Below are 72,089 nucleotides of genomic sequence, written 5' to 3'. Positions count from 1 at the left end.
ATTTGAAGATATAAATATATGAATTTAGGACTTGTGAGCTATGGCTTTGGTTGATGGATTTTGGGAAGTGTATGTGTATTCTAGTTGATTTGAGGTATGAATTATTATGGTGGTTATTTTGACAATAAGGAAGGATATACCATGTTGACAATTGTAGGTTTGGTAATGAAAGGAATGAGATTTTTGGAATGAAATGAGGTTTAGGAAGTTTGTGAAATTTTGATTTTGGGCCAAACTTCGGCGAGCTATAACTTGGCCTCCGGACCCCCAAACGGTTTCAAACTTATTTTGATAAAAAATTGGGTCCGTGAAGTTTATGCCGTTCAAAGAACGGATAAAAAACAATTTAAAATGATTAAGTTATGCTCGACGGAAGTTTTGGTTTGGAATAGGTAATTCTGCAGTTTTCTACTGAATCAGATTTTTGGAAAAAATGTACACCCACGCGTACACGTGGCCCACGCGTATGCGTGGCATGGAATTTTTTACTATGTGTACGCGAGTGATCCTATGCGTACGTGTAATGAACCAGCAAGCATGTCCACACGTACGCATGGCCTACGCATACGCGTGACATGAAGTATTCACCTACTCGTACCCATGACAAGGGGATGCGCGCGAGAGCTGCCTTTTTACACTCCCACGCATACGCATGAACCACGCGTACGCGTGGCCCCTATTCCATCAAACATGGTTTTCTGAGTTTCTAGCCCTATTTTAAATTTCTAAACCTTTATTTCCTTTCCTTTAGTCATACAATAGTATTAAACCTGATAATCAGATGAAGTTAGGAAGTGGAGATAACTTGGAGGTGAAGTAAAGCTGAAAAAGTGATGAATTGAATATGAATGTTATGAATGATTATGTATAATACTTGGCTTGATTAATTAAATGATCTGAGATATGAGATTTCTTGGGTAAAGTTTTGTGGCTTGCCACCACGTGTATCAGGTTGAAAACTCGATACTGTGTTGACCCTAGGATGTAAGGGTGACCGGGCACTTATAAATTCCCAGGAATGTTACCCCCATTGAGCAATATTGATTATTTGAGAAAAATCTATGCATAGACTCTTGGGGATGCACGTCGAGGGACAGTCCAAAGGTTTAGCAAACCGGACTTGTCGGGTTGGCTTGATAATCGACAGATGAGACTCATCAGCCATAGGACAGGCATGCATCATGTGCATATTACTTGAATTACTTGTTTGTGCATTAACTGGGTGTGCCTAAGTGTATTTTCTATGTTAAATGTATGTTTGCTACCTGCAGTACTTGTAACCTTCTTGTGTTTGTCTTTATCTGTTTTTTTGTCTGTGATATGTTGTCGGAGATGGAGGTATGGAGGAAAGGCGGTAAGACTAGATTCAAGATTAAGTTAAGTTACGCTTAGTTACTCTTAGAAAACCAACCTTTATGGCTTTTGTTTAATACTTTAAGCTTTATGATCTAAGTGTTGGCGTTTTAGGATTGCCTCTAGCATTCCCAGGACGTTATATCTTATATGTGTGGTACCTTTACCATGCTAAGAACCTCTGGTTCTCACCCCATACTATATTGTTATTTTTCAAATGCAGGTCGAGAGGCACCTCCTTAGGCTTCTGGACTTCTGAAGCGAAGTGGTTATCAGGTTATTTTGTTGTATAGTTATGTATATATATATATATATATATATATATATATATATATATATATATATATATATACTTAGTTTCCTCTCCACATGACTTGATCCTTTTGACCTTCTTAGAGGCTTATAGAGAGACATGATTTTGTTTATGTAAATTTGGGTTTTGGATATGTATATATATGTGTATATATTCTCCGGCCAGCCTTGACTTCGCGGGCTGAGTTAGGAGCTTGTTATTTTGTATCTTTGGCCCTCTATTCCTACTTTTGTTATCTTATGCTTCAAAGCTATAGCTTTCTTTGTACGCAAGTTAACTCATTTTCTGAACATTGCGCTGTTATTCTGCGATTTTTATTTCTTCTGTTCTTCAAGGCTCCTAGTTTATTATATTCTTTCTACTATTATATGTACACTTCTTTATTTTAGAGGTCGTAATACCACATTATCTCTGTTTTACGACTTAAGCATAAAGCTCTGTGTGGTAGGGTGTTACAGAAGTGGAGCATATAATGAGATTGAATTTTCTCAATTTAAGTTCAGTTTGGTAAATTTGTGTCAAATTCGAAGATGCAATTTGAATCATTAGTAATATATTCAAATTTTCTTATTTTAAGCTTTTCATAATTAAAATAATTATAACATATTGTGATTTTTTTTCCAGAAATTACCTGCCAGCTTTTACATCAATGCAATGCCGTTGAGAGGAATAAAGGTCAGTTTAGTTTTTCGATGTGACAATTCTATACCTTGTCGCATTGCATGGATAGTAGATAATGAAGCTTATTTAACAAGGAGATGGTCTGAATTTGCAAGAATTCTAAATATTCGAACTTATGATGCCATTTCAGTTGATTGTCATTACGAGAATGACTCTAATTTATACGTGTCTAAGGACTAGAATAGATTAAATATTATTTAAGTAATTTAGTTCTAATATCGTATTTGATTAAACTAGTTTTAGATTAATTTAAATTTAAATTGTTGCCTCAATTTATATATTACGACTATTCTTCTTTAATATGTTATTTTTAAATTTTTGAATATGAAGTTTCTTTCCATTTTTGATTTTAAGTTATTTTTATTTCTATTTTTATTTGCTCCCAGTATAACTAAGAAAAAAAATAGTTAATTTAAAAAAATTACAATCTCTTCTAAATTTATTTTAGAAAAATATCTTTATTATAAGTATATTACAATTATATTACAATTAGTATTTAATGAATAATGCATAATTATACTAATTTAAAAAAATAACTTTATTATATTTGTAACACCCTCACTATCAGAATATCACGCTTCCGGCTGTGCTACTCTGATAGCAAGAAGTATTACGATGACTTCATATACTTAATAATAAAATAGGACCTTTGACTCGAAATCGTATTACTGTTCTTTTGAAAACTAGAAAAAGAGCACTTTTTTAAATAAAATAAAAAAGTCTTATTATGATCAAGTCTCAAATCATATGGTTATTTATAGCCTTAATTTCAGAAATTATTTTATTAAAGGTAATTAAGGCAAGTTTTGATTTATTGGATTTGAGATAAGTTATGATTATTATCCAATTTTACAATTATTGGATTATTTTCTATATTTAAAGTATAAGGTTGATAGTTATGAAATAATAAGGATTTTATATGATTTGGATTAGATAAGTAATATTTTAAATATTACTATTTCTATTTTGGAAAAATGAAGACATTAATTATACTATTTCTAATTTTTAGATTTGAGCATTTTATTGAAAATAGTTTGCGAAAGTGAGGAACAAATAGTATTTTCTATATATAATTAGGGTTGGATTTAATTGAGTTTCAATTACTATATTATTCCCAATTTTATGCGAAATTACCATAATGCCCCTAACCCTAATTATTTTGAAAAAGAAATGAAACCCTAAAACCCTACCCGGTAACCCGTTGCTTCCCCATGCCCCAGCAGCCACAACACACACGGTTTTTTTCCTCTCTTTCCATGAAAAGGGAAGGAGCAGAGGCAGAAAAATGAAATTGAGGGAGGAGGGGAGAGAGAGGAACGCCGTCGCACATCCAAGGGTGGAGATCGAGAGAGAGCAAGCCGTGCCACTGCCACCACGGGTTGCCGTCGCTAACGCCCAGCCGTCTCTGCCTTTTTGTCGCGAAACAAGGAGCCCAGAGGAAAGAAAGGGGCGGCGCCACCGCCAGGGCTCGCCGCCGTCGCAGTTGCCGTCGCCTCTTGCTACTGCCACCTTCGCCGATCATCCTTGCGCAGCGTCACAGGCAGAACCGCGACCTGGAGAGAGCGCGAGCCATAGCCACCGATGGAGAAGGAGGAGCGCGCGCGGAGAAGGTGAAGCCACCGCTGTCGCCGGCACCTCCAGCCCGCGTCGCTACCGAGCGCGCCGTAACCTCTGCCGCCGCCAATCTGATTTGTTCTGCTGCCGTGCCGTTGAGGAGAAGGCCGTCCAGTCACACAGAACATGTAAGACAGAGAGATCTGCGGCTGAGCCTGGGTTCAGCCACCGTGTCCAGCCGCGCTTGCGTCATCGGTGCCACCTTGATCGGAACTACCGCCGTCAAAAAGGGGTTTCAGGCCGCCGCGGGTGTCGCTACCGGAGAAGAGAGCTCATCTCTGTGATTCTGACCGCCAGGGATGGTCCTGTGACTTCCGGGATTGCTGCCGGAGCTCCGGGCTGAGCTTCTGCCACTTGAGACCCTGCTGCCGTCGCCGGAAAAGTTTGCCGGTAAGGGTTTTAATTGAGGTTTCTGCCTTTTTGGATTTCGAGAAGGTTTTAATGCTGCGTGATTTTTATAGTTGATCCACCGGAGCTTCTGGCCGCCGCCGGAGCTGTTGCCGGGCCTGTTCGAAATCGCAGCTGCTTCGTTTTGCTAGTTCAGTAAGTAATTATGTTTCGAAAAGCCTTGCGTTAGTATTCGGTTGTGTTGGTTAATGAATATGAGTTTTGGTAACGTGGGGTCGAGTCTTGATTATTATATGTTGCGACTAGAGTTGCTATGGTTATTGCAAAAGTGGCTGGGAGCTGAGGTTTTGGTTGCCGTCAGTTCGGGTTGAGGCGGAAAGGACTCTGTGAGGCGTTTGGATTATGGAATTGCGTTTTGAGGTAGGGGCGCTTTCCAAAAGCTATGTTTTGTGTATTGGAATTATTACATATGGATACTGGTGCGAGATATTGTGTATTTAGTGATTGTATCTGCCTTATGTATTATTTGATTGACTCGAATGAATATGGATGTTGGTTTGGCTGAATTGTTGTGTGGCTTTATGAAATGTAATGTATAAAGTTGATTCTTTAAAGATTTGAAATATGAGTTTAATCCGTTGAGGATTGGTTTGAATTGAGTCAATTATTTTGATGATGTGAAAGATAGAATACTCTTGAAATTCAGCCTGGGTTGCTTTAATTGATTTGGTTTTGATAAACGATTTATTGCTGAACCGATTCTTTAAAGCTTTGGAAATGAGTTAAATTGGTTGATATTGAGTTGATTTTGAAATGGTTTTCTTGAGATATGCCACTGAGGCGACTGTTGGATTTAGCTTGCTTTGAATTGATTTCTGGTTTTGAGCTGTTGAAAAGGAATGAGAAACGGTTTAGTTGGGACCCGAACCGGGTGGCAAAAGTCTAAGTTTTAGGGAAGGTGCTGCCGAAATTTCTACAAAATCCTAGTCTTGTTTGAAAAGTTATTTAAAAAGGATTGGATTTGAAAAGTTGTATTATTTGATTTATTAAGAGAATATTTATATTTTCAAGCTTAATTTATTTAGTGAACTTTATGCCTTGAGTTTGACTTATTTAGAAATGAACTATTTTTACCGTTTGAATCACTGAAGGAAAGAATGATGCTCTAATATTGATTTCAATATAAAAAGGAGCTTTTAGTGATTTCAAAGGAATCTAGACTTTTGATTGAGTAATTAAGTTTGAGGCATTTTGGAAGAGTTAGAAAAATGTGTTCCAAAAAGAAACCTGAAAGTGGTTTGATTCAAATGAACCGGCTCTTTTTCAAATGAGTTGATTTTTGGACCGGATTGGAACTTGTGATTTTGTATGGTCGGTTTCATAATAAATTCAATTTTATTTACTTGAACCGAGAATCCATGATTTTAAGAGTTTCAATGAATTTTAAGGAATTGATATAGGTTGACTTTCCCTAAAGACTTGGGACTCTGCCGAGAAACTTTTGTTATAAAATCCCATTGTTGTATGGGTGATTTTGAATACTTTGAAATAAATCCTTAACTTGCCATGGTTTTGGAAGTTTTGGAAAGAGAAATCCGAGAGTGGCTTTGTTTTAAAAAGGGAACTCACTTTGAGTAAATTTGGCTTATGAGCCTGAGATGATTTGAGAAACGAGATTTCTAAAGCCAAGGCTGAAAAGAGTTGAAACTTAATTTCAAAGTGAAACGATTTGAGAAAAAGTGATTTATGGCTTAAATGCCGGTTTTATGAATTTGATGATGTTGGATGGTGGAAGTGCTGTTTTGTTATAGGCCGGAATGGCTGTGTATGATTATGAATATTGGCTGGTTCTGGATTGAACCGCGAGCCGGAATGGCTGTGTATGATATTGATTTATGGCTGATTGCCAAATGAGTTATGGGCTGTATGGCTGACTATGAATTATGAATTTAAGCCGGATGGCTGAGATGGATGTTGATCCATGACTGGGACTGACTAAATATATGCTTGAGATACCTGGGTAGTAGCAAGGGTTGTGGTTCGTCCCACTTGCTCCAGGTTAGAGACTGTGACACCTGGGTAGTAGCGGTAGTAGTGGTGATTCCACTCGCTCCAGGTTGAGCTTTTAAACACCCGCCTGGGTAGTAGCCGCAGTAGTGGTTATTCCACTAGCTCTGGGTTGAGCGAGTAGTAGCAATGGGATTGTAGCTCAAACCTACTTGCTCCGCGATGGGTGTTTCTGTCCATGGTTAGCTACCAGGATGTGTCGGGTTGGCTATATAACCGACAGATGATATCATCAGCCACTAGGGACAGGCATGCATCATATGCATCTATGTGACATTGTTTGGGTGTGCATATTATACTTGGTTTGCCTATGTGATTAATTGCTAATTGTTCTACTTGCAATAACTATTTGTTTGTGCTTGCATCTTCCTATTTGTGTTTGCTACTGGGACTCTGTTGGACTGTGATGATTGGTTGATGGTTAGATTGTTTGGGCCTAGGGCCGTGGTTGAAATGAGATGGACCGATGGTTGGTTTCGGTTTTCTGTGTTTCTGGTTTGAAAAAAAAATATGAAAGGCTATTTTGGTTCAGCATAGATAAATCTTTTGAAAGGGTTTTGAGTTTTTGAGAATTGAACGGTTCCTCTTTCAGAAAAGATTTCCGACTTTACTTTCAATGTAAACCGTTGTTTTTGAAAAGAGGCATGAGACGGTTATTAATCACTGGTACGGTTTATCTTCATGTATTCTATTACAGTAATTCCCAAAAACCCTCTACTGAGAACCCTTTCGAGGATGATGTTCTCACCCCCCCTACATTTTCCCCTTTCAGGATATGGGCGCAGAAGTTACGAAGAGCTTATTTAATTGTTGTTGTGATACTCTGTATTGTTTTAGTTATGGTTTATTGTACCCTCGCCTTTATCTTGATATAATCTGTAAGAGGGATATGAATTGTATTGATTATTGCTTGTAATATTATATATATATATATATATATATATATATATATATATATATATATATATATAATATATTTATGTATATATATGGATGTACTCGTTATGAGTTGTTGTAAGTTGTATGGCATTTATGGATGTACGTTATCGAACGAAAGTATTTTTGGGAGCGGTATTGCGATTTAAAGTTTTAAACAGGCTCATATTTTAGTATTAATTAGTATAAGTGTCGTCATAATGTCCGAGCTATCAGAGTCGCGCAGTCGGAAGCGTGAGCTTTGGTAGTTAGGGTGTTATACGAAACTTCTTACTCAAGTAACTCATACATATTATATACATACAAATCACACAACTCCTATCCCTCTTACATAATATAATATTGATGGCGAGGGATAAGTAAATAAAAAAAAACTAAACAGTATTATCGACTAAGCAAAACGCAAAACAACCCTTCATGAGCTTTTTCATCCGTCTCCTAAAAAAGATAAAACTGTAGGGGGTGAGAACCTAACCACACGGTCTCACCACAGAGTTTCAAAATTGTCATAATAAGATATTTAAAGATAAATCTATTTTTAAGCTCAGTTATTATTGTTCGTCCTTTGAAACTTTTAAAAAACCATCTAGTCATCCAAAAACCCTTTTCGAAAATCAATATTTAAATATCCAAAAATCTAAAACCTTTCTTTTCTTATAAGAAAATCTCAATCAGAAACCAACCACACAAACAATCAATGCAATCATCAATTCAGCACCAAAGCTCATTCTCAAAAGTAGCACACCAGGACAAACATAGGCAAAACAGACAAGGAAAGCACAAGTTTAGGTAGCAATTACAGCAAATAATCCAGGTATATGTTAATAATAGTTTAACAACTAGGCAAACCAAAACAAATTCAAACCCAAGCAAAGCATACAAATGCATATGATGCATGCCTATCCTGTGGCTAATAAGCTCATCTGTCGATTATACAACCAACCTGACAAGTCCGGTTTGCTAAACCCTTGGACTGTCCCCGACGCGCATCCCCATGAGTCTATCTATAGCTTTTTCTCATATATATATATATATATATATATATATATATATATATATATATATATATATATATATATATATATATATCAAATCGCTCAATGGGGGTACCATTCCTGGGAATTTATAAGTGCCCGGTCACCCTTACGTCGCAGGGTCAACAGAGTATCGAGTCTCAACCTGGAGCAAGTGGTGGCAAGCCACAACATCTACCCAGGGATATTCGTGTCTCAGATAATTCAAATTCATAAGCCATATGAATAATTCTTTCAACATTAATCAATATCTAATTCATTCTCAATATCATCATCATTCGTCAATCCATATCTCATTTCCAAATTCATTCAAAAATCATATTTCAAAATCAATCCTCCTCATCCTTCCTTCCATTCCGTTCATCAACAATCCCAATTCAAAACATAATTCTTTCATTTCTAAATAAATCAATCTTAAAACATATAATGTTTTAAACCAAATTTTTTTTAAATAATTACTTCAAACGAAACTTCCAATTTTTATAAAATTTCGGTAGCATCTCCTCTAAAACTCAGACTCTGCCACCCTTTTCGAGTCCCATCCAAACATTCCTCAAACCCTTTCTCAACCATTTCCAAATCTCAGTCATTTTCCAAAATTTGACCAAATCTAATATCAAATTATTTTCAAATCCAACCATTTTCAATAATAAATCTTTTTCAAAATTAAACCAGCTCAAATATTAAATCATTTATAAAATCAAACTATTTCAAAAGTAAACCGCTTCCAAAATTAATTCATTTTCATATCTCAAATCATTTCCAAATCCGATTCATTTACATTATCAAATTAACTTCAAAACCAAGAAAAACCACTTTTCATAATAATCAAGTAAATAACTTTCCAAACCAATTTCTTATCGGCAACCGTACACCACTCAAGCAATCAAGCAACCAATAATTCAATCTAGCAAACAACCACATCCACAAGACAAACATAATCACAGAAGTATATTTTTTTGCATCAATATCTATTTATAATAACTCTGTAATATAAAATAAATTTTTAGGGAAACCCCTACCTCGATGTCGCAATCGTATAATTTAACACAACAGTCCCGCTTAGCCTAAACTTACAGCAGTAGTGGCGATTCCAACACAACCGGGATGATGGAAGCATCACCAACTCTGATTACACTTGCAGCAACATCAAATTTGATGGAATCAAACGCAGAAACAACTCTGAAAATTCAAGGCGACACCGAAACTAAAATGGAATTAAAACCATAACAAACAGATAAATGAGACCAAGGCAGTTCAGAGTATAAAAGTGAAACAGATTCAGGAGAAAGGCTAGACCTAGGGTAGTAACACTGAACTTGAATTGGGGTAAGTCAACAGCAACGGTAGTAACGTTAGAACTAGCAGTAGCAATTCCAGTCACCCTAGCAGCAACGATTCTTAAAGAGCATCAACCGTCACAGCCCACAACTGCAGTAGCTTAATCCTAAAACATCAACGCCTAAAAGTTCTCAATCAACGGATAGCAGGATAGTAGCAGTAGAGCTTCAGAAACAAAAATAACTTACAGTAATTAAGGAAAACAAGAAAACGAAGCGTAATAGTAGCAGCACGGTGACTGCAACAACAACAGGGAAGATGGCCTCCTCCCCCACCTCGTCTCGTGACTCCGGCGACGGCGAGCTCCACAGACGGCGATGGCGGAGAAAGCGGCAGCGGCAGAAACCACCCGTAATGCCTTCTCTCTCTCCTGGCGTAATTCTGTCTCTCTCTTCGCATCGGGTCCTGCATGTGGAGGCTCGATAACAACTCGCGTTGCCGATGCGACACGGAGGTCCGGCAGCAATGATGATGATCAGGTGCGATGAAGCTGGCAGCACAAGGCGCGACGGCGGTGGCGACGCTCCTCACTCGCGCGAGCTCCCCCTTCTCCGCAACACACTCTCCTCGGTCCTCCATCGTCGGTGACGACAATGGCGCGATGAATGACAGTGACTCCCCCCGGCATGCTCTCCCCCCTTTCCCTCTCTTCTTCTCCCTCGTCCTCTGTCTCCCTTTCTTTCTTCTCTTCTGTTTCCCCCTCAAGCTTCCCGTTTCCTTTCTTTCCCCTTCCCTTTTTTTTTCATTTGGTTAGGGTTAGGAATTTGTAAAATTAGGGTTTTATTCGGGAATTTAGAGTTAGGATAAAATTCATATGAGTAATATAACAATTTTATAAAATTAAAGGTAATAGAATAATTGAAAACTTATTTTAATCCAACACTAATATTTACTAAAAATACTATTTAATTATCAATTTACAAATTTTTCTCAAATAAATAATTCTAATTTGATAACTATAGATAATATAATTAATTTTCTTTATTCATAAAAATTAAAGTATTAATTTCTAAAATCACAATTATTTAAATCAAATCATGTAAATTCTTATTATTTTATGATTCCTAAACTTTATAATTTAAATATGAAAATTACCTAATAATTGTAAAATTAGATAAAATTTCTAATTTAATTATCGAAACTTGATTTAGTTAGCTTTAATAAAATAATTTTCGAAATTAAAATCTTTAATGAATAAATAAATTGAAATTAGCTCATAATAAGATTTTCCAAAAATTCTGAGTCTTACTTCCTACCCACCTTATAAAAATTTTTGTCCTCGAAAATTAGCGTATTACAGAAAACGTTACATGTTTTAACACTCTACGTAAAAAGCAAAGAACTTTAGCATTCATATTTATATAGTTTCAAATACTTTGATTATCATATAGTATAAAGATATAAGGGTAGGAATACGATTGCAAGATAGAAATTACAAGGCAAGCTTGATGCAAATGATGACATGGTTCAAATATGTAGTGGTAAAGCAAGGCGGTGAAAGGTTATAAAACAAGCTGGGGTTAAAACGACGTGCTTAACATTTGCACACTGATCTCGCACCAACTCAGATATTCAACTATTCAAATTTCAACATAACTTATTTCCACCATTCTCAATCGTACTTCATCAATCAACTCATCCGAGGGTTCTCAACCTCATCAAATACTTTGCAAATCTTAGTAGTCACAAACTTAACATCCATAATTTTTTCCACGTAAAACAAGGTTCCACAACTCCCTGTGACATCATACACATACAAGTTTCACCTTTTGCGCCCACCAAACATGTCCTAGACTAATGTGTCTTTTACTAAGTTTAATGGTTGCACAAGATACCAAAACAAATCTCGAGTATACTCAGAAGGATAATAGACCTTAGAAAAGAAAGAAAAGTGACAAGGACCACATTCGCGAGAATCTAAAATAATTGTTGAAATCATAAGTTGACAAGGATGTACAAGCAATGAAGAGTGCTGGAAAAGAATCAACTGACAATTTTAAAGGTAACTCTTGAATCGAAGGAATTCAATAGGACAATGCATTATTTTGAAACGAATTAAGTTGAGTCAAATAAATATGAGATTTACAGAAGAAGAATATTCAAAACTAAAGACAAAACTCACAGAACTCAAAAGTATGATTTAAAAATACTTTCGAATACATTATTCATAAAGAAGGAAAAACTTAAGGAGAAATCATTTCACGTTCTAAAAGAGAAGATAAGTAACAAGCATCCTTCAAAAGAATAATAAAGGCGTGAATGTGGCAATATTTCAATATAAATCCAAGTTGAAATAGTCTATACAAAGTTTGACAAAGGAAAGATTAATTTGGTTAATAGCAAAATTGTATTTTTCTCATTTCTTCTTGTTTTGCTTATAAAAGGAAAAGAGGATACATTACAATCAAATAGATTTAAATCACATACAAAAAATTTCAAAGTAAAGGAGTGTAAGCTAAGTTAAAAGTGATTTTATTAAAACTTCAAGAGATGGTTGTATTGCACCAAAACAAATTCAAGTTACAGCAAAGAGAAGCACTGCCCAAGTAAAGGAATGCAAAGTTAACAACAACCTTGCATAAAAATAAATCAAACCTTGTTTAAAAAGGTTTAAAACAATCTAAGAATATACTAGAAATCACACCTTATAAGGATATTCAATAATATTAAGATGCGTTAAGTATGTTCAAAGAGATACAAATCGCAGGAAGAGAAGAATAAGTGACAAGGATAAGATTCACATGAATTCGGAAGGAGGTGTAGGATTACAACTGAGCAACAATATACAGACATGAGAAAACATTTCAGAAAGAGTCATTTCACATCTTAACAGGAAATATTGAATCTAGGAACTCCAAAAAAACAAGAAAAGGGTAGTGGTAAATTAGATCAAAACAAGTTGAAACCAAATTAGAAAAGCACAAAGTTCACAAAAATATGAAGGAATGATTCTAGTCACCAACAAACTAGAATGGTTAAAAGTCGTGAAATATGTCGGAAGAAAGAATCGAAATGCAAATAGGAAAGAATTTTGATTTCAAAGAACTTCAATAGAAACCCTAAAAGAGAACAGGGAGATTATTTACAAAATTCAAGAGAATTAGTACAAACATAAATATTGCATCATTTTAAAACAATTTCAAGTCGAACTAGATTATGCAAGATTTATGAAATGAAAATTAGTTAGGTTAAAGATAAAATATTTCCTCGAAATTCTTGAAAGACACTTTACATAATCAAATAAGAATTTGCATAAAAATAAATGCGAGGTTGGTAGGAAATCAAGTTGTAATCCTAAGAAGGAATTTAAATCTAAGAACTTCGAAAGGAACAATTAAGAGGAAGAACGGTATATTCATTTAAACCGAATTTGAGCTAAGTTGTAAAATAAAATTTAATTGGGCTATGAGCAAAAATATTTTCTCAAGAGTCTTGAAAAATACTTAGATGCAAAATCAAATAAAAATACGTTTAAAAATTGTGATAAGGTTGAAAGTAAATCAAGTTGTAGTCAATGAAGGAAATCCAAAGTAGAAATTGTTTTCACATGTCTATAGAAGAATATGTGAAGTATTGCAGATAAACAGATTTAAACCATATAAAGAAATTCTTTAATTCATGTAGGAAAGTATATGCTAAGTTAAAAGGATTTCATAAAACATTCGAAGGGTGGTTGTGAAACAGAATTAAGTAGGGAAAGAGTCAATTCAAAACTTTTCCAATCTAAAACAAGAACCCTAGAAATAGACTGTAAGGGATTATGCATCTCACCAACGCAAGCTCAGTTTATGTCAAGGAGATACACAGATCACGAAGAAGATGTCAAGGTTAGGAACTATGATGTCGAAAATTTAAGAGATAATAAAAAATATGATCAAATCAAAGTATACATTAAGTATGAAACAAAAGAATCAAATTACATATTTAGCTTAGTTCGAACCATAACTCTCAAGGTTCAAATCGCTCAAGACTTTGGGATCATACATCACGCCAAAACAGGTTTAAGATCAGATCAATGAGAACAGGATTTCATGAAGAAGAACATAATCAATAATAAAGATAGATATGTTTTGAAAGTCTCAAGCAGATTCTCAGGAATACAAGTAAACAAGGTTATGGATGAACAATAAAATATGGTCATAGAATGGTCAAATCATAGTTCAAAGAAAAAACCCGAGTCAAGGAACTTCCATGAGAATAGTAAAGAAGAAACAATATGCCAACCTAAGCAACGTAAACAAGAATCATAAGTCGAAACCAAGCACGAAAAGCGAATTCTAGTATCCCCGAACCACGTAACTCGCATTACCTATTACTTATCAATTCCAATTCACCTATAATTACCTATTAACTTTTCCGTTCACATAAGTTATCAACATTAAGTTGGCTAGACTTAACATCAACAGATATGCAATGGTAAGCTAACAGTGTTAATTGATAGGCATTCATGTGCATAGAGCTCTAATTCTTGTTACTTGGACAAGACCTACAACATGACAGATACTCAGAGAATGCAATGAAGCATAGTCAGTCCATTCCCAAGACTCTAATAAGGATGAACTGCTCTAATACCATAATGTAACACCCTTACTATCAGAATGTCACACTTCCAGCTGTGCTACTCTGATAGCAAGAAGTATTACAATGGCCTCATATACTTACTTAATAATAAAATAGGAGCCTTTGACATGAAATCATATCACTGTTCTTTTGAAAACCGAAAAAAGAGCACTTTTTTAAATAAAATAAAACAAGCATATACAAGTACGAAACTTCTTACTCAAGTAACTCATACATATTATATACATACAAATCATACAACTCCTATCCTTCTTACATAATATAATATTGATGGCGAGGGATAAGTAAATAAAAAAAAACTAAACAGTATTGTCGACTAAGCAAAACGCAAAACAACCCTTCATGAGCTTTTTCATCTGTCTCCTAAAAAAGATAAAGCTGTAGGGGGGTGAGAACCTAACCACACGGTCTCACCACAGAGTTTTAGAATTGTCATAATAAGATATTTAAAGAGAAATCTATTTTTAAGCTCAGTGATTATTGTTCGTCCTTTGAATCTTTTAAAAAACCAACTAGTCATCCAAAAACCCTTTTCGAAAATCAATATTTAAATATCCAGAAATCCAAAAGCTTTCTTTTCTTATAAGAAAATCTTAATCAGAAACCAACCACGCAATCAATCAATGCAATCATCAATTCAGCACCAAAGCTCATTCTCAAAAGTAGCACACTAGGACAAACATAGGCAAAACAGACAAGGAAAGCACAAGTTTAGGTGGCAATTACAGAAAATAGTTCAGGTAACAGTTAATAACAGTTTAACAATTAGGCAAACCAAAACAAATTCAAACCCAAGCAAAGCATACAAATGCATATGATGCATGCCTGTCCTATGGCTAATGAGCTCATCTATCAGTTATACAGCCAACCCGACAAGTCCGGTTTGCTAAACCCTTAGACTGTCCCACGACGCGCATCCCCATGAGTCTATGGATAGCGTTTTCTCATATATATATATATATATATATATATATATATATATAATCGCTCAATGGGGGTACCATTCTCGAAAATTTATAATTGCCCGTTCACCCTTATGACACAGGGTCAACAAAGTATCGAGTCTCAACCTGGAGCAAGTGGTGGCAAGCCACTGCGTCTACCCAGGGATACTTGTGTCTCAGATAATTCAAATTCATAAGCCATATGAATAATTCTTTCAACATTCATCAATGTCTAAGTCATTCTCAATATCATCATCATTTGTCAATCCATATCTCATTTCCAAATTCATTCAAAAATCATATTTCAAAGTCAATCCTCCTCATCCTTCCTTCCATTCCGTTCATCAACAGTCTCAATTCAAAACATAATTCTTTCATTTCTAAATAAATCAATCTTAAAACATATAATGTTTAAAACCAATTTTTTTTTTAATAATTACTTCAAATGAAACTTCCAATTTTTAAAAAAATTTCAGCAGCATCTCCTCTAAAATTTGGACTCTGCCACCCTTTTCGGGTCCATCCAAATATTCCTCAAACCCTTTCTCAACCATTTCCAAATCTCAGTCATTTTCCAAAATTCGACCAGTTCTAATATCAAATTATTTTCAAATCCAACCATTTTCAATAATAAATCTTTTTCAAATTAAACCAGCTCAAATATTAAATCATTTATAAAATCAAACTAATTCAAAAGTAAACTGCTTCCAAAATTAATTCATTTTCATATCTCAAATCATTTTCAAATCCGATTCATTTACATTATCAAATTAACTTCAAAACCAAGAAAAACCACTTTTCATAATAATCAAGTAAATAACTTTTCAAACCAATTTCTTATCAACAACCGTACACCACTCAAGCAATCTAGCAACCAATAATTCAATCTAGCAAACAATCACATCCACAAGAGAAACATAATCACAGAAGTATATTTTTTTGCATCAATATCTATTTATAACAACCTTGTAATATAAAATAAATTTTTAGAAAAATCCTACCTCGATGTCGCAATTGCATAATTTAATACAACAGTACCGCTTAGCCTAAACTGACAGCAGTAGTGGCGATTCCAACACAACCGGGACGATGACAGCATCACCAACTCCGATTACACTCGCAGTAACATCGAATTTGATGGAATCAAACGCAGAAATAACTCTGAAAATTCAAGGCGACACCGAAACTAAAATGGAATTAAAACCATAACAAACATATAAACGAGACTATGGCAGTTCATAGTATAAAAGTGAAACAGAGTCAAAAGAAAGGCTAGACCTAGGGCAGTGACACTGAACTTGAATTGGGGCAAGTCAACAGCAACGGTAGCAATGCTAGAATTAGCAGTAGCAATTCCAGTCACCCCAGCAGCAACAATTCTTAAAGAGCATCAACCGTCACAGCCCACAGCTGCAGTGGCTTAATAAATACAATGCTTTGTAATAAAAACTCATTAAGCATACTGAACTTCCTTTCCCCAATTATTCATCCTATGTTATCACTAATTCGTAAATAGGCAACTATCATAAGGGAATGCTAAATCTAAATCATATCTTTCATGCTTCTCAACTCTCTAACTCTCTAACGAATCAGAATCAGAGTCATAAACAAAACCATCACCAGCCATTCTGTCTCAGCAATTCTATGTCAATACATCAAATCCTCACCTGGAGCAAGTGAAACCACTTCACTGCGTCTACCCAGGGAGCTCAAATTATCTCATTTAATAATCATCATCATTATTCAATTACATCATTAACTCATCTCATCAAGAACAGCCGTTAGTATCCACCGACACCAGCATGAGGAACCTCTCAGTTGTACAAACACAAGTAATACAGACAAGTAATACACAATTAAAGTACAAATAGAACAAGTAGCACATAATCTGGTAACATAGCATATATGATATAGCAATCCAAAATAAATAGGCAAACCCAAAAAATTCAAACATATGCAAATGATGTATGCCTGCCCTATGGCTGATGAGTCTCATCTGTCGGTTATAAAGCTAACTCGACAAGTCCTGGTAGCTAACCATTGGACTGTCCCTCTACCGTGCATCCCCAACTCGAGTTATTCTCAATCATAAACATGATCATAATCATAATCATACAACACCCACACTGGTGATTATTCACGGGGGCGAGCTCATCCGGAACTTTCTCAGTGTCCGGCCACACTTACCACATAGGGTCAGCAAAGTATCGAGTCTCAACCTGGAACACGTGGTGGCTAGTCACTGCTTTCATCCAGGGAATCTCGTATCTCAGATAATCGTTTCACATTCATTCATAACATTCCATATTCATCATGACCATATTGTCATTTATACATCACATGATTGCACATTTAAAACATCACTCATCATAACCCGGGACAAGTGGGGCGAAACCACAACCCTTGCGTCCACCCGAGGAGCTTCTATACTAACCAACCTGGAGCAAGTAGGGGCGCAACCACAACCCTTGCATCTACCCAGGAGGTACGTTCTCATATGCCTAGGAGGAACTAAGGAGGGGATCCTAACCTCCCACCATCTCGCTGGGTGCAATTTTACAATACCAGGAGGAACAAGGAAGGGGATCCTCACCTCCCTTCATCTCTCTGGGGTCGTACTTCCGAGAAAGAGAGCTCAAGATAAAGCAATCATTCAAAGCCATATTTTAATTTCCATCCATAAATTAATATTTATCATAGCCATCCGGCTCATAACATATCCCATAACCAGCCGATAATCATTATCAAATACAGCCCTTTGGCTTATGATGTACACCGAACTTCCATCATGACCCTCAGCAACTCATACAGTCATCATTAATCATAATTCATCATTAATTCTCCCCTTACTTCGTCCACAAGTTACCACATCTCCTAGCCTCTTTCCATCGCTAGGCATACTATAAGTATTGAGGACATAAAGGGTGAGATTGGAGACTTAGGAGTCTGGAATTTGGCTTGAAAACTCAAAATCAGCTTTGGGGTGAAAATGGGATCACGCGTGCACGTCGCAAATGCGCACGCATGGAAGCAGAAAAGTCATATTGACACGTACGCGTCGCCCATGCGCACGCGTGGATGGGAGAAAAGTAAAGTGACGCATGCGCGTCAGCCACGCGTACGCGTGGGTGCGGTTTGTTTCCCACGCACAAAACCAGCGCAATACCCGCACAACTCTCGGGAACCTTGGCTTGGCGCTTTGATCAGTACATCGATGCGTACGCGTCGGCCAGAAACACACGTGGGGGAGTGGAAATTTGAAGGTGACGCGTGCGCGTCGGCCACGCGTATGCGTGGGAGTACGATCTGCCAAAAATTTTACTAAGTTAAAAAGCTGCAGAATTTCATTTTCAAATTTCAAACTCCCAACACACATAACTTCTACAAAATTTCTTTTTTTTCAACCATTTCTGAACCGTTGAAAAGATCGTTGAATAAACTTTCATAAAAATCCAATTTTGAAGAATTCCAAACTCTGTGGACCGAGTGACGGACCGCCAAAGTTGGTTAAAAATTAGTTTTTATCCAAAAATAGAAATCACCAATTTTTCCAATGTTCACAAGCCAGATTTATCTCCACTCATTCAAATGAGCACAACCCAACCACATTCACATAATTACACTCAACCAAAACCAAACCTACCTCATCTACACAATTTCACCCAAAATTATCAAATTCCACACCTTAATTTCTCAAACCATATTATTCAATGACCAACCCAATTACTCACACATTCAATATCAAAAATCTATCCAATCTCTTAAATCATCACACAATACACACATCAACTTACCTTCCTTACCTCTTTTCGGCCTCTGGCCCAAGATTCACGGCCTCTGCCCCAAATTCACAATTTAATTGCATATTCCACAAACCAATATTCATTATCCAATTCATCGAATTCTCAACACACCATACACACAAATTCACACAATCCTCAACCCAATCATTAATTTACATTACATATCATCTATGCATATTAGTACCAACCATTCACACAATCCAAACTTAATCCTAGGGGCATCTAGCCTTGAAATTCTCATCACACCACACGGTACTTAAATGAAACTTAAACCGTACCTCTTGTAGCCAAAATAATTGAGCTTCTTCTTGAAAGTCTCCACCAACCCTTAGCTCCAAGCCTCATCAAAGCTCCTCAAGCAACACCAACCTCCCAATTGTGCACCAAAATCACCAAATACACTAACATAACCAATTTCACATATATACTTGATGCACGGAAACTTGTCCTTTAACAAATCTCCCTCGGCAAGTATACCGAATTGTCGTCAAGTAAAAACTCACAATAGAGTGAGGTCGAATCCCACAGGGATTGATTGGTCAAGCAACTTTAATTGGAAGAATGTTCTAGTTGAGCTAAGCAGAAATTGGGTTGAGAATTGCAGGAAATTAAATGGCGGGAAAGTAAATTGCAGAAAATAAATTACGGAAGGTAAATTGCAGAATCTTAAATGGGGAAGGGGGTTTAGCATGAAAGTAAATAGCAGAAAGTAAAGAGAATGGGTAAGATCAGAAATGGGGAGTTCATTGGGCTTAGGAGATGTTGCATTCTCCGGATCAAGTTCATTTTCATCTCTTCCTCAATCAATGCATTCATTGATCTCCTTGGCAATCTTAAGTGATTGAATTCCAATTCCTTGGTAATTCAATATCTCAAATCAGATTAATAGCCAATTCCTTGGTCTAATTGCTCATGAGAAGAGATGAAGTGTGGTCACTGATTATACCACATGTATTTCCAAATCAAAGTATTGGGAGAATTATATGTCACCATATCCGCCCAAACCCCAATTTGGTCCAACATGAGAAAGTAATTCTAGCATGATCTCTTCATTCCTCTTCCAAGGTTCAAAAGAGATCCAAGTATGAATAGCTTCTTTTCCAAGATAACTACTCAATTGAATGAAGATTGAAAGCTTTCTAGTAAAATCAAGAGAAAAGAGAGAAGAAGGATAATGAAAACTATTATTGATCCATCAAATTACAACAGAGCTCCCTAACCTAATGAATGGGGTTTAGTTGTTCATAGCTCTGGGAATGAAAAGCATAGATGGAGAGTACATTCTGAGAATTAAACTAAAAGTTGCAGAGAAAGTAAAATACAGAGAGTAATTCTAATAATGCCAAAAATCTCCTTTCTAGTTCAAAGCTCTCCCTATTTATACTATTCTTCTGATCTTCTAGTTGGCTCTTCAAGTCTTGGATATGGGCCTTTGGATCTTGAGTTGAAGCAGTTATCTTCTTCAGTGGGCTTAGCTTTACTTGCAGAGAGAAAGTGTGAAGTAGGCAGGGATTCTAGCTTAGGACGTTAATGGTGTTAACGTTAAGTGAAAGTGTGGGTTTGAGAACGTTAGTGACAATCACCTTTTTCACTAACGTTCCTAACCCAAGGATGCTCCACGTTAACTTCAACGTTAGTGGCATCAACGTGACCACTAACGTTGCCTCTTGGTCCTTCGCACACGTTATTGGGACTTACTTTTTCCAATAACGTTGAGAATTCTCCTTTCTCCCTACGTTAGAGCTCACGTGAGTGTGGCTAACGTGACCTTTAATGTAGGCTTGCCACATCTTCGAGAACGTTAGTGACACTTACCTTTGTCACTAACGTTCCAAAATGCCCCTACTTCCCATGTTAGAGTTCATGTTAACTAGGTTAACGTGGCTTCTAATGTGGTATTGCTAGCCATCTCCAACATTAGTGACAAAGGTGAGTGTCACTAATGTTGGCTCATCATCCCTTTTACTCACGTTAACTTCCACGTTAATGTAGTTAATGTGGGAGTTAACGTGGCTCATAGTGGCTCATCCCAACGTTAGTGATAAAGGTGAGTGTCACTAACGTTGGCGATTCTTTGCTCCCTCCATGTTAGAGTCCATGTTAACTGAGTTAACGTGGCAACTAACGTGGCTTAAAGTGGCTTAGATCAACGTTAGTGACAAAGGTGAGTGTCACTAACGTTAGTCATTCTTTTGTTTCTCCACATTAGAGTCCACGTTAACTGAGTTAACGTGGCTCTTAACGTGGCCAATATGAGCTTGGTCCAACGTTAGTGACAAAGGTGAGTGTCACTAACGTTGGCTTCATTTTCTTCTTCCACGTTAACTACCACGTTAATGTAGTTAACGTGGTAATTAACGTGGGCTATGATGGCTTCGAGGACGTTATTGGCGATTACTTTTCTCATTAACGTTGCAAGCTAGCTCCCGTTCCACGTTAGAGGTCACGTTAGTTAGACTAACGTGGCTGCTAACGTGGTTCTTCCTTACTTCCTTTGTCCTGAAATCAAGCAATAAAGTGCATCAAAGTTCTAGTCCAAGTTATGAGACATGCATCATCCAATTTGTCATTCAATTCATGCATAATTCTCATGAATTCATATAAAAATCACAATGTTATCTTGAATCAAGATGTAAGTGAAATTATACCCAAAACTTGCTTATTTCCTAAGAAAATGCATGAAACTACCTTAAAACCATAAAGAAAAGGTCAGTGAAACTGGCCAAAATGCCCTGGCATCACAACACCAAACTTAAAGCTTGCTTGTCCCTAAGCAAGTACTGGAACAAGAGAATGATGAATGAAATGACAAGATGAATGAATCATTATTGTGGAAGTCATGTTCTTGGTTTTATGGGATTTCATGCATAGCAACTTAGGTTCATTCCTCTACTGGCTTTCAGACCTTTATCATGCCTTGGAATACTCACTTGATTGCACCCTTTGAGACTGTTATTTATTGATCCCTTTGTCTTTCCAAGGTTCATTTCTTCCTTAGGCTAAGTGTTCTGTGAAGGGGCGACTGATAAACCCCGATTTCGTGGTTTATCTTGTGCTTATTTTGGGGGATTTTATCAATATTTCTCACACTTATTCACAAGAAATGCATGATTTTGTGTTCACTTCCCAATATTACTCTATGATGAAAAACATGCTTATTTTGCCTTAAATTTGCCATATTTTAATCCTCTTCTATTGTCATTCGATTCCGTGATATCTTCGTTGAGTAATTTCAGGAATTATAGGTTAGGAATGACTCAGAAGAGAGGGAGAAAGCATGTACAAAAAGGGAGGAACATGAAGAATTGAAGTCTTGGGAGCAGCAGCATCGGCGCGCCCGCGCACTCCACGCGCTCGCATGGATGGGACTGGCTAGAAGCGGCGCGCAAGGATGGACGCATCCGCGCAGATTGGAAGATTTCTATCGACGCACACGCGCAACTGGCGCGCACGCGTGGGAAGCTGCACGTGACTTCATTAAGAGAAATCGTGCCTGGCGATTTCTGAGGCCAAGGAGGCCCAATTTCAAGCTATTTCTGCATGGAAAAGACCCAAGGATGCTAAGGGGGAAAGGGGGATGACTCATTTTGACACTAGGACATAATTTTAGAGTTTTTTTGGTTCTTTGGTGATTCTAGAGAGAGAGACCCTTGTTCCTCTCTAGATCTAGTCTCCATTTTGACTTTTCCTTGTTGATTTGTGGATTGGATTTTGTTGATTATAGTTTTAATTGTTCAATTTAAATTCCTTGCTACAATCTTGCTTACATCTAGTGATAGTTTTATGATTCGTGTCAATTGTCATTTTTACCCATTTCATGAATGTTGTGGATCTTGTTTTGTTGATGTTACATTGATGATTTCTATGTTTAATCTTGTTGATTGTTTGATTGTACATTGATAATTGTTAGTGGGTATTTGTAGAATTCAATTTAATTGCTATTTTGAGCATGTCTTTTGTTAGTGCTTACCAAGTGTTTGATGAATTGTTCACTTTGATTATGGAGTAGTTCTCTCTCACTCTTGGCATAGGTCAAGGGAATTGGGTAAACTTGAGTCATTGGGTCTAATGGATTTGATGATTTGGGAGCCCTAGGTGGTCAATTTGATACTCATTGACGCCAACCCACTACTAATCTAATTAGTAGGTAGGTTGGGACTTATGGGTTGATGTGATCAGGGCCATTTGACGTACTTCAAGTCTAGGAGTAGACATCACGTACTTAAGACTTGAGAGTAGACTTAATGAGCTTGGTTCCCCATAATTATCAAGATGTAGTTGTTGGACAAGGATTGTGATCCCAATTCCCATGCCTAGCCAAGAGTTGTTTTTATCATTCATACTCGAAAACCAATTTCCAATTTCAATTGTCTTAGCTATAGTTGTTCGTTTAGTGTAAGGTAGAATTAAGTAGAATATTGCTTGTTCATTGGAATTGCTTAATTTTTGCTTACATAGTTGAATTCGTTTATTGCAATCTAAGATTACTTGCTTGTTAAGTTTCCCATTTATTTTTATGCTCATAACTCACAACCCCGGATTTCTAACCAATGTCGAAGTACATGTTCGCCCATTCCTTGTGAGACGACCCGAGGTTTGAATACTTCGGTTATTTCTATTGGGGTTGAACTTGTGACAACCAAATCCCTCTTCTAAATTTGACCTCCCGAGGATTGTTGTTGGTAAAGCTATACTCACAACGAGGTGTTATTAAAGAGAAATTTACCAATACACCCTTGGAGAGTGCGCGTTCAAATTTTTGGCGCCGTTGCCGGGGAATGGTTGCAACATATGCCTTGATATTGGTTATGTGAATATGTGAATACTGTAGATATTTTGCTCTTTCCATACTTAGCTATAGTTTAAATTTCTTTTGCAATTGTACTATGACTTTCAAGTTTGATGACTTGGTCTCAACCGAATTCTAGCTTAGCCAACTTTGATTCCGAGATTGAAAGAACTTTGTTACATACTCGGCAAGCTAGAAGGCGATTGGACTACACGCCTAGTACTTCGGCCTCTCTTGAGGAAAACACCGAATCACTAGACGCCACCGAGGGTGACTTGAAGTCCACTACTTCCTATTCTTCTGTTGGTACTACTGATACATCTTTGCATCCTACAGGTGAGCCACACATAGCGGAGCCACGCCGGATCACTTTGCATGAGCAAAGAGCTCCGGATATCATACTTCAATCGTTACAAGCAAGGTATTCTAACCTTGATCCAAACTTTGAATTGAAGATTAGCTTGATAAATCTACTTCCTAAGTATCATGGGTTGCCGGGTCAAGACCCCATCCGACATTTGAAGGATTTTCATGTTGCTTGTTCTACGGCTCGAAGGCATGGAGCCGATGAGGTAGCCGTCATGGTTTTTGCTTTTCCTTTTTCTCTTGAAGCACAAGCAAAAACATGGTTCTATTCGCTACCGGATGATATTGTGACTAATTGGGATTTCTTGAGAAGAGAGTTTCTTGACAAGTTCTTCCTACCGGAGAAGACCGAGTACATCCAGAAAGAGATTTCGGGCATAATGCAAAGAGACCAAGAGAGCATGTATGAGTATTGGTCTCGGTTCAAGAGGCTATTGGAGTCATGTCCACATCACGGAATGACCACTCGCTTGCTCATTAGCTACTTTACCGGAGGTCTTTGTGCGGAAGATAGAAGATTGCTTATCGCCTCTAGTGGCGGGTCCCTTTCGAAAAACAAGATGGAAGGAGAAGCTTGGGATTTGATAAAGGATGTCGCCGAATCTACGCAACACACAAGAGTGAGGAATAACCCCCTTAAGGGTGTGGTAGAACTGTCCCCCTCCGAAGCAAGTCTAACCAAGGCACTTGGGGATATGACCACCATCCTTACATAAATTCAAAGAGATCAAAGGGAGTATTACTCCATCAAAGCCATCCAAGCCCCTCCTCCGGTTGCTCAACTTGAAGGCCCTCCTAGGATTTGTGGGTTGTGCTCTAGCACTACACATTACACCGACCAATGCCATCAAATTCAAGAGGAACATGCCCTTGTGGTAGCCAATGTGAATTACAACAACCGTCCACCATATCCTTCTCAAGGCCAAAACAACTACCATCAAGGTAGTAATCAACATCAAGGGTGGAGAGATAATGCACAAGGAAGCAATCAGAACCAAAGATGGAACAACCCTTCTTCTCATCACAATAACAACCAATCTTCATCCCAATACCACCACAATAACACCAACTACCAAGCCAACCAAAACCAAAACAACTATACCAAGTACCAAACACCACACCATAGACAACAAAACCAAACTCCTACATCTTCCAACAATCAAGTTGATGAGCTTAGAGCCACTATGGAAAAGCGAGATGAGATCAACAAGGCTCAATTCGAGGCCTTGAACACTCAATTGGCCAACCTCACCAACATACTCTCAAAGATGAACATGTCAAACCAACCACCAACTCCCAATAATAACACCACCCAACCCTCAAGTTCCTCCAACCTTCCATCACAACCCCAACCAAACCCAAGAGGCGGTCTCAATGCCATCACTCTACGGTCGGGGACTACATTGGAGAAGATACCCCCAAAAGTCATGGGAGAGATGCATGAGGAAGAGGTAGTTGTTGGAACTCCACATGAAGAAGAGGTGGTAGACAAAAGGCATGAGGAAGAAGGAGTAAACCTCAAGGAACCCAAGAGGCCGTAGTCGATGAATCAATTCCTATTCCATTTCCTTCCATGGTGAAGAAAGCAAAGAAGACACCGGAATTTGATTTAGACATGCTCCAAGTGTTCAAAAAGGTCGAGGTAACCATACTACTCCTCGACGCTATTCAACAAATTCCCAAGTATGCAAAATTTTTGAAAGACTTATGTACACACAAGGATAGAATAGGGGAATTGGAGACACTATCCTTGGGTAGCTCGATTTCTTCCTTGATGGAGCCTATTCCAAGAAAATGTGGCGACCCTGGACCGTGCTTAGTGTCTTGTTGTATTGGTGGATACACTTTTCATGATTGTATGTCTGACTTGGGAGCTTGTGTTAGCATCATGCCGCTTTCCATCTATGTGCGGTTGAATTTAGCTCCATTGAAGAAGTCGGCGGCGAGGTTTGCCTTAGCCGATAAAAGTGTGATCACAGTAATGGGAATAGCTGAAGATGTACTTGTGGCAATTAAGGATTTGGTTTTTCCAGTTGACTTTTACATCCTTGAAATGCCCCCAACGGAAGGTAGAAGCTCATCCTCCGTCCTACTTGGTAGACCTTTCCTCAAAACCTCCAAATTCAAGCTAGATGCCTTCACCGGTACATATTCCTTTGGAGTTGGAGACAAGACTATCAAGTTCAATTTAGAGGAAGCCATGAAACATCCTCCTGAAGAACATTCCATGCTCCGATGCGATATAATTGATGAAGTGGTAGCGGAAGTACAAGAAGAAGATCATGACAAGTCATGCTACCCCACCGTTGAGGAGATGGATGACCAAGAGGATGAACTTAAAGAAGTTGTCAAGAATGAGTCCCATGAGCTTGATGAAAAGGAACCTCATCTTGAGGTAGCAAGTGAACTGAAACCCCTTCCCTCCCATCTGAAATATGCATTCTTAGAAGACAACTGTGGGTTTCCAGTTATCATTGCTAGTGAACTCTCAAGTGAAGAAGAGGAAAAACTCCTAGACGTTCTAAGAAAGTACAAGAAAGCGATAGGATGGAGCCTTGCGGATATTGTGGCGATTGACCCGCATAAGTGCATGCATAGGATATTTCTCCAAGATGGAGCTAAGCCGGTTCGGCAACCGCAAAGGAGGCTCAACCCAACCATCCTTGACGTAGTGAAGAAAGAGGTCACCCGACTACTGGATGCGGATATCATATACCCTATTTCCGACAGTGAGTGGGTGAGCCCGGTTCAAGTTGTTCCCAAGAAATCGGGCATCACAACGGTCAAGAAGGAAGACGGAGAAATGGTCACTAAAAGAGTGCAAAATGCGTGGCGAGTATGTATTGACTATAGAAGATTGAATGCCGCCACACGGAAGGACCATTACCCCTTACCCTTCATCGATCAGATGCTGGACCGCTTGGCAGGTAAATCTCACTACTGTTTTCTTGATGGATTTACTGGATACTTTCAGATACATATTGCTTCTGAAGATCAGGAGAAGACCACGTTTACATGTCCGTTTGGCACCTTTGCCTATAAAAGGATGCCATTTGGACTATGTAACGCACCTGCTACTTTTCAGAGGTGCATGATGAGTGTCTTCTCTGATCTAATGGAGAATTGTCTAGAAGTTTTTATGGACGATTTCAGCGTTTATGGTGTCTCATTTGATTGTTGTTTGGAGAGCTTGGCCAAGGTCCTAGCTAGATGTGTTGACACCAACCTTGTCTTAAATTTTGAAAAATGTCACTTTATGGTACGACAAGACATAGTGTTGGGACATGTAGTATCTCATGAAGGCATTTCTGTGGACCCGGCCAAGGTCGATGTTATTACTACTTTGCCTCACCCCTCATCCGTGAGGGAGGTCCGCTCGTTTTTGGGACATGCAGGATTTTACAGGCGCTTTATCAAGGACTTCAGCAAGATTGCTTTGCCATTGTCGTGCCTACTCCAAAAAGATGTGGATTTTGAGTTTGACAGTGAATGTGTAAAAGCTTTTGAAGAGTTGAGGAAAATTCTCACCAAAGCACCGATTGTGCGAGGCCCCAACTGGACGTTGCCGTTTGAGATAATGTGCGATGCGTCAAACTATGCTGTGGGTGCCGCGCTTGCACAGCGCGAGGGTAAACTTCCTTATGTCATTGCCTACTCTTCTAAGACACTAGATGCCGCACAATCCAACTATACCAATACCGAAAAAGAACTCTTAGCCATTGTTCATGCCTTAGATAAATTCAGATCTTATTTGCTAGGTTCAAAGATAGTGGTATACACGGATCATGCAGCTTTGAAGTATTTATTGACAAAGAATGAGTCAAAGCCTAGACTCATACGTTGGATCTTGCTTTTGCAAGAATTCGACATTGAGATTAAGGACTGGAGTGGATCTCAAAACCTGGTTGCGGATCATTTAAGCCGCATTGAGAATTTAAAAACTAATCCATTTCCGATCAATGACTCATTCCCATTGGAAAGTTTGCATGCTGTGTCGGCTAGTTTTCCTTGGTTTGCCCCAATGGCGAACTACTTGGTTGCAAGAATCTTCCCTCCCAACTTTTCGAAAAATCAAAGGGACAAGTTGAGGAGTGATTCCAAATACTATATTTGGGATGACCCTCACTTGTGGAAGAGAGGTGTAGACCAAGTAATCCGAAGGTGTGTCATAGAATCCGAATTTCAACCAATTTTGGAAGCTTGTCATTCGTCCGACTGTGGTGGCCACTTTGGCCCACAAAGGACCGCCAAAAAGGTGTTGGATTGTGGATTCTGGTGGCCAACCTTATTCAAGGACGCTAACCGGCTATGTGTGTCTTGTCATCAGTGTTAAAAGTCAGGAAACACATCCCAAGGGGATGAAATGCCTCAGCAACCTATGTTGTTCTGTGAGATATTTGATGTGTGGGGCATTGACTTTATGGGACCGTTTCCTAACTCTAGTGGGTATCTGTACATTCTGTTAGCGGTTGACTACGTGTCAAAGTGGGTGGAGGCCGTGCCTACCCGCCTTGACGATGCCAACACCGTTCTTTCTTTCATTAGGAATTACATTGTATGCCGTTATGGGTCGCCACGAGCAATCGTGAGCGACCAAGGATCCCACTTTTGTAACAGGAAGGTAGAAGCATTGCTCAAGCGCTATGGAGTATCGCATAAGGTTGCTACTGCTTATCATCCACAAACAAATGGGCAAGCGGAAGTGTCCAACTGGGAAATCAAGAGAATCTTGGAAAAAGTGGTCAATCCACAAAGAAAGGATTGGAGCCTCCGGTTAGGAGATGCACTGTGGGCATACAGAATGGCCTACAAGACTCCGATAGGGATGAGTCCCTTTCGGATCGTCTATGGTAAGGCATGCCACCTTCCGGTGGAGATTGAGCATCGAGCATATTGGGCGGTAAAGCAGTGCAACATGGATTTAGCCAAGGCGGGTGAAGCTAGGAAGTTACAATTAGAAGAGCTTGAGTGTTTGAGGAACGAGTCATATGAGAATGCCCGAATTTACAAGGAAAAGACTAAAGCATTCCATGACCATCACATTCGGAAGAAGGACTTTAAAGAAGGAGATGAAGTCCTCCTCTACAACTCAAGGCTCCGATTTATGCCTGGCAAGCTCCGTTCTAGATGGGAAGGACCTTTTAAGGTGAAAGAAATGAAGCCCTACGGAGTGGTGGAATTGTTTGATCCCAAAAGTGAAGCAACTTTCAAGGTGAATGGGCATAGAGTGAAGAAATATCATGGTTGCAAACCTCCAAGGGAGCTAGAGGTGTACATATTGGAGGATGCACCAAGTAGAGATGAAGCTTGAGAAGAGGACCGTCCAACTTAAGGACGTTAAAGAAAAGTGCTTGGTGGGAGGCACCCCACCGTGGTAAGATCTTCCTTGTTTATACCATCTTGTAGTATCTTTAGTTCCTTGAATTTTATGATCTTTTGATGATTGATTGAGTGCTTAGGAATGCTAGCTTTGTTGATTCTGTTAGATAGGTAGAATGTTCATATAGATAGGTTGTGTAAAGAGATAAAGAAAATAAAATTTTTCTTTGAAAAAGAGCACCGACGCGCAAGCGCACAGTGCGCGCACGCGCCGATTGCGAATTTCAATTTTCAGGCCAAAAACCCGAGAGTCAAGCCAACTTTATGCCCAACTCGCGCCAGGCACCCACGCGTTCACGTACATGCCGCCTGCGTGCACCATTGCCAGTTGACCATCGACGTGCAAGCGCACGATGCGCGCGCGCGCCGATGGGGCTATGTGAAGTCTCTGGTACAAAAACCAGAGAGTTGTGCCACGATTGGGCCAACTTTGTGCCAAAACTGACGCGTCCGCGAGTAGTGCGCGCCCGCGCCATCTCTTGAATACCACAAGCACGCGCCCGCGCATGGTGCGCGTCCGCGCGCATGCCTCCCTGGGTCACCCTGGTACAAAAACCAGAGACTTGAGCCAGGTTTATGCCACTTTTTTGCCTGGGGCATAGCTCCTCTCGCGCGTGCGCGCCTCTGACGCGCACGCGCCCTCAGCTAGTACCTTCACCGACGCGTCAGCGCACCTTGCGCGCGCGCGCCATCTGCGCGAATCAGTTTTATACTTCGCGCCGTTCCACTTCTTTTCTCACTCACCCTTCTTTTTCTTTCTTAGCTCCTACTCTCTTCATCACTTCTCTTCTCTTCTCTTCTTTTTCTTCTTCCACAACTCACCACCATTGTCTCCGACCACTCACCGGTGACACCCACCTTTTCCGGTGGCGCTACACTTCTCTTATTTCCTCTCTCATCTTCACAAAAGAAGATTCAACCTTGCTTTTTCATACTCTTCAAGGTTTAACTTCTTCCTTTCCCTTACTTCCACTTTTCTTTATGCTATTTCTTCTAATTAAATGCTTCTTATTATCTTACTTAGTTTCTCTTTTGCTTGTTAATGATATTTCTTGTTTTTGTTTGCTTATTTTCCCTATCTTTTCTTTGTTTCTCCATGGATGTTGAACTTGAACTTAATTTGCATTACTAGATCTTTTGCCACTCTTTTACCATTGTGTGATGTTTATGTGGTGATTGATGTTCCATTTTGGGCTTTGAATTGGTTTATTATTTCATAATTGCTCATTGCTTGATTATTGCACGGCAAGTGTTCGAGGAAATGCACAACTACCATTTTGGCTCATTTTAGTCATACACTTTCAAATTGGTGCTCCCTCCTCATTCACTTACTTCCTCTTAAATGCATTGAGTCTAATTTGTGTGCTTAAGGTTCATACTTGCCAATTCCATATTAATTGAACATGACTTGCTTTTTACTAAGGATGCTTGAGACTACTCTTCTCATGCCTTTGCATGCCTTACTTTCTCTTGCATCACATGGCAAGTGATATAACCCTTGCTTTCATATTCATCATGGGCATGACAAATCACTTGCATGTTTTCATCAATTTGTTTCTTGGGTTTAATGTTTTTCTTCATCCCCTTTCATTTTAGGATGGCCACCAAAAAAAGCAAGGAGGTAGCTTCGAGGAAACCGGCCACAAAAAGGGTACCCCAAGGATCAAATTCTAAGGCGCGTTCTTCAATAAGAGCCAAACCCTTATCAAAGAACGGAAAGACACCCGCTCCTATTGATGAGAATGACAAGGGCAAACCGGCACGAGACTCTTCAAGGTTCTCCAACCGCTTTTGTGAACTCAAGTTCCCTTCCATAGCCGTAAGGAACTATCATCCTGAGCATTTACTAGCTCCGCCGGACAAGCTTGCTCCTTATATTCTGCCCCGAATTGAACAGCGGGGATGGGAGTTTCTTTTGAGGAAACCAAGGGAAATCAACCTCTCTTGGGTGGAAGAATTTTACACTAACTACCATCTTTCCTCTCTTCGATCGGTATATATGCGCCGGAAGCAAGTTTCAGTTTCAGAAGAGGCTATTCAGCAGGTGCTCAATGTCCAACCAGTGCCAAATGACATGGATGGCTACCAAGAAGTCTTGCGTCAGCGAGTGGAGTATGGATTTAATTGGGACTCAATTCTCCAAGTCATCGCTGAGCCTGAGGCATTTTGGATCCATGGTAGTCAGCGGATGTGGCCCAAGAGTATCAACGCTCGCTTCCTCACTATGGAAGCCAGAGCCTGGGCCCAGATCCTTTCTCACTATGTGCTACCTAGCACTCACAGGTCGTCCATCACGGCGGACCTTGCCTTGCTTGTTTGGTGTATTCTCACGGAAAAGCCGATGAACATCCCACCTCTTGTCAAGCAAGCAATGAGTCAAGTTCACGACCGGGGTAACCTGCCATTTCCAGCTTTGGTATCTGACTTAGTTGCTGCTGCGGGTGTTTCTTGGGAAGCCAATGATAAGAAGATCATGGTTCCGGCTAAGGGCGATGTGGTCCCAAGCGGAAAGTATCTACTCCTTCCCATGAACAAACCAAGCCTCGACATGGCCCCGCCACTTCTTTTTCCCTCGAGCTCATCATCACCACCACTGAGATCCACAGATCAAAGGATAGAAGATCTTCACCGGAAGCTGGATAGGTATGAGCGGCGCAACCACCGCCGATACACTCACCTCAAGAAGCTTTTGAGTTGTGTTGCCCCTAGCATGGAGGAGCCTGAGATATTCACATCCACCGCGAACCCAAGCGATGAAAGTTCTGATGGAGGGGATAGTGAAGACTCCGGTCCCGACCGTCCCTTGAGTATCATTCGTAGCACGGAGAACCGTGCTAATTTCTAAAGTGTGGGGAGGTCATTCGACCGATCTCCATGGGTAACACTCTCTTCTCTTCAATAACCATGGATTTGTCTTTTGCGTAGATGTTAGCATATTGCATGCGTAGTTAGTTTTTCTTGTAAATACCCTTGCATGGTAGTTAGTTTTTTTAGGATTACTTGGTCAAAGCAATAACTTTCTCTCCAAGAAACTATGTTCTGGGTGACCTACCAAAATTTTGAAAATTTTTGCAGTGAACTTTCTTTAAGAATGTATTTTGGAACATAGTGATTGAGTTAAGAACACAAGCATGAAAGTTTTGAGCCTATTGCATGGTTACATCTTTTAACTATTATTTCCATTCTTGTGTGCATATCTCTCTCTCTATGAATGTGATCCTTGATTTGTCTAATTCTATATGTCCATTGCTTTGTGTATGAATGCATTTGCGTGATTGAGGCCATCATTTCAATAGTCACTTTTCCCAAATAGCCTTAACCCTTATATCTACCATTGCTAACCAATTTTGAGCCTTTGATAACCCTCTTGTTCTTAACAGAGCACGTCAACAACCCTAAGTGAAAAACCATGAATGTCCCTGAATTTGAATCCTTGATTAGCTTAGGTAAGTTAGGATGTGTATCATTCACATAGTAGGGGTATACTTTGGAAATCCGGGTAGATATATAGGCATGAAATTGTAGTGTAATTGAAAACTCTAGGATTTTGGGAACATACTCATGTGTTAAATGATTACACCGTATGCATTGACACTTTGGTTCACAAAGAAACCCCAAAGAAAAGGGGATAATGATAATGTCAAAAAAAAAAGAGAGAAGAAAGAAAGCAATGAAAGGGGACAAAAATGCCCTAAGATAAAGTAATAAAAACAATGCATATAGTAGGTGGACTGAAAAGAAGGCATGAGTATGCAAAAGGGTAGAAATTCAAGGGTAGCTAGGAATGTATTGTAGTTGTATAGGTTGTTTTAGGTGTCTAGTGGGATCCAAGGTTGATCAAGGACTCAAATTTTAAGCCCACTTAGCCATATACATCCTTACCTTCACCCTAGCCCCATTACAACCCATGAATAAGACCTCATGATACTTGTAAGCATGCATTAAGTAATTGTCGATTGATTAGATGAAAGACAAATCTTGGAAAGCATGATTTGGAGGAGATTAAGTGACGAACCCTAGACACTTAAGCGAATAGAGCGGATACACTTCCAGTGAGGGTTCGATGCTCAATGCTTGTTCCTGGCTTTCACAAGCGTTCGCTTAGCAAGTCATATGCACTCTTTAGTGATGTTCAATTTGGTAGGGTTCATGAATCGCGCACTATCTTCACCCTATATGCTCACATGTATTCTTGAAGGATGAATTCACTTTTGACCAAGTAGGTAGATGATTTTACATTAGTTGCATGCATCCATTTAGATAGTTTGCATTTCATAAACCCTTTTCTCACCATGATCTTTGGTCCTTTTTATTTTTAAGCATGAGGACATGCTTGGTTTAAGTGTGGGGAGATTTGATAAACCCTGATTTCGTGGTTTATCTTGTGCTTATTTTGGGAGATTTTATCAATATTTCTCACACTTATTCACAAGAAATGCATGGTTTTGTGTTCACTTTCCAATATTACTCTATGATGAAAAACATGCTTATTTTGCCATAAATTTGCCATATTTTAATCCTCTTCTATTGTCATTCGATGCTGTGATATCTTCGTTGAGTAATTTTAGGAATTATAGGTTAGGAATGACTCAGAAGAGAGGGAGAAAGCATGTACAAAAAGGGAGGAACATGAAGAATTGAAGTCTTGGGAGCAGCAGCATCGGCGCGCCCGCGCACTCCACGCGCTCGCGTGGATGGGACTGGCTAGAAGCGGCGCGCAAGGATGGACGCATCCGCGCAGATTGGAAGATTTCTATCGACGCACACGCGCAACTGGCGCACACGCGTGGATCACAAAAGTAATCGGCGCGCGCGCACGCATGGCGCGCACGCGTGGGAAGCTGCACGTGACTTCATTAAGAGAAATCGTGCCTGGCGATTTCTGAGGCCAAGGAGGCCCAATTTCAAGCTGTTTCTGCATGGAAAAGACCCAAGGATGCTAAGGGGGAAAGGGGGATGACTCATTTTGACACTAGGACATAATTTTAGAGTTTTTTTGGTTCTTTGGTGATTCTAGAGAGAGAGAGACCCTTGTTCCTCTCTAGATCTAGTCTCCATTTTGACTTTTCCTTGTTGATTTGTGGATTGGATTTTGTTGATTATAGTTTTAATTGTTCAATTTAAATTCCTTGCTACAATCTTGCTTACATCTAGTGATAGTTTTATGATTCGTGTCAATTGTCATTTTTACCCATTTCATGAATGTTGTGGATCTTGTTTTGTTGATGTTACATTGATGATTTCTATGTTTAATCTTGTTGATTGTTTGATTGTACATTGATAATTGTTAGTGGGTATTTGTAGAATTCAATTTAATTGCTATTTTGAGCATGTCTTTTGTTAGTGCTTACCAAGTGTTTGATGAATTGTTCACTTTGATTATGGAGTAGTTCTCTCTCACTCTTGGCATAGGTCAAGGGAATTGGGTAAACTTGAGTCATTGGGTCTAATGGATTTGATGATTTGGGAGCCCTAGGTGGTCAATTTGATACTCATTGACGCCAACCCACTACTAATCTAATTAGTAGGTAGGTTGGGACTTATGGGTTGATGTGATCAGGGCCATTTGACGTACTTCAAGTCTAGGAGTAGACATCACGTACTTAAGACTTGAGAGTAGACTTAATGAGCTTGGTTCCCCATAATTATCAAGATGTAGTTGTTGGACAAGGATTGTGATCCCAATTCCCATGCCTAGCCAAGAGTTGTTTTTATCATTCATACTCGAAAACCAATTTCCAATTTCAATTGTCTTAGCTATAGTTGTTCGTTTAGTGTAAGGTAGAATTAAGTAGAATATTGCTTGTTCATTGGAATTGCTTAATTTTTGCTTACATAGTTGAATTCGTTTATTGCAATCTAAGATTACTTGCTTGTTAAGTTTTCCATTTATTTTCATGCTCATAACTCACAACCCCGGATTTCTAACCAATGTCGAAGTACATGTTTGCCCATTCCTTGTGAGACGACCGGAGGTTTGAATACTTCGGTTATTTCTATTGGGGTTGAACTTGTAACAACCAAATCCCTCTTCTAAATTTGACCTCCCGAGGATTGTTGTTGGTAAAGCTATACTCACAACGAGGTGTTATTAAAGAGAAATTTACCAATACACCCTTGGAGAGCGCATATCAGCGACTCTTTAAGATAAGTTTTCAGCCAACACTCCTGAACCAGTTGGTTCAAGGTGCTAGGTGTTGAAACACCCCTAAGGACTTACTCCCTCAAGTCTCTCTCCCCCATACATGCACACCACAGGCACATGGTTTGTTATTTTCTTTCCTTGAGGTCTTGGTGTCTAGCACCTCTTTGGGTTACTAAATGTTCTGTAGCAAGGTTGCTCTTGATAATGGATTTTCAGTTGATAATTCCGGGTTAGTTAACCCAAGTTACCAAGTGATGAAGCACTCCTAAGAACTTATTCATCCAAGCAGATCCTTGGTACAAGAGCACCACAGACACATCCCTCAAGATTCAAGCCCTTGGTGCCTAGCCTTATTCTTTATTAACTTTTCTTTCTTTTTTAATTCTTATTGTTCTTTTCCTTTTTCTTATTAGGATCTTATTATTTAGCTAGTCTCATGGGGTGTGTTTCAAGTATATGATTTAGGACAGATAGTTTCCTTTCCACCTTGTTGGTGAACCAACTTAGCTAAGTAATTACTACACCACAAATTTAAGGACCTACTCCACAAGTTGAACATCACTCTGGTCTTTCATAACATCTCTTTTTATTGGACTTAAAAGGACAAGCATACAATAAGCAAGATGAAAATGAAGGCAGACAATTTGACTAGCAAGCATAGACCTAGGCAAAAGCAAACTTAAAGACAGAATTGAAAATTCCTAAGCTACTATGGAAGCATGTTCTATTTCATACATGATTTTTCTTATTTAAAACTTGAAAAAGATGGGACAATGAGGGAACTCCACCACCTTTTAATCATGGGGTTGTCCATGCCCTCCCTCTTGCTTGTCCTCTTTGCGTCCACTTGTGCTTCCTTGTATCCATGCTAGTCTGGCTCTTTTCCAGTCTTCAAGTGCCTTCCTTACTGATTCATGACTCTTCTCCACCCTTTCTCTTTCTTCTCGTGCTAACTCATCCTTCACTTCGTCATATTTTGTGATTCCCGGATGTACTATAGGTAGCTGTCCGACTAAGTATCCGAGCCTGGCTAGCATGTTTACATGATTTCCACTTTCACTCATGTAAACCCCTTCAGAGAATGCCCTGTGCTCGTCAAAGAGTTCTGCTTGTTCTATTTGTTTTCGATGCATCTCATGTATGTGTGTACCTTGATGTGCTTGGATGTTGATTAGCTTCTGGATAGATTCTTGTTGTTCATTTTGCCTTTGTTCTATCCTGTGGAAGGATTCACCCCATTGTTTTCCTTGTTCCAATTGATGTTCCATCATTTGCTTCTGCCACTCCCCTTGTTGATTCATCCATCTCGAGAGCGATTCCTCTTGACAGCCCATCATCTATAATTGAAGCTCCTTCTGTGCCTCTTGATTCTCCTAATATTTCCTAGATAAGCCATCAATGGCTTCTTGTAATTGGTGCATGTTCAAGGTGGCTACGGCTTGCTCCTCTGGGTTTTGCCCTTCTATAGTTTGCTGGGTTACCCTCTTTCTTATCTGTCGTTGAGGTAGGGGAGATGTAACAGCATGCATACGCCGGACAGTAATTGGGATACCAACTTTTATCCATTCGGGGTTTTCATCTTCGAACACTACCCCGGCCTTGTCACACAGGCGGAAAATGGTGTTGGGATAGCCTAACCTTCCTCTAGAATCACTTTTCTCAGCCATCTTTCTAATGCCTTGGGCTATGAGCTCGTGCACTTTGATCTCTCCCCCTTTAAGTATGCATTGCACCATTGTTGCTCTCTTAAGATTCACCTCTGAATTGTTTCCGGCAGGAAGGATGGATCTCCTTACAATTTCGAACCATCCCTTTGCTTCAAGGGTGAGATCACCTCTTTTAATAAATTTGGGTTTTCCATTGGGATCTCTCATCCAGTCTGCCCCTTGTATGCAGATATCTTTCACAATCTGGTCATAATTAGGATTACCATCTATTCGAGATTGATAACTCTCTTCCTCAAATGGTATAATTCATAGCTTCAGCACTCTCATGATGCTCATGGGACTAAAATCCACTGTCACTCCTCTCACAAAGCTTATATAAGACTCCTCTTTCCTATCATACCTCACCGCATTTGCATAGAACTCTCTCACGAGCATTGCATTTATTCTTGCGGTGACCGGATCGGTGAGGAGCTCCCATCTTCTCTTTTCTACCTTCTCTGTGATTTCGGGGCACTCAGTTTTCTTGACTTGAAAGCCTAGCTCATATATGATCTCCTTATCAGCCATCCATCCAAATTGGAGTGCATGATAAAAAGTTCTAAACTTCTTTTCATTGAAAGGGCATTGCTCCATAGGCTCCTTCCCCTTTCTTCTTTTAGAGATTGATGATGCCATGAGTGACTTTTGGAAAGTGAAGGTGTTGAGGTTAGTGATGAGTGGTGGAATTCGGTTGGGTTTGGATAGGGTGTGGCTTGGAGAGTTGTACTTCGAGAGTGAGAAGTTTGAAGAAGTGGTTGCTGGAATGTGAAGGGAAGTACGGACTAGGACTCACTTATATAGGAAAATGATGAGTGAATGAAAGGTGTGGATTGATGGGGTGGTTTTGTGATGGACAGATGGGGTTTAGCATGGGATGAGCACAAGGATCATCAACTTTATGATGGCGTTGGTTCAGTTTCCAAGCTTGTTCTTCTTCCAATGTTGCATGGCAACAATTCCCAATGCAATCCCCTTGGAGACACGTGTATAGTCCTCTCCTTTTGTGGTAGCCGAACCCTTCAATTGTCCCACCAATCCTCCTACAAAATAAAAGAAAAAAAAATTGTGGGAAGTGGCGGCAAGATTTAAAAGACAAGAAAGAGTAACTACTTTTTAAAGTTTTTGTTTCTAACTACTAAGTGCTATTCATGAGTGCACACCAACTGACTAACTCAACATCCATGTATGCAACATTGGCAACACCAAACTTAGTTTGGTGCCATGTAGTGTAAAAGATTTTTTCAAGGCCCCTAAGAGTGACATGATATGGGTTACATTTAGGTTCTCTTAGTATGCCTTGAACACCAAACTTGTTCCTCACTATATGTTGCGCAAAAGGATTCATTCAAGTGCATGTCAAGTTGATTTGAAATCCCTGAACCTTGCTTTATTAACTACTTTTAAAAGCATGTAAAACATGGGTTGCCTCCCATGAAGCGCTTCTTTAGCGTCACTAGCTTGACGTTCTGCCTTTGTCATGGTGGTTGGTAATGCTTCAGATCTTCCCCTCTTGCAGTAAACCTATATCCATTGGCTTCATCAATGATCTACACATGTTCTAGGGAGAGAACTTTGTTGATGGTGAAAACCTTAGGTAACTGAGATGGGATGGTGGGGAGATGAGGTGGGATATCTAGGAAGTAAGCTGAGATCACTTTATCCCCTGGAGAGAAATCTTCTGTAGGGATCTTTTTATTCCTCCATCTCCTTGGTACTTTCTTCTTTGTTTCTTTTGCTGTTATCCTACTCTTTGTGGTATCTTTCCCTAGGGAGATTTTGTTACTGGTCTCATATGATTCTGGTAATTTTGGCTCCACTTGAGTTTCCTTTGGCTATGACAGCTGCTGATTATTTTGTTCATCACCCAAAGGAATTCCTGAGTGTACAACTTGTGCCTTAATGCTTGTTTCTCCCACCATTGCTCTGTCATGCTCTGTCCTTAGTTCCTTGCCTTTCTGACTTGCTTCTTGTGAGGGTTTGAAGACGTTGAAGGTGAGTTGTTCGTCATGTATCCTCAGTATTAGCTCTCCTCGCTCCACATCTATGAGCGCTCTGGCTGTAACTAAGAATGGTCTTCCCAATATGATTGGGTGAAGATGACTTTCTTCCATTTCCAGTATGACAAAGTTTGTGGGAAGGAAGTAGTTCCCAACTTTCACCAGCACGTTTTCAACCACTCCTATTGCTTGTTTTTGAGTTTTGTCCGCCAGCCTGATGACTACGTCTGTGGGTATCAGCTCATTGATTTGCAACCTCTTCATAAGGAATAAAGGCATTAAGTTGATGCTTGCTCCCAGATCACAGAGTCCTTTGTCAAACATTGTTTCTCCTATGGCACATGGGATGTGAAAACTCTCTGGGTCCTTCCTTTTTGTAGGCAGCTCTGGTTGAATGAGAGCACTGTACTCCTTGTTCATCACTATGATTTGTCCTCCCTTGAGTGAGCTTTTCCTGGTCAGCAGCTCCTTCATATACTTGATGTATGAGGGCATTTGTTGGAGAGCCTTGATGAATGGTATGTTTACATGGAGGGATGCAAATATGTCAAGAAACCTTGAGTATATTCTCTTCTCTACACCACCATTTAGTAATTGAGGAAAGGGTGCATAGAGCCTCAGCAACTCTTTCTGCGTAATTGTTGTTTCCTGAGGATTCTCTTCCTGCTTTCCTGCTGATGTATCTTCAGATTATTCTGATGGTTTGTTCATCTCTTCCTCAGTCTCCTTATCACTTATAGTAACCATCTTGCAATCTTCTCATCTGACTTTCTTTGCTTCACCTCTTGGATTTTTCTCTATGTCACTTGGGAAGCTATCAGTAGGTTTAGGAATCTTCTCAGATAGGTATCCCACTTGAAATTCCAGCCTCTTGATGGTGTCTCCCTGATTCTTGATATTGGCTCACACCTTCTCTTTGAACACCTTGTTATCTTGAATCTCCTTGCATATGCTTTCAAGTAGGGTTTCAATCCTGGAGAGTCTATCTTCAGATGATGGTGAGTTGAGATTGGAGGGGTGAGAAGGGCCATTTTGACTTTGGTATGGATGTTGAGGTGTGTTGTTAGGTGGGTGCTGATATGATCTCTGTGTGAAATGTTGGTGAGTTGCATTGTTGCTGGGGTTGTGGCGTCTCTGATCTTGGCCTTGGTCTTGTTGATTTCACCACCCAAAGTTTGGGTGGTTCCTCCAACCAGGATTATATGTTTTGGAGTATGGGTCATGGTGCTGCCTGGGTGAATTTTCAATGTAGTTGGCCTGTTCCTAATCACCCTCTGCCTCTTCATTCACTCCTTCTTGGGTTGCTGCTGAAGTGGTGATTGCTGCTACTTGATTCCTCTCCATCTTCTTGGTGAGGTAAGCTAATTGCTTGGTAATCATCTTGTTTTAAGCTAGCAGTGCATCCACATTGTTCAGCTCCATCACTCCTCTAGTATTGCCTCTTTCAGAAGCATAGAAGTAGTCATTCTCAGCTACAGTCTCAATGACATCTATGGCTTCTTCAATGGTCTTCTTCTTGTTCAAAGATCCCCCTGATGAGTGGTCTACTGCCTTCTTTGATTCATATGAAAGACCTTCATAGAAAATGTGCAACTGCACCCATTCATTGAACATATATGGCGGGCATCTTCTTGTCAGGTCCTTAAACCTCTCCCATGCTTCATATATAGTCTCACCATCTTGCTGCCTAAAGGTTTGTACCTCAGCTCTCAACCTGTTGATCCGTTGAGGAGGATAGAATCTTGCCAAGAATTTGTTCACCACATCTTCCTAGGTTGCTAAACTCTCCTTTGGAAAGGATTCCAGCCATTTAGATGCTTTGTCCTTGAGTGAGAAAGGGAACAGAAGTAGTCTATAAGTGTCAGGATGAACACCATTAGACTTCACAGTATCGCATATCCTCAGGAAGGTGGTTAGATGTTGATTGGGGTCTTCTTGGACACTTCCTCCGAATGAACAATTGTTCTGAACAAGGGTGATGAGCTGTGGCTTTAGTTCAAAGTTGTTGGCATGTATGGTTGGCCGTTGGATGCTACTTCCACAGTTTCCTGGGTTTGGATTGATGTAAGAACCCAGAACTCTTCTCTCTTGTCCAGCCTGATGTGCTGGACCTTCTCGGCCATGGTTGTGAGCCTCTTCTTCATGATGGTTCTCCATATTCTCATCCATATCTAGTTCAAAGTACTCCTCCTCTTCCTCAGCACCAACTACTCTCTTTCCTCTTACTTCCCTCTTTAATCTAAAGAAGGTCCTCTCAGGTTCAGAATCAAAGGAAGTTGAAGCCCCGCTTCTTCTACCTGTCATACAACCAACAAGGAAAAAGCAAGAAAGATAGATGCAGATAGTAATTTCTACAGAAATGCTGTTAGTGTGAGTGATGCAATATATCAAACAGTTAGTGGGTTGGTGACTGAATTGTAAACAACTAAGAAAAATGGGTAGGGGAAAGGGAAGAAAATAACTGAACAGAAAGTAAATTACTCAAATAAACTTAAATCAGACAAAATAAAAACAAATGCTCAATCTAGTTATCCACCAATTTAATCATTGTTGATACAAAATCAATCACCGGCAACGGCGCCATAAACTTGATGCACAAAAACTTGTCCTTTAACAAATCTCCCTCGGCAAGTATACCGAATTGTCGTCAAGTAAAAACTCACAATAGAGTGAGGTCGAATCCCACAGGGATTGATTGGTCAAGCAACTTTAATTAGAAGAATATTCTAGTTGAGCTAAGCAGAAATTGGGTTGAGAATTGCAGGAAATTAAATGGCGGAAAAGTAAATTGCAGAAAATAAATGACGGAAGGTAAATTGCAGAATCTTAAATGGGGAAGGGGGTTTAGCATGAAAGTAAATAGCAGAAAGTAAAGAGAATGGGTAAGATCAGAAATGGGGAGTTCATTGGGCTTAGGAGATGTTGCATTCTCCGGATCAAGTTCATTTTCATCTCTTCCTCAATCAATGCATTCATTGATCTCCTTGGCAATCTTAAGTGATTGAATTCCAATTCCTTGGTAATTCAATCTCTCAAATCAGATCAATAGCCAATTCCTTGGTCTAATTGCTCATGAGAAGAGATGAAGTGTGGTCACTGATTATACCACATGTATTTCCAAATCAAAGTATTGGGAGAATTATATGTCATCATATCCACCCAAACCCCAATTTGGTCCAACATGAGAAAGCAATTCTAGCATGAAATCTTCATTCCTCTTCCAAGGTTCAGAAGAGATCCAAGTATGAATAGCTTCTTTTCCAAGATAACTACTCAATTGGATGAAGATTGAAAGCTTTCTAGTAAAATCAAGAGAAAAGAGAGAAGAAGGATAATGAAAATTATTATTGATCCATCAAATTACAACAGAGGTCCCTAACCCAATGAAAGGGGTTTAGTTGTTCATAGCTCTGGGAATGAAAAGCATAGATGGAGAGTACATTCTGAGAATTAAACTAAAAGTTGCAGAAAAAGTAAAATACATAGAGTAATTCTAATAATGCCAAAAAGCTCCTTTCTAGTTCAAAGCTCTCCCTATTTATACTATTCTTCTGATCTTCTAGTTGGCTCTTTAAGTCTTAGATATAGGCCTTTGGATCTTGAGTTGAAGCAGTTATCTTCTTCAGTGGGCTTAGCTTTACTTGCAGAGAGAAAGTGTGAAGTAAGCAGGGATTCTAGCTTAGGACGTTAGTGGCGTTAACGTTAAGTGAAAGTGTGGGTTCGAGAACGTTAGTGACAATCACCTTTTTCACTAACGTTCCTAACCCAAGGATGCTCCACGTTAACTTCAATGTTAGTGGCATCAACGTGACCACTAACGTTGCCTCTTGGTCCTTCGCACACGCTATTGGGACTTACTTTTTCCAATAACGTTGAGAATCCTCCTTTCTCCCTACGTTAGAGTTCACGTTAGTGTGGCTAACGTGACCTTTAACGTAGGCTTGCCACATCTTCGAGAACGTTAGTGACACTTACCTTTGTCACTAACGTTCCAAAATGCCCCTACTTCCCACGTTAGAGTTCATGTTAACTAGGTTAACGTGGCTTCTAACGTGGTATTGCTAGCCATCTCCAACGTTAGTGACAAAGGTGAGTGTCACTAACGTTGGCTCATCATCCCTTTTACTCATGTTAGCTTCCACGTTAATGTAGTTAACGTGGAAGTTAACGTGGCTCATAGTGGCTCATCCCAACGTTAGTGACAAAGGTGAGTGTCACTAATGTTGGCGATTCTTTGCTCCCTCCACGTTAGAGTCCACGTTAACTGAGTTAACGTGGCAACTAACGTGGCTCAAAGTGTCTTAGCTCAACATTAGTGACAAAGGTGAGTGTCACTAACGTTGGTCATTCTTTTGTTTCTCCACGTTAGAGTCCACGTTAACTGAGTTAACGTGGCTCTTAACGTGGCCAATATGAGCTTGGCCCAATGTTAGTGACAAAGGTGAGTGTCACTAACGTTGGCTTCATTTTCTTCTTCCACGTTAACTACCACGTTAATGTAGTTAACGTGGTAATTAACGTGGGCTATGATGGCTTCGAGGATGTTATTGGCGATTACTTTTCTCATTAACGTTGCAAGCTAGCTCCCCTTCCACGTTAGAGGTCACGTTAGTTAGACTAACGTGGCTGCTAACGTGGTTCTTCCTTGCTTCCTTTGTCCTGAAATCAAGCAATAAAGTGCATCAAAGTTCTAGTCCAAGTTTTGAGACATGCATCATCCAATTTGTCATTCAATTCATGCATAATTCTCATGAATTCATATAAAAATCACAATGTTAGCTTGAATCAAGATGTAAGTGAAATTCTACCCAAAACTTGCTTATTTCCTAAGAAAATGCATGAAACTACCTTAAAACCATAAAGAAAATGTCAGTGAAACTGGCCAAAATGCCCTGGCATCAATACATTAACCTAGGATTCATGAAAATAATAAATCATAAGGGTTTGAGTACTTCTTACCTCAGGCCATATGAAATAGGGATAGAACCTACTTAGAATCAATGTTAGAGTATCCCTAAACAACCAAAATCACAAGATTTTAACACTAACTATCCAAAAACGTATAATAGTGGGGAATGTCGAAAACTGGGCAGAGATGAATAGAATAATCACCACAAAACTTAGATAGAATTGTAGAGGATGAGAAGAGCGACGCGTGGCCACAGATGGCTCGTCAATCGGAGTTCCAGATCAAAAGTTATGGTGATTTGAAGATTGAAATTGAAGTTGAAACCCTCACCTCTCACCTCTCTTCCATTTCAGCGCCCCCTCTCTCATTCTCTAGGGTAAATGAGTTGAAATGCTCATAACTAATGTTTATATATGTTGGGTCTTAGGCCCACTTGGGCCCGGTTCACTTATTTTTGTCCGTTGGCCCAATTTTGAGCCAAAACCTTTAAGATAGGGTTTTAAATCACATTTTAAATATTTCTACCTTTCCTAATTATAAATCCTAATTTCTTAGCCTTATTCACCTATAATTAATTTTTCCAGCTGCAGTACTAGATAGATCTCAGCCGGTACTGCTGGTCAAAATTTCAGTGCGCATTTTTACGCAGAAAACTATGTTTTCTGACTCAGAAAAATTCACTGAATCCAAATATCATATTTAAATTATCAAATTCCGATTGATAAATTTTCTAACCATATTCGCTCCTATTTAATTTATTATTAAATTAATTAGGATTTGACTGGATTTTACATTCTGCCCCCCTAACAGAAATTTTTGCACTCGAAAATTCCATTCGCCACCACGAGTACGTGAGCGTAGTCTGCCTATATATCCAACGCATAGTAGTTCGAAGGTCTTTTTAATCTGTGTGCTTCCGTTGCCGCGCTCTGATTCCCCTATCTCCGAGGGTCTCGATCATTCGTCCAACGCCGACCAATAGCCTCGTTCATTACTTTCATCCTCTCATCAACTCACATCTTATCAAATCTCAAATCATATCATCAATAATATCACCATCATCATTAATCATAGTCATCATCCTACTTTACTATAATCAACCAAAATTCATCAGCATACCTTAATCATACTCCATCACTATCATCTCTCTCTGTCAAGCCAATTACCACTAATCACAGCTCAACTCCGAGCATAACCTCCAGACTTATTTTCTGACTCCCAAACCCTCGAATTTCTATATAACTTGTTGTTTTAAAGTCTTTGACTAATTAATCAAAACTCTCTTCGTTTCTAAAAGTCAAATAAGTTTGAAATAACAAGTTAACAAAATCATAAGAATCCGATTTTCTTTAATAATTTATAAAAGCATTCGAAACACATCTCTTTTGTTAAAGTTACTCAAATAAAAAATTATTTTCAAAATCATAACCAACATTCTTTCAAATTCTTGGGAAATTTCGACAGCACCTCCCCTAAAAACTGGAGTTTACCACCCGTCACAGGTTCCCTCAAACCAATCTCAATACAACATCAGCATTTCAATTTAATGTTTTCCAAACTTATCTTTCAAAACCAATCATTATAAATCTTAATCTAAATCCAAGATCACCATGACCAATTATTATAGTACTCACCTATCAACCATGACGACTTGAATTCAATTATCATCTAAATCCAATTATGCATCAATGATAATTTTCTCATCCGTTTCAGAACCATCAAAGCTCACAGCCGCAATCAATTCCAATTATTTGGGGATCATTACATGCAGTAACCCACTAAACCCTTCGAGTATTCAAACTTAAGATATTATAGTAAAATTTTACAGCTCCTATTCGTAACTATCCTGTGTTACTACTTCCGCAAGTTTCTACTGCATTACTTTGATTTCTCATCTAGTACTAGTCCTATCACTTATTTTCTCAAGTACTAAACCACAACTTAGCATGACTGACATTCACTAGATTTCTATCTATGATAGCCAAAACCAAATACTAACTTAATCTTACTTTTAACACGTGGTTATCGATCTTTCAGTTACCTATTCCCAAACCGTCGGATTTAGCGGTATCCCCGTCGTCGTTGTGAACACACGACCTTGTTGTTGGCCCTTGGCAGTATTCCGGTTGACCTTCTCATGACAGTTTCAGGACATGAGTCCAGCTCTTCCACAACTATAGCAAAGTCCCAATCCAGCTCGACACGGAGTTCCCAGATGGTAGCTTTCACATCGCCTACAAGTCATTCCATTCTGAGGTTGCTTTCCATACCTCCTCCCTTGGTGATTGTTGTTGTTGTTCCTTCGGGGATTGTCTCGAAAAATCTTTCGTATAGGGATTTGGTATCGTCTTCACTCGTCCCTCAAACGATGAGCAACTAAAGGTTGAATCTGCTCTATTCTCTTTTCTTGCAGCTCACTGTCACTGGGTTTTGAACAATAACTCCATATAGTTCTCAACACTTCCGATCCCTTAGATATAATCCAACTCGCTTCTGCTGTGTCACTCTTATTCTTAACCTTCAAGAGCCTAGCTACTCCTCTAAGTTAACTAAATATCGCTCCGTCTCAGCAACTAATGGTCCTCGACTAATTGTCGACTTGGACTTTATGATTATCAACACTTGTCATGCATCACAAATAAACATTACATATTAATGATATGCAGGGAAGTTAGAAATTCGACTGCTAGTTTATAATTACCTCGGGTATGAAAATCAAATTCGGTTGCATCCCGGCCTTCTCTGTAGGGACAATTCCAAGACATATGCCCTGATCTCCCACACTTGTAGCATACACCTAACCCCAATCGGCACGGCCTATTTGAGTGATGACTTCCACATCTCTGACAGCTCGAAACATCTGAAGCAACCGCTGTCTGTTTTCCCTTACCATTCCCTTGGGACTTCTCATTCGTTGTAAAGTTATTCCGTCCTTGGGAAAGGTGTTGTGTGTATTCTCTCTCCTTGAACTCTCGACCCCTTGGTGCGAATCCTTGGTTGTGCTCCCTATGACTTCTTTTCTCTGCAGCCACCTTTTTCACACACTTTTCAGCAACTTTGCTCTTATTCCTCCTTATGCATAATGCCATAGCCTTACATACTAAGCATCCAATGAATCCCATTCATCATAACTACATGCACATGCTAATCAATATCAAACTCAGCCAAGTCCAAGCCCAATTCATACTCTAGCTACCTCAACATTTAACAATTCGCCATCTACCCAATGTTATTCCAATTCACATCCTAATCATTCAAGGCATATAACATAAGTTTTCTGATAATTAGTCATTTCTCAATTCCTACACAAGTGTTCAATTTCACAAATTTCCATTCCCATTCAAATCCAACTATTCCAATGTCAATTACAAGCCCCTTCTACTCTAAATCATCAGATTCCAATCAACTCAAGCATAATTAAACAAATCATTCAAGCAACTATCCACCTCCAAGTGTTCCACTCATCAATACAAAATCAACACACCATTCTTATATATACCACTGCCAAGATTCCTATCATGGCGTTCCCTCACCGGTTCGTTCTTGGGAATTTCTCTTTCTGGTTACTTCATTCATGTCCATGAGACACCCTTTGGATCTTGTCCACACTAGACAAGCGATATCGAGGTGATCAAACTCAATATCTCATGTTAAGTGCTTCAAATTTCCAAAGGTACATTCATGGACTTCATGCTAGATGTATCGGTTAGATACCCAAACTAGCACAAGCACAGACTCAGAGTATGCATTGAAGCATAAGCAGTTCCATCCCTCAAGCTCACGAGGACGAACTACTCTGATACCATAATGCAACACCTTAATATTCAAATCCTTATGCTCGAGTCATAAGTAAATGATATTACGGTGGTACGACTCTCAGGTGGATTTTTAATACATAAATATAAGTATAATTGAAAGGAGTATTAATCGACAAGCCTGAAAAGAGTAAAAAATAAAATCGTGAAGTCGTATCACTCACGCATCGACAACTAAACGTTAAAGCGTGAAGCTAAAAGCGATGTACAGATAAAGGCGTAAAGGAGAATAAGAGAAGGACAATATATAGGTATATAATATAAGTAAATAGCCACTAGTCGCGACTCGCGAAGTCTAGGCCGACTAGGGTACAGTATGAAAGTAGTTGACAACAGTATCTCCTAATATCTCCCAAAAGAAACATAAGAGCCTCTATAGGCAAGTTCAAAAGAGTTTAAGACATAATATAAGCTTTTCAAATAAAGGTGGAGAGATTCTAAGCAAAAAGTAAAGTAGAGAATATAAAGATCTTTGCCGTCTCTTAGATGAACCACAGCTCACTTCTAAGCACCTGGACCTGTATCTGAAAAACAAGTGATATATACGAAATAAGAACCCCCGACCCATGGGTTCCCAGTACAGTAAAAGTGTCAAATAAATACAATGCATTGTAATAAAAATTCACTAAGCATCCTGAACTTCCTTTCACCAATTATTCATCTTATGTTCTCACTAATTCATAAATAGGCAACTGTCATAAGTGAATGCTAAATCTAAATTATATCTTTCATGCTTCTCAACTCTCTCTAACTCTCCAACGAATCAGAATCAGAGTCATAAACAAAACCATCACCAGCCATTCTGTCTCAGTAATTCTATGTCAATACATCAAATCCTCACCTAGAGCAAGTGAAATCACTTCACTGCGTCTACCCAGGGAGCTTAAATTATCTCATTTAATAATCATCATCATCATTCAATTACATCTTCAACTCATCTCATTAAGAACAGCACTCAGTGTCCACCAACGCCAGCATGAGGGACCTCTCAGTTGTACAAACACAAGCAATACAGACAAGTAATACATAATTAAAGTACAAGTAGAACAAGTAGCACATAATCAGGTAACATAGCATATATGATATAGCAATCCAAAACAAATAGGTAACCCAAATAATTCAAACATATGCAAATGATGTATGCCCGCTCTAAGGCTGATGAGTCTCATCTGTCGGTTATAAAGCCAACCCGGCAAGTCCTAGTAGCTAACCATTAGACTGTCCTTCTGTCGTGCATCCCAAACTCGAGTTATTCTCAATCATAAACATGATCATAATCATAATCATACAACACCCACACTGGTGTTTATCCACGGGGGCGAGCTCATCTGGAACTTTCACAGTGTCCGGCCACACTTATGACATAGGATCAGCAGAGTATCGAGTCTCAACCTGGAGCACGTGGTGGCTAGTCACTGCTTTCATCTAGGGAAACTCGTATCTCAGATAACCATTTCACATTCATTCATAACATTCCATAATCATTCCTCATGACCATATCATCATTTATACATCACATGATTGCACATTTTATACATCACTCATCATAACCCGGGACAAGTGGGGCAAAACCACAACCCTTGCGTCCACCCGGAGAGCCTCTATACTAACCAGCCTGGAGCAAGTGGGGCGCAACCACAACACTTGCATCTTCCCAGGAGGTACGTTCTCATATGCCTACGAGGAACCAAGGAGGGGATCCTAACCTCCCACCATCTTGTTGGGGGCGATTTTACAATACCAGGAGGTACAAGGAAGGGGATCCTCACCTCCCTTCATCTCTCTGGGGTCGCACTTCCAAGAAAGAGAGCTCAAGATAAAGCAATCATTCAAAGCCATATTTTCATTTCCACAAGTTACCACATATCCTAGCCTTTTCCCATTGCTAGGAATACTATAAGAATTGAGGACATAAAGGGTGAGATTGGAGACTTAGGAGTCTGGAATTTGGCTTGAAAACTCAAAATAAGCTTTGGGGTGAAAATGGGGTCACGCGTGGGCATCACCCATACGCACGTGTGGAAAGCAGGAAAGTTATAGTGACACATACACGTCGCCCATGCGCACGCATGGATGGGTGAAAAGTAAAGTGACACCTGCGCGTCAGCCACGCGTACGCGTGGGTGTGGTTTGTGCCCCACGCACAAAATCAGCACCATACCCGCACAACTCTCGAAAACCTTGGCTGGGCACTTGAATCAGTACATCGAGGCGTACGCGTCAGCCAGGCACACGCGTGGGGGAGTGGAAATTTGAAAGTGACGCGCCACGCATACGCGTGGGAGTACGATTTGCCAAAAATTTTACTACGTGATAAAGCTGCAGAATTACATTTTCAAACTCCAAACTCCCAACACACATAACTTCTATAAAATTCCTTTTTCAACCATTTCTAAACCGTTGAAAAGATTGTTGAATAAACTTTCATAAAAATCCAATTTTGAAGAATTCCAAACTTCGTGGATCGAGTTACGGACCACCAAAGTTGGTCAAAAATCAGTTTTTACCCAAAAATAGAAATCACCAGTTTTTCCAATGTTCACAAGCCAAATTCATCTCCACTCATCCAAATGACCACAACCCAACCACATTCACATAATTACACTCAACCAAAACCAAACCTACCTCATCTACACAATTTCACCCAAAACTATCAAATTCCACACCTCAATTCCTCAAACCATATTATTCAATGACCAACCCAATTATTCACATATTCAATATCAAAAATCCATCCAATCTCTTATATCATCACACAATACACACATCAACTTACCTTCCTTACCTCTTTCCGGCCTCCGACCCAAGATTCACGGCCTCCAGCCCAAATTCACAATTTCATTGCATATTCCACAAATCAATATTCATTATCCAATTCATCAAATTCTCAACACACCATACATACAAATTCACACAATCCGCAACCCAACCATTAATTTATATTACATATCAACTATGCATTTTAGTACCAACCATTCATACAATCCAAACTTAATCCTAAGGGCATCTAGCCTAGGAATTCTCACCACACCACACGGTACCTAAATGAAACTTAAATCATACCTCTTGTAGCCAAAACAATTGAGCTTCTTCTTAGAATTCTCCACCAACTATTTGCTCCAAGCCTCACCAAAGCTTCTCAAGCAATACCAACCTCCCAATTGTGCACCAAAATCACCAAATACACTAAGATAACCAATTTCACATATATACATTAACTTAGGGTTTATGAAAATGATAAATCACAAGAGTTTGAGTACTTCTTATCTCAGCTCATATGAAATAGGGATAGAATCCACTTAGAATCTATGTTAGAGTATCACTAAACAACCAAAATCACAAGATTTTAACACTAACTACCCAAAAACACATAATAGTGAGAAATTTCGAAAACTGGGCAGAGATGAATAGAATACTCACCAAAAAACTCAGATAGCATTGTAGAAGATAAGAAGAGTGACGCGTGGCCGCAAACGGCTCGTCAATCGGAGTTCCGGATCAAAAGTTATGGTGATTTAAAGATTGAAGTTGAAGTTGAAACCCTCGCCTCTCACCTGTCTTCCATTTCAGCGCCCCCTCTCTCATTCTCAAGGGTAAATAAGCTGAAATACCCATAACTAATGTTTATATATGTTGGGTCTTGGGCCCACTTGGGCCCGATTCACTTATTTTTGTCTATTGGCTCAATTTTAGGCCAAAATCTTTAAGATTAGGATTTTAAATCATATTTTAAATATTTCTACTTTTTCTAATTATAAATGCTAATTTCTTAGCCTTATTCACTTATAATTAATTTTTTCAACTGCAGTACCAGACAGATCTCAGCCGGTACTGCCGGTCAAACTTCCAGTGCACGTTTTTACGCAGAAAACTATGTTTTCCGACTCAGAAAAATTCACTGAATCCAAATATCATAATTAAATTATCAAATTCTGATTGCTAAATTTTCTAACCATATTCGCTCCTATTTAATTTATTATTTAATTAATTACGGTTTGACCGGATTTTACACGCGACGAGCGGCAGGGACTCCCATCGGCGCGCTCTCCCCCCTTTCCCTCTCTTCTTCTCCCTCGTCCTCTGTCTCCCTTTCTTTCTTCTCTTCTGTTTCCCCCTCAAGCTTTCTGTTTCCTTACTTTTCCTTTCCCTTTTTTTTTCATTTGGTTAGGGTTAGGGATTTGTAAAATTAGGGTTTTATTTGGAAATTTAGAGTTAGGATAAAATTCATATGAGTAATATAACAATTTTATAAAATTAAAGGTAATAGAATAATTGAAAACCTATTTTAATCCAACACTAATATTTATTAAAAATACTATTTAATTATCAATTTACAAATTATTCTCAAATAAATAATTCTAATTCGATAACTATAGATAATATAATTAATTTCTAAAATCACAATTATTTAAAACAAATCATGAAAATTCTTATTATTTTACGATTCCTAAACTTTATAATTTAAATATGAAAATTATCCAATAATTATAAAATTAGATAAAATTTATAATTTAATTATTAAAACTTGATTTAGTTAGCTTTAATAAAATAATTTTCAAAATTAAAATCTTTAATGAATAAATAAATTGAAATTAGCTCATAATAAGATTTTCCGAAAATTCTGAGTCTTAAAATATTTATATAAAATAATATTTAATGCATTATCAACTAATGAAAGTGAGGTGCCAATTTCTCATGAATTCATTTTTCCTCCAAAATGAAAGCAGTATTCTTTCTTCTAAATTTATTTTAGAAAAATATATTTATTATAATTATATTACAATATTACAATTATATTACAATTAGCATTTAATGAATAATGCATGATTATACTAGTTTAGAAAATTATTTTTATTATAATTATATAAAATAATTAATATTTAATGCATTGTTAAACTAATTATCAATCGAGAATATTTTTAATCATTTTAATTATATTGATACAAAAAGTGTAATAACTCGTGCCATGCACGTGATAAGATTGAAATTATCATTTTAAATTATTTTTTAAAATTAATTTGAATTATAATAATTTGATTAATAAAAAATAACATGTTATGTATTGTTTGTTTTTTTAATCTATTGTTAAGTGTATTAACTCTAAATAGTTATTAATGAATTTTAGTAATCTACTTTCTTCAATAAATCAGACATAAATACTCAATAACCATAAATAAATAACTTAGTAATTCTTAAACCCACCAACAAATTTTTGTATGTTGTTTTACTGTGAAGTAAGAACATATCAAAATCAACTCAAAATTAATAATAAATTATTAGAGAATTCTAATGCACAAAGTTCTCTAATAAACAATAAATAATTTAAAATCACTAAAAAATAACTCAATACTCTCATTTGATGCCTGCAAAACATATATTTGAAACAATATTATATCAATGTTACTGTTCAAAATTAGATGATTAATGTAAATAATACAGATTTTTATGATAATTTTAATATTCTCAAACTATAAATGTAAAATAAGAACGTATTACCCATATTTATAGTAACATAATATTATAATTTTAATTTTTATAGTATAATAAAAAAATATAGATGTTTATATAGTATACAATGATAATACATACATATATATATATATATATATATATATATATATATATATATATATATATATATAATTGTTTCCATGCTTTTTTTTAATTCTTTTTTGCTTGCAATACACTTTACATAGAAATGGTTTAGATGGATGATAAAGTTAGTTGATTACTTTTTATTATTCTTTCAAGTGATGCTAGGTTCAGTACAATAATATTTGTGGTTCGTATTTTAAGTTTATTTAATAAGTAAACCCTTGCACGAATCAAAGAGAGTGTGATTTAATAGCTTTATAAATACTAATAGCTTTGATATTTAATTTATTTTACAGTGTGATAAAATTCATTGTTCAATCAAGAATTATTTGGCAAAGACGTTTGAGAATAAACTCATCGAGGGAAAGGTCTATGTCTTCTCAAATTTTGTGATTGAGGAATCAAGAAAAATTTATCTTTCGACTGCACACGTTTGTAGAATAATTTTTAAGAAGGAATCACATATAGTAAATACGGTCGATGATCATAAAATTTGTAACACCCGGTATTTTTGAAAATTAAATAATTAGTTATTTATGAGTTATTATACTATATTGAGATTTTGGTTTTAAGAAAACTATTTTGTTTTTAAGTTTATTTGATTAAGAAAGCCAAACGTTGGACACCTTGTCAGCTTTCATTATTCTTCACCATCTAATATTCATTCTTTCCTTTTGGAACTAAAACAATATTGAAAGAAAAGAAAGAGAGAAAAATGAACGTGGGACAGAGAGAGAGGAAACTGTGAAACCCTTGAAACTTTCGACTTCGATTTCTTGCGATCCGTAACTCCAATAAAAAATCTAATATGATAAAAGTGTTCGTGTCCTCCTTCTCTACACGTTGGCATTAGTTTTGTCTGGTAGAAGTTGACGGTAACGTAGCTCCTTTTTTCCTTGAGTTCGGCCAATTAGAGTTTTAGGAGGCACAGACGATTCCTGATGTTTTCTTCTTCAACAGTTTGGTCAGAAAGCTTCACGGAGGCTCCGTTGTTGTGATTTATGCACGAAGGCAGGGTTTTGGTAAATTTTCACTGGTTAAATTGGTATTTGATAAGTGAATTGATGTCGTGATTACTTGTTGATTGAATTTATATTGAATTTTGTGATATATTGATATTTGTGATAAGTTTGAGGTTAGGAAGGTTTAAGTGCAGCCAGGAACTGAGTTATTCTGATGAATTTAATTTTTAGATTACGTTGGGATAATTTGAAAATGTTAGAATTTTTCTGGTTTGATTTGTTGATATTGAATCGAGATTTGAAATGATTGAAAAGAGGTTGAAAATGGTTCGGTTGGGACCCGAAAATGGTGGCAAAGTCCAATTTTAAGGGGATATGCTGTCCAATTTTTGTAAAAGAATATGAAAAGTGATTTCATTTTAAAAATCTAATTTATAAGCTTATTTTTGAGAAATTATTGATTTGATTTGTTAATAATTATTGGTCTAACTTAATAACATAAGATTCGAAAGGTCGAAATTTTATTAAAATAAAAAGTGGCTGAGCTTCAAAGAAAATGTTTTAATTACTGAAAACTATTTGATTTCGATTTATTACAGAAAGTCTTATTTTTAGCTCGATTTATTAAGAAAGTATAAGGTTTTACATTCAGTTTTTGAGAATAGATTTTGTTTCAAGTTATGTGTTGAATTCGGTTTATTAAGTAAATGGACCTCTGCCATAAAAGGGCAGAGAGCAGAAACTGAAAAGATATTGAGTGTTGTTGTGCCTTAGTGCCAAGTGTCTAGTGAGGACGGCGATACGTAACACTCACTTGACACAATAGAGACAGCTCTAATAAACCCCATTTTTAGGGTTTATCTTATGCTTAATTTAGGAAATTTTATGACCTTTTACTCACATTTATCCAAGAAAATAGCATGGTTTTATGATTGTCTCCTAATTTGTGCTTAAGTGTGAAAACATGCTTTTTAGGCCCTTAATTGGTTGATTCTACTTCACCTTTGATTCTCCTAGATGCCTTGATGTGTTTGTTAGTGATTTCAGGTTGAAAAGGCTAGGAATGGATCAAAGGAATGAAGAGAAAATCATGCAGAGTGGAGAAATCATAGAAAATCAAGGATTTAGGATGAGATCAATGATTTAAGAAAAATTGTCGTGTCGGTATAGAATTTCCTCAAATGAATGAATTTTCGTTGCAAGTATAGTTCTATACCAACAAACAGTCCTCCCAATAAAAAATATTGATTTGTCACAAGTACAAACCCCAATGAATTTATAACCGAAGTATTTAGACTTCGGGTCGTCTCACAAGGAATTGCAATGAAGTGATCAATTATTGGCTATGAAGGATGTAAGGGGGTTTTGATCGGTAAGAGAGCCAGAAATTAAACGACAAGAAAAGTAAATCAAGCAAATAACTAAAGAAAGCAAGTAATAAATAGAGACATTCATGGCAAGGGTTGAGATCATAGGCTTTCTATCCTAGTCATACAATGATTAATTCATCTTATTTAGTCAACTCCAACAAATGGAAGAAGGTATCATGTTATTTTCACATAGGGAGAATGTCAAACAAGACTAATCAATCATATCACGATAATAACAAGAATTTATCTTATTTTGTCATCTCCAAAATTGGAAGAAGATATAGGTTATCTTCCATGAGAGAAAGTCAACCAAGACTAGTTAATCTCAAATCAAAAGTCCTAATCAACTCACTAATTGAATTAGCAAAAGATTAGCGTCATTGAAAATGATATTAACTAACAACTCTAGATCACCAACATAAGTTGGGTTTTCATGACTCAAGATTACCTAATTACTCTTTCCAAGCCAAGAATGCTCAAAATCTACTCTAAAGACCAACCAAGCATTTTGTCAAACACTTAGAAGGCATAAAAGGAAAGCATAATAAATGTGCAAGAATAATAAATCTACCAACTACCAATTGCAAGAAAAGTAAATTCACAACTCAAATCAACAATTAAAAGAACATCAAACATAAATTTCATAAAAGAAATCCAAATCCAACATGAATCCATGAACATAAAAGAAGCATAAAAGTAAAATTAACATCACAAACTAAGAGAATAAAAGTGTAGAAGCAATAAATCATAAAGGAAACAAGATGAAAAGATGAGATTGAACCTAGATCTAAGATGGATTAACCTAACCTAATTCTAGAGAGAAGAGGGAGCTTCTCTCTCTAGAAACTAACCTACATGATGCTATACTACCAAACAATTGCTCCCCCTTGCCCAAGCTTAAATTCTGCATGAAATACCATTAGAAATGAGTTGGGTTGGGCCCAAAGTACTTCAGATATTGCTGGGAGCGATTTCACTTTAGTGGGCCACGAGCAGCATCGGTGCGCACGCGTACATGGCGCGTGCACATCCTTGAACGCGAAGCAACATATAAAAAAATTTATATCATTTCGAATCCCCGGATGTTAGCTTTCCAACGCAACTAGAACCGCCTCATTTGGACCTCTGTAGCTCAAGTTATGGTCGATTGAGTGCCAGAAGGTCAGGCTTGACAACTTTACGGTTCCTTCATTTCTTCATAAGTTCTCCCACTTTGCATGTTTTTCTCCTCACTTCTTCCATCCAATACTTGCCTTATGAACCTGAAATCACTCAACAAACATGTCAAGGCATCGAATGGAATTAAAGTGGATTACATTTAGCTATTTTAAGGCCTAAAAAGCATGTTTTCACATTTAAGCACAAATCAAGGGAGAATTGCAAAACCATGCTATTTCATTGAATAAATGTGAGAAAAAGTGATAAAATCCCCCAAAATAAGCACAAGATAAACCACAAAATCGAGATTTATCAAATCTCTCCACACTTAAACCAAGCATGTTCTCATGCTAAGAATAAAGAAGGACAAGAAAAGGGGTATGAATATTTATTCAATGCAAATAAACTATATGCACCTATCTATATGAATGCAACTAAATGCAAGATGATTCTACCTACTTGGTCAAAAGTAAATCAATCTCCAAGAATATATATCAAGTAGGGCTAAGTAGTATGATGACTCATGAATCCTACCAATTTGAATATCAAAATGAAGCACAAATAGACTTGCAAGAAGAAAAGCTCATGAAAGCCGGGAACAAGGAATTGAGCATCGAACCCTCACTGGAAGTGTATCCGCTCTAGTCGCTCAAGTGTATAGGGTTCATTCACTCAATTCTCTTCTACTCATGCTTTCCAATATTTGTTTTTCATCTAACAATCAACAATTATTCAATGCATGCATACATTCATCATGAGGTCTTATTCATAGGTTGTAATGGGGCTAGGGTAAAGGTAGGAATGTATATGGTCAAGTGAGCTTGAAATTTGAATCTTTGATTAACCTAAGCTCTCACCAAACACATATAACAACCTATATAATTCTAATACACAACCTAGCTATCCATGACTCCCACTTTTTCACATACTCATGCATTCTCTTTGATTCACATTCCATATGCATTGATTTTTATTGAACTTTACTTTGGGATATTTTTGTCCCCTTTTTATTGTAATTTTTTTTTGTTTCTTTATATTATATTATATTATATTATATTATATTATATATATATATATATATATTCATTTTTTTTCACACATTTTTTTTCAAAGTATATACAAACATATCAATGCATATGGTTTTACATATTTAATGCATAAGCATGTACCCAATTCCCAAAAATCTTCACAAAAATATAAAAACACACTTTTCTCTCAACCAATGTCCCAAGTTTCCCTTACCCAAATGATACACACCCTTACTAGCCTAAGCTAATCAAAGATCCAAATTTAGGATATTTATTATTTTTCGCTTAGGGGTAGTGATGTGCTAACATTAAGAACAAAAGGGATTAAATAGGCTCAAAATTGGCTAACAATGGTTGATTAAAGGTAGGCTATTTGGGTAAGTGAGCTAAATGAAATGATGGCCTCAATCATATAAATGAATGTATACATAGAATAATGGACATAAAGAATCAAACAAATCAAATATTACAATCATAGAAAGAGAATAATGCACACAAGAATGAAAATAAGTGGTTATATGATGTAACCACACAATTAGGCTCAAAAACTCACATGCTTGTGTCCTTGGCTCAAAAACCATGTTGCAAAATAAATTCTTTAAGCAAGTTCAACAAGAAATTTTTTTTTTCAAATTGGTAGGGTGCCCTAAAAATAGTTTCTTGGAAAAGAAATCATTACCCTAACTAAGTAGTCCTAACATAAAAAGAAGTGGTAAAATATGTACAAATTCTAACTAACATGAAACCTATCATGCAATGCAACAACTAACTAACAAGGACAAAAATTAAGAATTGGTATTGAAAAAGGAAGTTGTTACCCATGGAGGTCGGTCGGACGACCTCCCCACACTTAGAAATTTGCACCGTCCTCGATGCATGAAAAGAAGGGCAATGTGGATGGGTTGCTACAATTGATGAGTTTCTTCGAAGGGTTGTGCGGGTGAACTTGTTTGTTGCCCTATTTAGAAGCCTTTCCAATCCTTTCCTTCTTGGTGGCCAACCTCAAAGGAGAGAAAAGAAAGAAAATTAAGCCTACAACAAAGATATGAAAGCAAATAGAACATAGGCGGGGGCTAATGCCAAATAAGAATAGGGTCCTCACTACATGTTAGCTACGCATGTAAGTGAGAGAGCAATACAGGCAAATGGCATATCAATTAATACTTGATGCAAGAACAAAGTCAAAGCGTAGGTACATGAAGAGTATGTTGAGCATCAAGTTCAAACAAGAAATAGTGGGTCATGAAAGACATGTAAGCTCATATCAATGCACAAAGGGTACAAGGATCATCAGAGGTTAAGCATTAAATTAGAAATTTCATTACCCATCAATATCAAACAAGTTTAGAAGCACCAAGATTAACCAAGAAATTCTCAACAATTGAGTAAGATAATTCAACACCATTATTAAAATAAGAAACTTAGAAAAGAAGATAAGAACAAGCTATAAAAATAAAATTAAAATGCAATAAATGAAAAATAAGCAAATACAATAAAATAAATTCGAAGAAGAGAAAATTTTTTTTATCGGCGCGGACGCGTCATGCACACTCACGCGCCAATGCGCAGTTGGCCAAAGGACGCGTACGCGCCAGGTGCGCGCACGCGTGGGTTGCAGGCACAGAATAGGCACAAACTGGGCATAACTCTCTGGTTTTTGGCTGAGAGGGCAGGTAGCGCTAACGGCGCGCACGCGCACAGCGCACGCATTGCGCAATTAGAGTCAACGGCGCGTACGCGCCAGGTGCGCGCACGCGTGGGTGGGTTGTGCCTCAGGCATGGTGCTGGCGCAGTGTAGGCGCAACTCTCGGGTCAATGTATGGAGGGATGAATTTTTGCATCCACGCGTCTGCGTAAATGGCGCACTCGCGTGGATGGTCGAAAATGCTTGAGGCGTGCGTACGCGCCAGGTGCGCGCACGCGCAGTTGGTGCTCTGTTTTTCAAAATTTTTCCAAGTTCTTGCACCAAACCAAGCATTCCAAACCTCCAAACAGCTATCAAAACACCATAAAACCTTATTTAACATATTTTACTACCAAATAAACTCAACAAACAAAACAAAACATGAAATCAAACCTATTCTACCAATATTTACAAAAGAGAAAAATGAAAAGATATTACTATGGTGGGGTGTCTCCCACCTAGCACTTTTGTTTATTGTCCTTAAGTTGGACTTATGGGGAGCTCTTCTTAAGGTGGCTTGTGCTTGAAGCTATCCTTGAACATCCACCAATGCTTGAGTCTCCAATAAGCTCCATTCTTCACTTTTAATATCTTCGAGCTTTGATGGAGTTCTTCACAAACCATGAGCTCCCAAAGTTGATTTTCCTTGTGCGATCCGGGATCCCACACTTTGTTTTGACACCCATCTTCAGATTGATCATCATGATTCCAATTGGGTGGCATGACCTTATAATTCTCAATTAAGCATCCAAACATTCTCCTAGACCCACACAATTTAGCTCCAGACCAAACATTGCCATTCAACTTTGAGCATGCAACCATCATGAACTTTGAGTGATGTTTCCAACCACTACACAACTCTCTCTTACTCTTAACTCCACAAAGAGCTCTAAGTTGACCATCATTTTCAATCAAACCATATTCAAGTGAGAAATTAAAGCTTAGGGATAAGAATTTTACCCACTTGAATGTTGTATTGGATGGTGACTTAGGAAGGGGTGGTCCTAATGATCTTGCAAGTTCCATTCCCTTGTGCTCTTCTTTGACTACCTCCACCTCTTCATAAGCTTCTTCAATTTCAACCTCTTCCTCTTGGTAGCGATCTTCCAATTCAATCTCTTCTTCATTGCTTACCAAGGGCATGGGAGGTTGTGCATCTTCTTCTTTGATCTCAATTTCAAGCCCAATGGGAGAGGATTCAATTGTAGATAGGAACTCCTCAATGATTGAATCCATCTCTTGATCAACCTCTTCAAAGTCTTCAATCATGATATGCTTTGGAGGTTGTACACCCTCCTCAACATCAACATCAAGCATCTTGGAAGAGGACTCTCTAATTCTACATTCCCATGGACTTCCAACATCTCCTATGTTTTCAACCACTTTTTCCGGCTCATTTATCTCAACTTCCTCCCCTTGTGACAATTCTTGTTTCACTCCTTCTTCTACACCTTGAAGCTCTAAACTCACTCCCTCACTATGCTCCTTAATTGCTTCTCCACATTTAAAAATAGGAGTTCCTTGATCGCATAGGCTTAGGCGGGAGGAGACCATATTACTAACGGCTTCCGCTAGGATAGCCATCTTGGCTTCTAGCTCCTTAAACTCCTTTTGGTTCTCTTCTTGCCTTCGAATGTAAGAACTAACACATTCTTGGAGGGGATCATCCATTAGAGGTGGTGTGGAAAAAGAAGGTTCATTGTTTGGGAAGAAAGTTTCATAATTGGAAGTTGGTTCATCTTGATAAGGGCATAGAGGTGGTGTATATTGAGGTGTATATTGAGGTAGTTCTTGAGAGTAATTGTGTTGAAATAGTGTTGGTTCTATGTATGGTTCATATGGTTCATAAGGTGGTTGGTATGGTGGATAAGGATTAGGGTCATATGGAGGTGTTTGGTGAAAATGGGCTTGTGAGTAAGGTGGTGCAAAATTATGTTGATGAGGTGGTTCATAGGCATATAGTGATGATTGTTGACAATCATAATAAGGGTCACCATATCCATTAGATTGATATGCATTAGGATGAGAGTTATACCCATAAGAATCCGGAGGGGTTGTTGCCAATAAGGTTGATCAATCCTTTGAGATTCTTCACACCTTTGATTGTTCCATCCTTGATGCATATTGTCATTATAGTTCCCATTCCCTACAACATAAATTGATCCAAACTCATAGCCAAAGTGATGAGAATTCATAATAGCAAGAGAAAATGAAAACAAAGACTAATAAGAACTAATAAAAACTAACTCCTAAAACAAGCAAAAACTAGCAAAGAAGCATATTAACATATATACAATAGCCAATAACATAACACCATTGCAACTCCCTGGCAACGACGCCATTTTGATTTAAGAAAAATTGTCGTGTCGGTATAAATTTCCTCAAATGAATGAATTTTCATTGCAAGTATAGTTCTATACCAACAAACAATCCTCCCAGTAAAAAATATTGAGTTGTCATAAGTACAAACCCCAATGAATTTATAACCGAAGTATTTAGACTCCGGGTCGTCTCACAAGAAATTGCAAAAAGTGATCAATTATTGGCTATGAAGGATGTAAGGGGGTTTTAATTGGTAAAAGGGCAAGAAATTAAATGACAAGAAAAGTAAATCAAGCAAATAACTAAAGAAAGCAAGTAATAAAGAGAGACATTCATGGCAAGGGTTGAGATCATAGGCTTTCTATCCTAGTCATACAATGATTAATTCATCTTATTTAGTCAACTCCAACAAATGGAAGAAGGTATCATGTTATTTTCACATAGGGAGAATGTCGAACAAGACTAATCAATCATATCACGATAATAACAAGAATTTATCTTATTTCGTCATCTCCAATATTGGAAGAAGATATAGGTTATCTTCCATTAGAGAAAGTCAAACAAGACTAGCTAATATCAAATCAAAAGTCCTAATCAACTCACTAATTGAATTAGCAAAAGATTAGCGTCATTGAAAATGATATTAACTAACAACTCTAGATCACCAACATAAGTTGGGTTTTCATGACTCAAGATTACCTAATTTCTCTTTCCAAGCCAAGAATGCTCAAAATCTACTCTAAAGAGCAACCAATTATTTTGTCAAACACTTGGAAGGCATAAAAGGAAAGCATAATAAATGTGCAAGAATAATAAATCTACCAACTACCAATTGCAAGAAAAGTAAATTCACAACTCAAATCAACAATTAAAAGAACATCAAACATAAATTTCATAAAAGAAATCCAAATCCAACATGAATCCATGAACATAAAAGAAGCATAAAAGTAAAATTAACATCACAAACTAAGAGAATAAAAGTGTAGAAGCAAGAAAGCATAAAGGAAATAAGATAAAAAGATGAGATTGAACCTAGATCTAAGATGGATTAACCTAACCTAATTCTAGAGAGAAGAGGGAGCTTCTCTCTCTAGAAACTAACCTACATGATGCTATACTACCAAACAATTGCTCCCCCTTGCCCAAGCTTGAATTATGCATAAAATAGCATTAGAAATGAGTTGGGTTGGGCCCAAAGTGCTTCAGAAATTGCTGGGGGCGATTTCACTTTAGTGAGTCACGAGCAGCATCGGCAGGCACGCGTACATGGCGCGTGCATGCCCCTGAACGCGAAGAAAAATTTGGCAAATTTTATATCATTTCTAAGCCCCGGATGTTAGCTTTCCAACACAACTGAAACCGCCTCATTTGGACCTCTGTAGCTCAAGTTATGGTCGATTGAGTGCCAGAAGGTCAGGCTTGACAGCTTTACGGTTCCTTCATTTCTTCATAAGTTCTCCCACTTTGCATGCTTTTCTCCTCACTTCTTCCATCCAATACTTGCCTTATGAACCTGAAATCACTCAACAAACATGTCAAGGCATTGAATGGAATTAAAGTGGATTAAATTTAGCTATTTTAAGGCCTAAAAAGCATGTTTTCACATTTAAGCACAAATCAAGGGAGAATTACAAAACCATGCTATTTCATTGAATAAATGTGAGAAAAGGTGATAAAATCTCCCAAAATAAGCACAAGATAAACTACAAAATCGGGGTTTATCAATCAACGACGCGCACGTGCAGCAGACGCGCACGCGTGGATTATGGAGTCGCATGGCGACGCGTACGCGTACATGACGCGTACATGTGGATAGGAAATTGTCAAGCGACGCATACGCGTACATGGCGCGTATGCATCAATGCTCGCACTTGACTCAGTTAAAGGCAAAATACTGGGGGCAAATTCTGGGCTTTCCAGGCCCAAATCCAACTCATCTCTGATACTTTTTAACCTAAAAACTGAAGGGGAATCACAACTTTTGATCACATTAGTTTAGTTTGAGTTTAGTTTTGGAGGGAAAGTTAGTTTCTAGAGAGAGAAGCTCTCTCTTCTCTCTAGAATTAGGATTAGGTTAGATCTAGATTAGAATTTCTTAGATCTAGGTTAATTTCATGCTTTGATTTATTTTCCTTTGCAATTTCTTTCTCTTCTTCTACCTTTCCTCTCTCTAGTTTAGCATTTAATTCTTGTGATTCTCTACTTTTATGTTGATGCACTTTTGTTCTTCTATTTCTCTTTTAATACAATTTATGATTCATGTTCCTTTATTGTTGAATTGCTTTATTGTTATTTAATTCCTTTTACTTTCCTTTTATGCCTTCTAAGTGTTTGATAAAATGCTTGGTTGGATTTTAGTATAGACTTTTCCCCTCTTGGCCTAGGTGGACTAATTAGTGACTCTTGAGTTATCTAATTCCTTTGTTGATTGATAATTAGAGGTTGCTAATTGATTTGAATGCCACTAAAGCTAGTCTTTCATCTAGATTTGGCTAGGACTTGTGGACTCAAGTTAATCCATCCACTTGACTTTCCTCCATGGTTTGAGATTAACTAAGTGGGAGCAATGGACAATTCTAATCACAATTGAGGAGGATAATGAGGATAGGACTTCTAGTTCTCATACCTTGCCAAGAGCTTTCTTAGTTGTTAGTTTATTTCCTTTGCAATTTACATTTCTTGTTCATTATCTCAAAAACCCCAAAACATACCTCTAACCAATAACAAGAACACTTTATTGCAATTCCTAGGGAGAATGACCCGAGGTTTGAATACTTCGGTTATTAATTTTAGGGGTTTGTTACTTGTGACAAACAATTTTTTGTATGAAAGGATTATTGTTGGTTTGGAAACTATATTGCAACGAGATTTCATTTGTGAATTCTAAACCATCAAAAATTCATTCATCAAAATGGCGCCGTTTAGTTTCTAGAGAGAGAAGCTCTCACTTTTCTCTAGAATTAGGATTAGATTAGGGTTTTAGTTCTCTTCTCTTAGATCTAGATCTACTTCTTCTCTTGCTTCAATTTCACTTTTGCTTTATGAATTCTTATGTAGATCTCTAATTACCTTTCAATGAAATTTATGAATTCCATGTCTTTTTATGTTGCTTTAATTTTCTATTATGGATCTATTGCCTTTGTAGTTAGATCTCTCTTTAATTCTTGCAATTTATGTTGTTTACTTCTATTGCCTTTTATGTGTTTGATGAAATGCTTCTTTTAGATATGAGTTAGATTTTGCTCTTCTTGTCCTAGGTAGAGTAATTAGTGTCTCGTGAGTTATCTAATTCTTGTGTTGATTGATAATTAGAAGTTGCTAATTGACTTGAATGCCACTAAAGCTAGTCTTTCCCTTGGGATTTGGCTAGGACTTGTGGACTTAAGTTAATCCATCCACTTGACTTTTCTCCATGGTTAGAAGTTAACTAAGTGGGAGCAATGGATAATTCTCATCACAATTGAGGAGGATAGCTAGGATAGGACTTCTAGTTCTCATACCTTGCCAAAAGCCTTTCTAGTTGTTGGTTTATTTCTTTTGCACTTTACAATTCTTGTCTCCTACCCCAAAACCCCAAAAAGATACTTCATAACCAATAACAAGAACACTTTATTGCAATTCCTAGGGAGAACGACCCAAGGTTTGAATACTTCGGTTATTTTTATAGGAGTTTGTTACTTGTGACAACCAAATATTTGTATGAAAGGATTAACTGTTGGTTTAGAAACTATACTTGCAACGAGAATTCATTTGTGAATTTCTTTACTAGCAAAAATTCATTCATCAAAATGGCGCCATTGCCAGGGAATTGCAATTGTATGCCTTGTTATTGGTTATTGTATATATGCGAATATTGTGAATATGTTTGCCTTTTGCTTCTTTGTTAGTTTTTGGTAGTTTTAGGAGTTTGTTTCCTTTAATTGTTACTAGTTTTTGTTTTTATTTTCTCTTGCTACCATGAATTCTCACTTTGGCTATGAGTTTGGTTCTCACTATGTTGTAGGAAGTGGAGGTTACAATGAAGAGATGCATCAAAGATGGGACAATTATAGGTGGGAGGAGCCATATGCATATGATCAATCTTCATGGCAACAACCTCCACCAATGGGCTATGAACAAGAGCCATTCCATGATACATATCAATCCAATGGCTATGGTGAATCCCCTTGTGACTTTCAAGAACCACCACTATATGCCTATGAACCATATCCTCAACATAGCCATCAACCATACTCACAAGCCTCTTTTCACCAAATACCTCCATATGACCCTAATCCATATCCACCATACCAACTACCTTTTCAACCATATGAGCCATACATGGAACCACCACTCCAATATCAATACTCCCAAGAACCACCTCAATATACACCACCATACCCTTACCAAGAAGAACCACCTTCCTATTATGAACCCTTTCTCCAAGACAATGTACCCTCTTATCTACCTCAATCCTCAATGGATGAAACCCTTGGCCTAATACTTCAAGGGCAAGGAGAGATGCAAAGGGAGATACTAGAATTTGTGGCTACCTTGACCGAGGTAGTAAGTTGATTAGCCTCCCAATGCTTGAGCACTCAAAGCACTCCTATGGTCACATATGGAGAATCAATTGAAGAGCATAGCATGAAGGAGAGATTAGAAACTCCGGTGGAGAAGGAAGAATGCTATGTTGTGTTAGAACAATTGGAGTAGCCTATGATCATCGAAGAAAAGGAAGAAGTGGTTGAAGACCTAGGAGAAGCAAAACCCCCACGGGAAGCTAAAATCATAGAGAATCCCTCCAAGAAGATTGAATTTGATGTTGAGGAGGAGAGTGCACAACCTCCAAAACAATTTTTGAATGAAGACTTGGAAGGAATGAAGCAAGAATCGAGTTCCATTGGTGATGGAGATCATGCATCCAATCCTCTTGGTGGTGAATCCTTTGAACTTGAAGAACCTTCTCCCAATAAGATAAAAAGCGATGTGGAGGTAGATCTCTCTCAACCTCCCATTATGATTTGAATGATGGAGAAGAGTTAGACGAAATTGTTGAACAAAGGATTGAAAGTGAGGAAGTTTATGAAGAGGTGGAGGTTGACAAGGAAGACCACAAGTGATTAAAGCTTGTAAGGATATTGGAGACACCTCTCCCCAAGCCATCACCATCCATTCTCTTATTCAAGTGGTAAAACCTCTTATTTCTAAGCTTCATTATCCCACTTGAATATGGTTTGCTTAAGACAGATGGTCAACTTAGAAATATTTGTGGCTTTAAGAGAAAGAGGGAGATGGTTAGTGGTTGGCATTGTAAATCAAGGTTCATTATGGTGACATATTCAAAGCTTAATAGCAAGGGTTGGTATAGAGCTAGATTGCTTGGGTCTAAGAGAATGTGTGGTCACTTAAATGAGAATTCCAAGGTCATGCCACCCGGATGGACTAATAATGATGGTCAACTTCAAGATGGGTGTGAAAATAAAGTGTGGAATCCCGGATTACAAGAAGAGGATCAACTTTGGGAGCCCCAAGCTTGTGAAGAACTCCATCAAGACTTGGTGCAATTCATGAGAAATCTTGGGGCACCATGGAGAACCAAGCATTGGTGGGAGTTCCAAGAAGAATTTAAGCACAATCCACCTTGAGAGAAGCTCCCCATAAGTCCAACTTAAGGATAATAAACAAAAGTGCTAAGTGGGAGACACCCCACCATGGTAAAATCTTTTCATTTTCTCTTTTGTAAATATTGGTAAAATTAGTTTCATTTCATATTTTGATTGATTTGTTGAGTTTATTTGGTATTTTAGTATGTTAAATAAGGTTTTATGGTGTCTTGGTAGCTGTTTGGAGGTTTGGAATGCTTGGTTTGGTGTAAAAACATGAAAAATTTTGAAACAAACAGAGCACCAACCCACGCGCACGCGTGCCTCATGCGCACGCGTGCCTCACGCGCACGTGTGCCCTAAGCATTTTCGCCAATCCACGCGCACGCGTCACCCACGCGTATGCGTGGATCCCAAAATTCCACCTCCCAGCCATTTTCCAGAGAGTTGCGCCTACACTGCACCAACAATGTGCCTGAGGCACAAAAATCAACCCACGCGTACGCGTAGCCTCTCTAGTTTACCATGCACGCGTACGCGTGACCCACGCGTACGCGTCGTATCCATTTTGTAAGATCCCTAATTTTGAAAGGTTATTAATTAAATATTTATGATCTATTATATTTTTTAAGATCATATTTTTCGAGATTTTTATACATAAGTTGAGTAAATTCTTATTTATTATTTAGAGTTCTTATAAAAGAAAATAAATAAATAAATAAATAAATAGTGAATATTTTATATGTCTTACTTTTAAATATTTATATTTTTAACCTTATTTTATAAATAAAGGAGAATTAATTTGCTTATCTCCAATTTTCATTAAATTAGCATTTGACTGAAAATAACTTACAAATTTGTAATTGAAAGGTATTTTAAAGATGGAAAATTTATATTTAATTTGGTCTTTAATTATTATCTTATCTTTTTAATTATTTTATAAAATTACACTACTACCCTTATTTTTAATAAAAATACCTAAACTAACACACACCACCCAAACCCTAACATACTAAACTCATCTCTCTCACCCACCCACACACTTGCAGCACACAAAAACAAAACACACGCACCCACACATGCTGAAGCAGGAAAGAAAGAAGAAAGGGAGAACAAAAGAAAGAAGGAAAACGGAGAAGGGGACACGGAGAAGAAGGGAAGAGGAAAAGGAGGAGCTCGCCGACCAGCCGCCCTCTGCCACCGTGCCAACTCTTCGCCGCCGTGCTGCATCACCATCCAATAGAGGAGGAAGGTCGCGCGCTGCTGTCCATGAAGCCATCACTGTCGCGGATCAGATCTGAGGTGAGAGAGAAGGCCGCAATGGAGGAATGAACCGCGCCGCCTAGTTACCATCCGTGGGGAGTCGCCGCCGCTTTGCACGCCGCCAACGTCGCCGGCGTTGTCGCGAGGAGAGAGAGTCGCGTCGGAGGAGACGAGCCATCGCGGAGCTGCCTCTGCCGCCATACCCAGCCACTGTCATGAGCCTCGTCGCCGCTGCTGGAGGTGCGCTGCCAAGCTCCAGCCGCCGGAGAACGCCACGCTGCCTCTGCCGCCTACAACTCCACTGCCGTCACCGGAAAACAGTGCCGGTAAGGTTTTGAGTTTTGGGTTCATTTCTTTTGAGTTTTTGGAAACATTACAATCACTGCATGTTGGTTTCAGTTGTCGTCGCCGGGGTTTGGTCACCGCTGTCGCTTGAGATGGCTATCGGGGCTGCTGCCAAGCCAGTTCAGAGACCGCTGCTGTTTTATTTTGTTGTTACAGTGAGTATTTACGTCTCGAAAACCCTCGTATTAGTGTTCCTTTATGTTTGGTTATAAACTCTGAAGTTTGGCAACGTAAGTTCGAGTTCTGATTGTTACATGCCGCTTAAATGTTGAGGTGGCTGCTGCACCGTTCCTTTTATTCCAGTAAGTGTCTCTATCTCGGAATCCTCACCATTAGTTTTCCGTTATGCGTTTTAAGATTTCCACGATATTAATGTTTTTAGGAATTAGAAAATGAGGTTTCATGTTGCGATTGAGGCTGTTTCTGCTATTGAGGAAGCAAGCAGAGCTGAGGTTTCGGTTGCCGTTGATTTCGAGTCGAGGGGAAAGGAATTCCTAGACGTGTTTAGGTTGTGGTTTCGCTTATCAAGGTAGGGGCTTTTATAAAATTAATTTATCTTAAAGTGAAATTGTTATAAATTGATATGACGAGCAAAATGCTTTTCTTTGGTGATTATGTAAGTCTTATGCATCGTCTGATTTGTTTTGGATGAATATGGTTGTCTGCTTGACTGAGATAATATTTAATTTTGTTAAAATTGAGATTTTTGATTGATTTGGCCTGAAATGGTTTTGATATCTAAAGTTTAAATTTGGTTCTATTGAAATCTGATTTGGTCTTGAACCCTTTGGAAAAGAGTTGAGGATTGGTTTGGATGGGACCCGAAAGGGTGGCAAAGTCCAAGTTTTAGAGGAGATGCTGCCAAATTTTCGTAAAAATTTATATTTTGTTTTAAAATGTGATTTAGAAAACGATTTGGATTTGAGAGGTTCTATGAATTGGTTCTTGGTTTATTAAGAAATTGATGTTTCGAGTTTAAGCTGGTTAATAAAAGTTTATGTTTCCCGATTGATTTAAATATGAAGGGGCCTATGTTTTGAAGTATTCTTTAAATTTTAACTAAACAAATCCGAGCCTTTGGGAAATTTTCCGATTTAAGAACGAAAAAAAATTGGTCTTTGGGCTTAAATAATTTTGGTTTTGAAACTGGTTTGGAACTTTTGGCTTGCATGCTTTGGTTTTGATTTTAAATCTTCATTTTAATTGATTTCAACTTAGGTAACTATGATTCTGAGGATTTTTAAGAAGTTTAAGAAATGAGGCAAGTTATTCTTTCCTAGGGTCTTGAGTCTTTGCCAAGGTTGTTGATTAATAACTCTTGATTTCAAAATTATGGAGCGAATGATTTGAAGACGGGTGATTTTGATCTGTCAGAAGAGATTTTGAATTTGGCTTGGTTATGAAGTTGTTTGGAAGTTTTGAAAAGAACATTTACTTAAGAAAAGGGGTTCTTGGCAAGATGTGAACTAAATACGTTTGTGATTTGAAAGTGGGCCAAGAATGATTTTTGAAATAAGATTTTGAGTCTGAGTGACTGTGGGTGTTACTGAGAATATGATGAGACATGGCAAGGTCTGGTGGTAATCTCGCTTGCATATTAAATTGGAAATATGTTTGGATGGCAAGTTGAGGGTGGAAATTCCTTCTCTTGTCGTAATGTGAATGTGGGGAAGGTGGAAAGGCACTCTCCTTCGTATTGTATCCCCCATGTTCTTCTCTGGTTGCAAGGTGGAAAGGCACACTCCTTCGATGTGGAAAGGCACTCTCCTTCGTGAAACCTCCAGGAGAAGGTGGAAAGGCACTCTCCTTCGTTTATGATCCTCTTGGAGATGTGCAACCTAGAGACCAATGTCTGGGTTAGCTACCAGATGTGTCGGGTTCTGACAAAGTAACTGACACGTGAGCTCATGGCCAGTAGGACAGGCATGCATCATACTGCATTTGTTTGCCATTGTTTGGGTGTGCTTAAATTGTTTTGGTTTGCCTACCTGATAAGTTCTGCTTAACTGGTAACTGTGATATTTGCTGTAACTGCTCTTTAAGTGTGTTTGCCTTGTATTTGTTTGTGCTTGTGACTGATTTCTATTTTAAGTATTGGTGGTGGGTTGATGATGGTGGTGATGTATGTTGCTGGGCCGGAGGCTGAGACTTGTTTGTATATTGGGCCGGAGGCCGAGATTTAATTGTATATTGGGTCGGAGGCCGTGATGGGTCAGTGTAAGTTTGATAATTCCAAATATGAATTCAGATTTTGGGCATTTAACTAAAGATTCTTGAAAATGTTTAGATTATTAATAGTTGGTTTTAAAATGATTCATAAGACGAGCAACGATCACGGTATTATGAAAATAGTTTTGTTTTTACATATCTTATTATAGCAATTCCCTAACCCTATGGTGAGAACCAGCGAGGACGGTGTTCTCACTCCCCTACAGGTTTTTCCTTTTCAGGATATGGATGACGAAGTTTGGAAGAGTCTATCTCATTTCTGTTTACACGATATTTTGTATTGTTTTAGCATTTATGTTTCCCTCGCCCTTAATTTTACAAGTCTTCACAAGAGGGATAGGATTCTGATTATGCAATGCGTGTAATATTAATTCTATGTAGATATATGTATATGTATCTTTTGTAAGTATTGTGGTTTGTTTTGTAA

At 38.2% G+C, this 72,089-nt stretch overlaps 1 non-coding gene across 1 annotated transcript; it reads left to right on the top strand.

Moving 5' to 3' along the window:
- The first annotated feature begins 41,006 nt into the window (after positions 1–41,006).
- LOC112746574 (small nucleolar RNA R71) lies at positions 41,007–41,113 on the top strand. The gene has a single exon (XR_003174452.1). It is a non-coding gene; the product is annotated as a small nucleolar RNA R71 (small nucleolar RNA).
- The last annotated feature ends 30,976 nt before the right edge of the window (positions 41,114–72,089 follow it).

This window comes from Arachis hypogaea, chromosome 14 (assembly GCF_003086295.3).
Source record: "Arachis hypogaea cultivar Tifrunner chromosome 14, arahy.Tifrunner.gnm2.J5K5, whole genome shotgun sequence".
NCBI classification, from domain to species: domain Eukaryota; kingdom Viridiplantae; phylum Streptophyta; class Magnoliopsida; order Fabales; family Fabaceae; genus Arachis; species Arachis hypogaea.
The sequence above is the reverse complement of the archived record's forward strand: the minus strand, read 5'-3'. Positions and strand labels throughout refer to the sequence as shown.